Source organism: Pleurodeles waltl, chromosome 10, assembly GCF_031143425.1.
Source record: "Pleurodeles waltl isolate 20211129_DDA chromosome 10, aPleWal1.hap1.20221129, whole genome shotgun sequence".
Classification (NCBI taxonomy): domain Eukaryota; kingdom Metazoa; phylum Chordata; class Amphibia; order Caudata; family Salamandridae; genus Pleurodeles; species Pleurodeles waltl.
Genome location: NC_090449.1, coordinates 810174396 through 810246484, shown reverse-complemented (window position 1 = coordinate 810246484; position 72089 = coordinate 810174396).

The following is a 72089-nucleotide window of genomic DNA, read 5'->3' as shown; positions in this document are numbered from 1 at the left end:
CTTCTGGTGCATGGATTTCACTCTTGTCAGTTGGATCTGTGCTGCCAAGAGGAGAGACAGGTTCAAGGCAGATTGTTGATAAGTCTCAGCTTTTGAAACTTATTACTGTTGTTGGAGTCATCACTACAATTTGGCAATGAAGAGCCAGCACACAGCCTGACTTGTTGCATTAGAATTCACCCGTGTGCAATGGTAGTGGAAGGCACCGCTTCTACAGAGTGGTGAAGAGCTGTCTTCAATTCCTGGTACCATATGGCCTATGGTTGACTTGCATGTAGGACCGGGAATTTGTCTATTTTTAAACATTCAGTCCTGCAATAGCTAAAGTTGTCAGCGAACGACTGTTTCAACCAGTAAGTGCAAGCCAGTGACAGTGTGTTATTTGCTCAGTGTCCATGAGCCAGGGAGCCTCTGCACATCATCGCCAGGAGTGGATCCCGCCTACTCTTCAGCTGATTTATTGACCCGCAGCACATGTACTTTCCCCTGCCGACAGAGCAGCCACATAGGTGCATGACTGGTAAAGAGTTTCCTTTAACCGTGTCTTTCTTTTGGAGCACTGCTGTAGGAGCAAATTGTTGTTTTGGATGCTGCTTTTTCAGTTTTTTTCCCAATTAAACATGGAATACACACATGAACTGTGACTTACCAGCTTTCTCTTCTCTTTAGTCTAAGCCTGAAAGACTGTTTTGGGGGTGGAGCGGTGTACAGGAAGTCAAAATCTCAGCATGTGATTGGCTGTTGATCTACTATTAGAGGAAAGATGTTACTATATCTGGTTCGCATTTCTTCAGCTCTTACAAATTGGTTCCAATTCCATAATATTATCTATATTGCTTTTATCTGATCGAGGCCCACCTCCAATTCTATGGGAGGATTTCATAGGCACTTTTGAAAATTAATAGCAATGGATGGTCAAAACTTTAGAGCTGAAAGGAAAAAAGCATTACTGTTGAGTGTTTTGGGGAAGGAAGGTCAGCTTATCTTCAAATTTTTTCCTGTGGTGCTTGATGTAGAGAATAATTCTACACAGGATGCTTGCAAAGAAGCAAAATTACACCTAAAATGTAGATTAGCGAAAGATACAAACATCATTACGAGGATATATAAATTCTAAACACCCCCCCAATGATCGGCATAATCCATTGACAACTTCATCTAGAGATTGAGAGAGTTATCTATGAAGTGGCAGTTTTGGCAGATGACTGACAAACTAATAAGAGGTCAATTAATAGAGCAATGTATTAGTAGAAAATTAAGGGAAAGGTATAGAAAGCGAAAAACCCATCTTTAAAGGATGCAATACAAATTGGCAAAGTTGAGAAGAATCAGGGTATTGTATGCATGAGATGAGCTAGAAGGAAATAGCAGAGAGAGGCGCTGGTGTGCCTGCCAGTCACAAACACGGAGAGCAGGAAAATGTGGGAGTTTTAATTCACTATAAAGTTCAGAGAAATTTGAAAAAGTAGTGTGCAAAAACCTTTTGAAATTAGTTTTTTTTAGGTTTGAAAGTAATTCCCAATTAGCGAACTTCAAATTATGTTTTGCTACCAACAAAGATTGTTTGACATGTGAACATAGAGGGCACTGTGCATGGATGTGCTAAAGTAATATCAAATCCAGAGTAGCAGTGACAGATATAGTTGAGTTCTCTCAAAATAATTGTGGGGATCACATTTTGATTGTGGAGCATGACCGGAATTCTCAACCAGTAGCTAAGTTTTCAAGTCATGGGAAAAGAGGTGGAACTAATGGTAGATTCTGGGTCCATGTTTATCATCATTGCAAAAAAAAATATTTTGGGAGCTATAGGACCTAATTATGACCCTGGCAGTCACCAGACCTCCAGGGTCACGGTCGCGGTCGGACCATGACATTGTGACAGTGGCAAAAGTGCCATGGTTGGACTGCTGATACAGCCAGGTTGCCGCCAGGTGAGAGCCTGGCAGTCTCGGGTGTTGTAATTCACCAGGGCCACGGTGCTTGCAACGCAGCCCTGGGGATTATGAGTCCTCCTTACTTCAGCCTTTGCATGGCAGTAGCCCTGCCATGAAAAGGCTGGTGGAAATGGGGTGCCGGGGGCCATATGGGGGCGCCTGCATTGCCCATGTACTTGGCATAGGCAGTGCAGGGGCCCCCATGGACAGCCTCGTCACACTTTCCACTGCCTGAATTATGGGCAGTGGAAAGCACTACAGGTACTGCTCCACCCGCCGTACCGCCACATTGGAGTCAATTCAATTTTAAGGTCCTGTTCACCACAGGGGCGGCTGGCAGAAACTATATTTTCCGCCTGCCAGCCCTGTGGTGAACTCCTTATAGGGCCGACGTTGTTCAGGCTGCACATGGCAGTATGAGTTTAAATGGTGTCCTCTGCTGCCTGCCAAACTCTTAACGTGGTCCATAGACTGAGATTGTTCTTACCTCCAAGGACATCCATCCCATGGCAGGTCATGGTGAAACTATTGATATTCTGGGATAATTTTTGGCTCCCATAAAATTTGAGTCAAGAGAGATTCTAGGAAAAATGCAGGAGGCTGAGGATGGTCAACCAATTTTTGGGTGGGTTCAAGGATATGACCTGCATATAGTCATAAATCCCAGGCCACCTAACCAGGTTATGATGGTGGGGTAAGTTGGCATTGACAGTATTTTGGAGGAAGCCATAGATGTACTTATGGATGAATTGGGTCAATGGAAGGAGCATGTGCATGAGATAGCACTTAAGAAATCAGCCATACCAGCCAAATATAAAGTTAGGCGAGTGAAGTTTGTTATAAGTAGGGAAGTGAGGAAATTGCTTGATGAAATGCTTTGTGAGGGAAATATTGAGCCGATGGAAGCCACGAGTTGTGTGTCACCTGTGGTGATCACTGAGAAGGCTAATGGCCGTCTGCGTTTTTGCGTGGGTCTGAGAAGCAGGACCCATGAAATCATAATTGACAGCTTCCCTTTACCTAATATAAATGAAATGATTTTGTCTTGAATGGAACAAAATCTTTCTCTAAACTAGACCTCAAGAAAGTGCATCATCAAAGTCGTCTTCATGAGAATTCTAAAAATCTAACTGCATTCATAACACCAGGATGGACTGTTCAATTCATTAGAATGCAGTTTTGTCTTTCCTCAGCCGCCAGTTTTTTTCAGTGGATGATGTCAAAGGTGTTCTGTGGAGTGAAGAACATCATCTATTTCCAAAATTGTATTCTGGTATTTGGGAAGACTGAGCAAGAACACAATTGTGTTCTTGAGCAAACTTTGAGGAGATTATCTGAAGAAGGTCCCACAATAAGTCAGAACAAGTGGAAATTCCTTGTACAGGAAATAGAATATTTGGGGCACACTATGGCTAGTGAAGGTGCCCAGATGAAAGATGATCTTCTCAAAGACATAAGAATAGCTCTCACTCCTCGAGACAAAGATCAATTGTGTTTATTTATGGGTCACATGGAGTATTATTCAAAACTTGTTGACAAATTTGCTGAGAAGATTGAACGATTGTGAGGATTATTGAGGAAAGGTTGTGCTTTTGAATGGGGCATAGAGCAGCAGAGTACTTTTGAGTGCATCAAACAATAAATTTGTGTGGCTGTTATACTTGTGAGTTTTGACACCTCATTTAAAACAAACAATTCTAATTGCGGATGCTAGTGCCTCTGGCATTGGTGTCATTTTATTCCAAGTACATACTGGAGCAGAAAAGACTGTGGCCTTTGCCTCCCATTCCTTGACGGAAATGGAACAAAATTACTCTGTGATTGAGCAGGAAGCATTAGCGGCTGCCTGGATTGTTGAATATTTTCATACTTATGTGTGGGGTTTGATGTTCATTCTCCATACTGACCACAAACCTTTAGTAAAGGTTTTGATACTTGAAGGGGCAGGAAAAGGTTCTTCAGACTAGCAAGATTGGGAGCAAGGTGGCAAGAATACCTTTGCAGAATAGAATACATTCCAGGATGGAAGAATACTCGAACGGATTGCTTGTTGCATCTTCCATTAGATTGGGAAGATCTAGATAAGTAGGCAGGAGTGGCAAAAGAACAGGAAGGAGATATAGCTAGGTTAGCAGATATTGAACAGGACAGCAGAGGAGTATTTACCATGGAGGAGTGGGAGAGATGGAGGTTGAAGAAGTCTTGAATAAGTGAAGGAAGGGATTGTATGGGGTGGTAGAAGGGAAAGTACTATATTTCTTGTGTTAGGTCTTATGTCAACATTTTAGATGAATTGTCCTTAATGGGCACACAAGATAGAGATGAGAATAGACAACATTGTGCCCCGTTAGGATTGAAGAAACGGATAATGAAATTACCTCATGAAAGGCATATTGGGTAAACTATACCTTTACAAAAGGCTATGAGAACATAATTGGTGGCCTGGAATGGATGAGAAATTGACAAGCTGGGTTGTTAGCTACCAAGACTCTCAGGAGAGTGAGAAAAAGCTTAAGACTGGTGTACAGAAAGAAGACGGTCATACTGAAAATCCGTAAAAACTGTGGTGTAATGTTTGCATGGAGTTTATAGGTCTAGTGCAAGCTCTGAAAATTGATTTCAGGTATGCTCTGGTGATGATGGGCGTATATTCTAAGTAGCTTGTAGTCAAATTTATGGAAGAAGTGACAAGAAGAATACCATCTTGATTTTAGACAGAATGTTTGGAGAAGAGGGATTTCCCAGAGTCCTCATTACTGTTAATGGCACACAACTTCTGTCATTTGAGATTAAAATATTTTTTGGAAAAATGTGGTGTCAAATACAGAAACACAGCTTTATACAACCCACAAGGCAATGGCCTTGCAGAGAGGGCTTACCAGTTGGTGAAGGGTAGCATCTTGATAGGTCTACAAAGAGGGAAGGAATGTTCAGAGAATGATTGAGGATATGGTGTGGGCTTATTGGTCTGCAGAGAATGGCGCTACTAAAATGTCTCCCTTTGAATGCGTGAGAGTAATTCATCCGGGAATTAAGGGCCTCAGTATGACTTTGGCGGTTGGACTGCCAGACCGCCATGTTGGCAGTCCTGTAAAGACTGCCCTATTATGAGTTATACAGGCAGCACCGCCGACCACCAAGCAAAAATGGCAGACCACCATTGGCATGGCAGCCTGGAAATAGGTGGTTAATCTCCGGTGCCCAAGCTTGCAAAGTGCCCTTATCCTATCACACCTCTTGGATTCTGCAATACCACTCCTATAGCGTGGAACCTTAATTTGAGTCACAGGTCCTATGTTGTGCGTTGAAAGGCGATGCAAGGTGATAATTTCCACTACCGTTCATGATGGTTTGAATGTGCTCCTGAATTCTTTTTTTAATGGCCTTATTGCGCTCCCTTTATAGATCTGATGGCCTATACATACAAAATAATAGATCTTAAACTTAGAGCTACAATTGATAAAGGAATTGATAGTGTATTTAATCACAATATTGTACTGAAAGCATTTAAATTTGTCCATCTCATATGGTCACATATTACATTGCCCGCAAATGAAAAAAAACAAAGGTTGTGGCCTGAGCCATCCAGCGGTGATCTATGTTTTTTCCTTGGACAAAGGAAATTGCATAATGTCTTACCCTAACCTTACATGATGCAAGGTTTGGTAGAGACAAAGTCTTTCAAAGATGTGTCTAGATTTAAGACATGCCAGTGTCGGTAGAGAATTTTATAAAATACATGGCTTAAGCTGTGGTAGGGTATAATGAGTGGCAACCTAGGAGACCCCTCTAGTGGTTTGGGTTTATTCCTATGAGTGAGTGAGTAATTTTACTGTGCAAATAATAAAACCCAATATAATTAAAACAAAAAAAGAGAAACAGTCAATAATAAATTTACAATCCAATGTTAAATTCATACTAAAAACACTCCATAAATTAAATGCACATACCATAATAAAAAACGTTCCTGCATGATAATACAAAACCATCAATAGGAATAAAAATAAGGCTGGACCACCATAGCCCAGGACCCCACATGATACATGATAAACAGAGGAGCTCACAGTACTCAAGCCTTTAAGTGCTTTAGTACGTTGAATGATCATTAAGTTAGATACCAGGAAGGGTCGGAGCCCTTGGTGCGAAGTTGAAGCTTAACAACCTAGCAAATTACTACAAACCAATGAAGCAGGAGCGGGAGAAAATGCCAATCATAGTTATCTACTGCTAGGCTGCCCCTAGAAGTTGGTTTGGACAATTTTAATAAATGTAGTCAATAACACATTCAGAATTAAATTTGCAGGATCCTGGGACTTAATAATGGCCTATCGACAGGAGCCAAGCCCCAGTTCATTCCATTTACTCCGAAGCAGAAATCTACATTCCTTAAGTAGAGATGGACACAAACAGATCACATGTTCAGTTGTTTCATCCGCATTACCCCAACCCCTGCACAGCACACCCTCTCCAAGAGTTAACCGCCATAAGGGTAGATGTTTCGAGAAACCCCAATTGCCAATTCTTAAGGCCATAAAGGCCTCTTTCAAACAAAACCTGTAGGAGCAGGAGAAATAGATGGAGCGCCTGGCTTAAAGGAATTAATTACAGACCAGGCATGCTTGCGTTTAGCAAGGAGGGAGCGATCTGAATGGCAAGAGTGTAACTGTATGAGCTTTTTAACACCTAGTCTAAACAAGGAATAAGAGGGATTGCTTACCCAAGGGTCATCGGCTTCCAGTCGCCATTTACATTCAACCAAAAAATGGAAGTGAGATCCCTTCGTTTTTGATGTACTGATTTCTTGCCACAGAACCGCCTCCAAGCTACCTTCCTTGGCCCAACACAGCTTATGACAAAGCTTCAGGAAAGCGCCGGCAGCAACTGCCAGCTGATTCGGAAGCCCAAATTTCAACCTTACCTTGGCGAGTGAAGCGAGATGCGGTACATGGAAGACTTTCTTATAAATCTTATTAACCAGTCTATTTAGTGAGCAGGAGCCTTTGCCCAACACAAATTCCTGACCAATGGACAAAGAGGGGATAATCTTTGCTCTCATAACTTCCATTAGGGGAAGAAGGGTCGGCCCCTTTCAAACTTTGAATAATTTAGAAAAGGCCACCTGCAATGCCACAGCTTTAAGTTCAATCTCCTTCTTATGCTTGACAAAGCTGCCCCTAGAGTCGCAGTGCACCCCTAAATGTTTGTAAGACTGGTCTAAAATGAGTTTACTACTCTTGTAATGCCAACAGGGTCCCAAATGCTTACATTTTCAGCAATTTGACTTCTAATTGATTCGCAGGAGTATAAGATGCAAGTTGGTTAAGCAGTCATTGAAGGCCAAGCTTAGTATAACTGAACAATGCAAGATCATCAGCGTGAAGCAAGTGGCTAATCCTAAAACCACCAATCTTAGGGGGATGAGAGTTAACAGCATCAAGGGACGATGACAAATCTGCAATAAACAGATTGAAAAGTAGGGGCGCAAGCATGCAACCCTTTTTCGCACCATGACTAGAGAATTCTTTTTTGGAAAGAAAGCACCCATCAACCAATTTAATATGGACCCAAGTATCTGGATGTAGTTCCATAAAGGCACCCAGGAGAACTGAAGGAGTACCCTAGTTTTGTAGTTTGCCCTACATGGCACTCCTATGGATCCAGTCAACTGTAGCCCTGAAGTCAACAAAACAGCAGTGCAGCGTAAAGCCTGATAGAATCGCCCTATCTACCAAAATAGAAAGGGCTAATAAATTCGTCGATGTGCCGGAAGCAGCGAAGAACCATGTTTGAACAATGGGGATTAGTCCCTTCGATTCAACCCAGGCATGAACACTGGCATAAATCTTGGCCTCATTGTCAAGCAGGGCTATCATCCTAAAATTGACAGGGTCTGAACTTGAACCACCTTTATATAGCGGGTGAAGAATGGCACCACACCAGGACTCAGGGATTCTTGAAATCAGAAGGCAGTACTCAAACAGATGGGCAAGATGAACTGCCCAAAAAGAAGAATCCTGTTTGAACAACGTCTGTGGAAGGCCATTGGGAACTGCGGCTCCATCTAATTAATTAATACACTCAGAATCAGGGCTCTTCCTAATTGCCCTTGCTAATCTGTTATATGCTTTCTTTAAACTCCTAGTTTCCCTAGAGATAGCAAAGGGCCTGAAAGAGGTGCAATTACGCACAGGTTGATGAAACCTTGCCCATAGGAAGCAAGAAAATGTATCCCATAACTTAATTGGGGACATACAACCAGATCCCTTGGAGTCAAAGAAAGTAACACATTAAACCAATACTCTGCCACTAATAGAAGAATTCCATTTAATACGCTTTAGTGACTTGAAGCAGATGCAGCCACCCACAACCCGCATAACATCATGCAAATGAAAATTAGATTTTATGGTTACAATTTGGCAACGGTGATCACTCTCACTCTGGGAGGAAATCAAAAACTTTTCAATAAGGGGAGACAGTTCAATGTTGCAAATAAGTACAATCCAAGCAGGAGTGAGATCGTCCATCTGATATTATCCAGCATGAGGGGCATCATCGTGTAAACGGCCATTCTGAACTTTAAAGCCCATGCTGTTTAGATGCATTACTACGTACCCTCCCAGCGGACAATGCAGGCAACCCTGGGGCCTGAGTTGTTCAGGAACTAACTGGTAATTACAAAGATCAGGACCTTCTGCAGTGTCCTGAAACAAGTTTGTAATAAAGTCACCGGTTATAAATTGGTCAGCACATGGATATTCCCCAGCAAGATCGCCCTGAATCTGCATCAGTCGAGATAGCTTTCCCTTTTTTTCTTTGTTCCAGGAGCAATGTAAACATTAATTACTATGAGAATTTGCTGTGAGCTCTAGTTCCTAATCGCAATCCCATGAATCCAATTGTCATCCCAAGCCAATGGCACAATGCACCCTTTTAATTTAACAATTACATAAGTGGCCAATCCTCCCTTAGTGCGGCCATTCTTACTGTTTCTATGAGCGGGTTTCCATATTTCTAAACACCCTGGCAGCGGGCAACTGATCTCAGCCCCGGTTTCCTGAAGAGTGGTTACATCATAACTGTTTAAAAAAGATATTAAATTGGCCGAGTCAGACTTATGCACAACCCCATTAATATTCCACAAATATAGGGATCAACATCCAAACGTTGGCACTGATCCTCCTACCCGTGGGGTAAATTGGGGGCGCCCATGCAAAAGAGCAGAGGGCAACCCATCCCAATTGGTTACCCCTTGAGAGCTGGGACCTGTGCTGATGGTGCCATTGATGTTAGAGCTGTTCCCCAGAGCACTTTTCAGAGTTGAAAAAAGCTTCTGTGCTATGGGAGCCATTAAACTTTGGGATTCAGATAGCAGCACGGAATAGCCCGACTCCTTATAAGGAGTAATTATAATGCCCCAAGAGTGGAACATGTCTTTCTTGACAAGAATGGACTGAGCTATTGAGGCGGAGAATAATGAAACCAGGGGTCTGCCTCTTGAGTCAAGAAATTCAATAAAGGCAATATCCATAGAATCAATATTATTTAGTCCCAAGATGGCCTTGAAAAGTCGCAAGATGTTCCCCCTGCTAAAAATATTGTGAGGGCCCCTTGAACGATATTCTGGTATAAACACAAGTTTATTGGTTGTACACTCCAATGAGGCCATTGAGAGGCACAAAACATACCTGGGCTGAACTGTTCCACCACGCTGAACAGGCCCAAAGCGACCCCCAGGTCAGGGGGCCAGGGTATTAATAAAAGAAATTTGGTGACTTGATGTCAGGATTAAAGACTGACCACCATTACTGTCAGGAGGCAACTTATGAGAAATAGAGGGACCGGAGCCCAAAACCTCACCATCAATATTTCCATGGGCCGCTTTGGGGTTCAACAGTGTAACTGCAGTATGGACGGGCACTCTAATCCCCGGCGTAAGACAGTTGGATCAGACACATTGCCTATCTTGCCTTTGTCAGCAGGAATCGAAGGGTCCTTGGGGGGAAATTCAGTGTCCTGCAGAATAGTACTGGCCAAAGGGCCATGCACATGCTCACTAAGTTGGAAAGAACTGTCTGGTGTGGTCATCAGAGGGTTAGTCAGCGAAGTCGTATTGGGGACCTCCTGCAACTGCAGCAGCTGCTGTGCCTCACGGTTGTGGTGTAATGCAAGAATAATGTGAGAGAACAGGCTCCGTAAGATTGATTCTAGGCAAAAGGGAGTTCTTGTGAACACAGTTGGTGAAATTTCATGCTCCGAGACTCCAGTGACAACTGGCCAAGGGGGGAGGTTGGTGATTGTTACACTCTTTGCAGGAAAAAAATAATCGTCCAATGTTTTTAATTTAGTTGGTTTCCAGGCCGAATCAGAATGGGACCTTAGATTTGGCAGTGGCACCGGAGGTGCAGAAGCCACAGATAGCCTCTTAATTTCGGAAAGAACCGAACATAAAAAGGTAGGTAAGGATGATAAACTTTCAATAATTGGGGAGCAGCAGCACATTGCTTGAACACAATTGGAGCTTGTTTGGGCTCTAGTAATTAGCTGGTTTAAATGTTCTATTTTGTGGTCAATCCCATCTACATAAGTGGCCAATGTATTCAACAGATCAACGTAAATGTCCAGCTTATTAGAGTTCAAAGCCAGCACAGTGGATTGAAGGGTTTGCAAAAGCTGTGGCAAGCAGTCACTTACAGCGGTCTTGGAGATAAGCACAGAATTGGGTTCCCTTTCGGCGCCACCCGTAATTTCAGATTGGAGGCAGGAAAGATCAAGAAGCGATTGATCATTGAGCTCGTCCTTATTAAACTCAATTTGAGAGCTGGAGTCACCAGCCCCACTGGAGGACCTTGTAGGTAGCATCAGATGAATGCTGCCAGTTGGACTATGGGTCCATTGTGCTGTCAGGGGAGTGCTTAAGGGGCCGACACTGCAGTCCTGTAGGTGATCTTGACAGTTGACAACCTGCCCATTCTGCCAATAAGAAACGACTGGAGCGGCAGCTAAAGAAGACACCCACTCTCTAACATCAACGGAATGGTCGCTTGAGATAACGATTGGGGAGAGCTCATGCTTCGACAGTCACAGTCGGCTAGCCCTCCTGTAACGGTGAATGGCTCACTTCATCATGAGATGCTGACTGTGAAAAGGCAAAGACCCCAGCCTCAGGGGAGATTGATGAACACCTAGATTTCACAAAGATGCCTGGTGAAGCAGGATGATGAATTAGTTCCACTGTTGTCAAAGATCCAAATGCTGATGATAAAGCATCTGAAACTACAGACTCTGAAGCTTTACCCTGACCTGATGCTGGCTTGATATCCCCACCATTCGCCTTAGATCACAGCTTAGGTTGAGTCTTAAAGTAGGCCAAAAGAAAGGACTCACAGGGTTTCAAAGAGCATACGTGTGACTAATTAACAGCAGGGAGGTGAGAGTTCAAAACTGCCAAATTGAATGGATCAGCAACCAATGAAGAAGAAGTAGCTGTGATTGAATCAGAGGAGAGAGGACAAGTCCACTTTTCTGAAACCGGTGAGAAGTGCAAAGTGACACTTCACAGGTCATCACCACAGTGGTATTCCTTACGTTTTTGAGGATTAAGATGCTCATTTCTTATTTTCCCTGAGATCATAGCATAACAAATTCCCAAGCTCTTTCCTTCAAATATAAAGAGATTTAGGCCAGAAAGTAATATAAATCAACGTGGGTAAATTCCTAAGATGACGCTTTGCAGCTCTTGTAATGGAGTGACTGAACGCCGCTTGAAAACTTAAAAGAAAGAAGAGAACAATAGAGGCCAAGTTTGAGTTTGAGGGAGGGGGCAGGACGATGCTTGGCAGCACAGCCCTGACAAGCTGTACTAGCCTAAAGCCAGCTGCCTCCGCCAGAGACTGGTTACCTGCAGCCTAAGCTTCCATCTGTCGGTTCACACCGCCCTCACTTGGCCCTACTTGCAATGCTGCTGTTCACTTGCCTTAGGCCCACAGTAGGGCTTCCGCTCATCCTGCTAATCCGGTCCTGAGAGGATAATCTAGCGCCAAGTGAGAGTGCTCAGTGTCAGTAATCTGTAATCCAGGGTACATATCCTAGCGCTCGACTGTGCCAAACACGGGACCAGCCAGGAGCAATGCTCACACAGCCCCTCCAGGGGCCCTGCGTTGCTAGGATGGCCAGAACCACCAGAGGCTGCCAAGGACCACCCAGAACCAGGACCAAACAGCGAGCACAAACGGTCCAAACAGTACAAAGCCTTTCCAGGGGGCCAGAGGGCCAAGGGGCCGGAGGGCCGGGGGCAGACAGGAGGACCAGATTCAGCCCCCCAACCTTGCCTCAACACCGCGGCTTATAGCAGCTCAACCGCACAGCCGCTGCAATCTGTGTATTTGCCCTACGTCCACTCATATCCAGGGCCTGGGGGCCAGAGGCCAGGGGGCCAAAGGCCGGGTGGTGCCCCCAAAGTAGCCCCAATGTTCCTTGCTTAAGCACGGCGACCGCTATCCGCAGCCCGCAGCAGCCGCTGTGCTCCGGTGAACTTCATGACTCCGCCCCACAGCGTACTGGTGTCCTGTGTCTTGTGTCCTAGTGGTTTGTTCACTGCACCAGGCCGTCTTGACTCAAGGCCCCTGTTTAGGATTGTTTTTTATTCCTATGTAAAGGCTGGCATTTCACATTCATAATCCTATGTTTGGCTTTCACAACTACCGTGACCAGGTAGCGTCTGGATAGGAATCTACTTTTCAAATGATCAATTGTAACTCTAAGTTTGTGATCTATTGTATTGTATGTGTATGAAATCAGATTTACATAGGAGCACAATGAGACAATTAAAAGAAAGAATTCAGGAGCACATTCATGCCATCAGGAACAGTAATGGAAAGTATCCCCTTGCATCACTTTTCAACTCACAACATAAGACCTGCAAATTGCTCAAATTGAGGTTGCACTTCGTAAGAGTGCACCGAAGAAACCACAAGGGGGCGATAGGATACAGGCACGTCGCAAGTTGGAAACAAACTGGATAACTAAGTTGAGAGGTATAGACCTAGGACTCAATGTAGATTGCAAACTGCATGTGTTTCTGGACAGTCCATAAATTTAATGTTCTTGTCTCAAAATGGTCTTCTCATTCCCTCTATATATGTACTAATATTTATGACATGGTTGTATGTTTTTATACCTGATTCTGTTTCGAAAATTGATTTCATGCCTACATTTATGGTTTATTATGTCTATTGTACACGACGGACATTGGACTCATGCCTCCTGCCCCTTTTCCTGTGGATTTATATAGGAACACTTACCATGTATCCTTATTGCGTTAACTATTTGCATTGGGTTACTGTAGGATCAGGCCTCATAGTGAGGGAATGTTGAGAGGGTGGAATCTTAGGATCCTGGGATTCCAGAAGTGGTGAGGGGAGAAGGAGTAAGGAGCTGAACAGAGATGGAGGCTTGATACGTTGCTGGGGGTTATGTATGCTGTTGTACCATCAACATTGAAATAAAGATGAAGAAAACAAACCTGGATTACCGCGTGATTCCTACATAATTTGGCGACGAGGATTGTTCTGCGCAGGGGGCAGAAATTACTTATAACCCCCAACCCCTGGATATCTTCATTCTCTGTCAAGACTTCAAGACTTTAATTATTGACTGTAAACAAGTATCTGCTTCCTAAGTAAGTTCTTCTTCTCATTTTTATGCAGCACAATAATCCAAAGGAAAGACTTTCTAAGGGTGTTAATGTTATTTGTAGGGACTTATATGTTTAAAACGAACTTTAATCTGAAGTAAGAACATTGGAGTTAAATACGATTAGTATAATTATATCAAATCGATCGTTGATTTCGTGCGCGTGATTTTCCTAAACCAAAATCGTCTTCCAGTTGAGAAGCAGCGCGTGTGTATAAACGCACGCGTAAAACGGATCAATTCAAACATAAACAGTGCGCGTGTTGAGCACACGCGCACTGCACCGAGCACAACGCTTGAGTGCGTGTAGCGCGCGTGCTACACGAACATACATCTTGACTAACGTGTATTATTTGAAAAAAAAGAAAAGACTTACCTTATTATTTTCGAAGTACGGTTATACCAGCCAGCTTCCTCTTTTGTGGAGTTCATCTTAACTGTGGGAGTCGTGCCTACACCAATTGGATGAAATAGAATAGTGAACACTGTGAAAGGACTATTGGACAGAAGAAACAAGAGTGGAAACAAAAAGAGGACTATTATTTGCACACAGTGCTGGAGAAGGAATATATTATGAACCAATATGAACATTTGAACTAAAGTGTTGTTATGTTAAATTATTATTTTAGATTATTATTTTAACTTATTACTTTAATTTATTATTTTAGCATATTATTGTAGTTTATTGTTTTTTCTCCTTCAGGATGGCAGAACAAAATATGTCTTCACCACCATGTTTTCTACCTGTACCTGGTGAACCTTCAATTTCGTGGAAACGATGGCGAAATATGTTTTCCACCTATTTGTTGGCTATTGCAGGGGATAGATATACCCCTGTTAGGAAACAAGCAATACTGCTTCACCATCTTGGAGCGGAGGGGAGAAGAATTTATGATGACCTGCCTGAAATACCTTTGGGCACTGGAGATGGTCATCCTACTATGAAATGTCTTTGTTGATGTTAGAGAAACATTTTACTCCCAAATTGAGCACAGTGTTTGAGCGTCATAAATTCTTCTCCCGTGTTCAAGGCCAGGATGAAGACATTATGGGGGTCATTCTGACCCTGGCGGTAAAATCCGCCAGGGCCAACGACCGCCGGAGCACCGCCAACAGGCTGGTGGTGCTCCCTTGGGCATTCTGACCGCGGCGGTACAGCCGCGGTCAGAAACGGAAAACCGGCGGTGTACCGACGGTTTTCCGCTGCCCTGGGGAATCCTCCATGGCGGCGCAGATTCCGACCCCCATACCGCCATCCTGTTCCTGGCGGTTTTGGCCAATGGCATGGGCACTGCAGGGGCCCCCGTAACAGGGCCCCACCAAGATTTTCAGTATCTGCCATGCAGACACTGAAAATCGCGACGGGTGCAACTGCACCCGTCGCACCCCTTCCACTCCGCCGGCTCCATTCGGAGCCGGCATCCTCATGGAAGGGTGTCTCCCGCTGGGCTGGCGGGCGGCCTTCTGGCGGTCGCCCGCCAGCCCAGCGGGAAACCCAGAATACCCGCCGGCCGGGGTCAGAATGACCCCCTATGTCATTTGTGGCAACTCTTAGAGGGTTGGCAGTCACGTGTGACTTTCATGATTTATCTGACTCCTTGATTCGGGACCAAATAGTGCGTTGCACAAATAATAAGAAGGTAAAGTTATTATCAATGGACCCTACATTGGAGGAAAGTATTCAAGTAACCAGAAGTATGGAACACACGGCTACTTGGATTAAGGAAATAGAAAAGTCCAGCACCCAGTTGAGGGATATTGATGATAAATCAACAATAGAAGTGAAGGAAGTAAAATTGAAAAAACAGGGATTTTCGGTTGACAATACAGAAAGAAAAATGGGTGAAAGGAAGACTTTTAACATAATATGTTTTAGATGTGGGTGTTCAGGTCACATTGCATCTAGTTCTAAGTGTACTGCGCGCAACTTAGTATGTAGGTCCTGTGGGAGGAAGGGACACTTGGCTAAGGTTTGCAGATCCAAAGGGAAGGCGATGAATAGTGTGAAATCTATTGACAATTTAGATGAGAATCACCAAGAAATCATATTACTCATCCATGAAATTGGTGAAACAAAGCAATCTCTAGCAGAACCTAAAGGTGTGGGAAGGTGGAAGAGTGAAAGTTCCTACAAATTAGAAAAACCACATTGCCATGTGCTTATGGATTCTGTATTAGTGAAAGTATTAGTGGATTCGGGTAGTCTATTCACATTGATTTCTAGGGAGACTTTTGAAGGCACATTAAAAAAAAGGGTTGATGATTTGTTTAAAACTGATGTGAAGGCGGTTGGCTATTGGAGGCAGGAGAATAGAAATCATAGGAATGGAATGGATGGATATTGTGTTTGAAGGGAATGGAGTTTATGGTAAAGTTTATGTCACGAACGAAGGATCAGATCTTCTGGGATGGAGACATCAAAAAGATTTGAATATAGTGCTCGACCCGAATGCTCCAAATCCAGTTATGATTATGGAGCAAGCGGCCAATGTGGATGATTTGGTTCCCAATGAACAATGGTCTGAACATTTAATGTCTAAGTTTTCGAAAGTTTTCACTGACAAACTTGGAAAATTGAAGGGATTTACACATCGTATAATTTTGAAAAGCCATGCGATCCCCATAGTGCACAAAGTAAGACCAGTCCCCTTTTTGATGAGAGAACCATTACAACATGAATTAGATAAACTTCTTCAACAAAAAATAATAGAGCCAATTGAGTCGTCCGAGTGGTTGGCACCAATAGTTTTGGCACCCAAGGACGGGAACAAGGTGCGGTTGTGCATCGATTTGAGGGACCTCAACAAGAATATATGGGTAGATAGACAGCCCCTTCCGAATATTAACGAGATGTTGAGCATAATGAGTAGTGGAAGGGTATTTAGTGTATTAGACATGTCGGCTGCATATCACCAGGTCAACTTACATCCAGAATCTAGACCTCTGACTTCTTTTGTAACCCCTCTTGGAGCATATAGGTATTGTAGGATGCCTTTCGGTTTGGCATCAGCTTCTGCTGTCTTCCAACGGATAATGCAGAATATTTTTAAAAACCTCGATAATGTCTTATGTTTCCAAGATGATGTAATTGTGATAGGAAAGTCACTGGAGCATCATGATGAGTTACCGTTGGTAGTTTTGAAGAGGATTGAAGATTATGGTTTGGCGGTAAAAAAGGAGAAATGCCAACTAAGGAAAAGTAGTGTGAATTACTTGGGACATGAGATTTCAGCTGATGGCATTAAACCAAAGAAAAGCATAGTGGAGGCAATTAAAAATGCCCCATGTCCTACCAGTAAAGACCAGTTGAAGTCATTTTTAGGGCTTGCAGAATATTGCTCAAAATTTGTATACAATTTTGCGGAACGTGTAGAACCCATGAGGATCTTACTGAAAAAAGGAGCAGTGTTTGAGTGGAATGAAAATTGTGCAAAGGCATTTGAACAGATTAAGGTGTCCATCGCGGGATCTCCAACTTTAGATAATTCTAATGTGATGAGGAAGACAATTATATTTACCGATGCCAGTAATGTGGGATTGGGGGCAGTTTTAATTTAGATTGAAGGTAATGATGAAAAAATCATTGGCTTCGCCTCACGGAGATTGCAAGGGGCAGAACGGACATATTCTGCCATAGAAAAAGAAACTTTGGCTTGTTGTTGGGGAATTAACCATTTTAATTATTATTTATGGGGGCTACCCTTCACTTTAAGGACTGATCACAAACCCTTATTGCAAATTTTCAAGTGTGGGTGAGGATTAGAAGGTAGTTTAACTCCAAGGATTTCTAGATGGTTATTGTCTGTCATGGAGTTCAATTTTAAGGTAGAATATGTGAAGGGAAAGAAGAATGTGGTTGCAGATTGCCTGTCTAGACTACCTATTGAGGGGTGTGGAAATGGAAGTGATGAAATGTGCAGTGTGCAATTGGAGGCCTTCTTGATTGATGGAGGATTGGTTTTAAGTAAGGAGGAATGGGATGAAGCTGTGAAAGACGACTCAGAATATAATAAGTTAAAAGAGCTTGTGATGGATCAAAACTTTCGGGTGGAGGAAGATTTGAAGAATTTTTTAGCGGTAAAGGATGAATTAAGTCTACAAGGAGAAAAGATTTTGAGAAGGAATAGAATAGTACCACCGTTGAAATTGAGGAAGAGATTGGTAACAATTGTGCATGAGGGACATTTGGGTAAGAGTGCAACTAAAAGAAGGTTGCGGCAATTCTACTGGTGGCATGGGATGGACAGGGATGTAGAGAAGGTGGTTGAAGAGTGCCAGGAATGTAGGAATAGTGACAAGTCGAAGATTGTGAGGGAACCTCCTTTAGGTGAATTGCAATTTCCCAAGGCGCCATGGGAGAAGCTAGCTTTGGATTTAGTGGGGCCAATTGAAAGATTAGGAAAAAATCATCGCTTCCTCATGGTCCTTGTGGATTATTACAGTAAATGGTTCCATATTAAGTGCACTGAGCAAAATACTACAGATAAAGTAATTGAGTTTCTTAGAGATTCATTTTTAGAGGAAGGGGTTCCGAAAATGTTGGTAACGGACAACGGTGTACAATTGGCTTCTGTTGCCATGACCACGTTTCTAGATGGGTTGAGGATAAAACATGAGAAAGTTGCGTTGGGTCGGCCCCAGGCTAATGGTCTAGTAGAAAGGGTGAACAGAATCATAATGGGGAATATTCAATTGTCCTTAGCTAATGGATTGAACTGGAGACATGAGTTGAACAATATGTTATGGGCGCACAGGATTACACCTCATTCAGTGACAGATGTAGGAAGTTGGCTCTGTATGCACTATTTCAAAGTAAGGAATAGTATGCACAGAGTCCAAGGGTTCCCCTTAGAGGTAAGATAGTGGCAAAAAGAGATAATACTAATGCTCTATTTTGTGGTAGTGTGGTCGAGCAGTAGGCTTATCAAAGGAGTAGTGTTAAGCAATTGTTGTACATACACACAGGCAATAAATGAGGAACACACACTCAGAGACAAATCCAGTCAATAGGTTTTGTTATAGAAAAATATATTTTCTTAGTTTATTTTAAGAACCACAGGTTCAAATTCTACATGTAATATCTCATTTGAAAGGTATTGCAGGTAAGTACTTTAGGAACTTTGAATCATTACATTAGCATGTATACTTTTTACATAAAACACAATAAGCTGTTTTAAAAGTGGACACTGCAATTTTCACAGTTCCTGGGGGAGGTAAAGTAATGTTAGTTTTAACAGGTAAGTAAGTCACTTACAGGTTTCAGTTTTGGGTCCAAGGTAGCCCACCGTTGGGGGTTCAGAGCAACCCCAAAGTTATCACACCAGCAGCTCAGGGCCGGTCAGGTGCAAAGGTCAAAGAGGTGCCCAAACCACATAGGCTATAATGGAGAGAAGGGGGTGACCCGGTTCCAGTCTGCTAGCAGGTAAGTACCCGCGTCTTCGGAGGGCAGACCAGGGGGGTTTTGTAGGGCACCGGGGGGGACACAAGTCAGCACAAAAAGTGCACCCTCAGCAGCGCGGGGGCGGCCGGGTGCAGTGTGCAAACACGCGTCGCGTTTCCAATGGTTTTCAATAAGAGATCTAGGGATCTCTTCAGCGTTGCAGGCAGGCAAGGGGGGGGCTCCTCGGGGTAGCCACCACCTGGGCAAGGGAGAGGGCCTCCTGGGGGTCACTCCTGCACAGGAGTTCCGTTCCTTTAGGTGCTGGGGGCTGCGGGTGCAGAATCTTTTCCAGCCGTCGGGAAATGGAGTTCAGGCAGTCGCGGTCAGGGGGAGCCTCGGGATTCCCTCTGCAGGCGTCGCTGTGGGGGCTCAGGGGGGACAACTTTGGTTACTCACAGTCTTGGAGTCGCCGGAGGGTCCTCCCTGAGGTGTTGGTTCTCCACCAGTCGAGTCGGGGTCGCCGGGTGCAGTGTTGCAAGTCTCACGCTTCTTGCGGGGAGTTGCAGGGGTCTTTAAATCTGCTACTTGAAACAAAGTTGCAGTTCTTTTGGAGCAGGGCCGCTGTCCTCGGGAGTTTCTTGTCTTTCTCGAAGTTGGGCAGTCCACAGAGGATTCAGAGGTCGCTGGTCCCTTGGAAAGCGTCGCTGGAGCAGGTTTCTTTGGAAGGCAGGAGACAGGCCGGTGAGTCTGGGGCCAAAGCAGTTGGTGTCTTCTGTTCTTCCTCTGCAGGGGTTTTTCAGCTCAGCAGTCCTCTTCTTCTTGTAGTTTCAGGAATCTAAATTCTTAGGTTCAGGGAAGCCCTTAAATACTAAATTTAAGGGCGTGTTTAGGTCTGGGGGGTTAGTAGCCAATGGCTACTAGCCCTGAGGGTGAGTACAGCCTCTTTGTGCCTCCTCCCAAGGGGAGGGGGTCACATCCCTAATCCTATTGGGGGAATCCTCCATCTGCAAGATGGAGGATTTCTAAAAGTTAGAGTCACTTCAGCTCAGGACACCTTAGGGGCTGTCCTGACTGGCCAGTGACTCCTCCTTGTTATTCTCATTATTTTCTCCGGCCTTGCCGCCAAAAGTGGGGGCCGTGGCCGGAGGGGGCGGGCAACTCCACTAGCTGGAGTGTCCTGCTGTGCTGGCACAAAGGGGTGAGCCTTTGAGGCTCACCGCCAGGTGTGACAGCTCCTGCCTGGGGGAGGTGTTAGCATCTCCACCCAGTGCAGGCTTTGTTACTGGCCTCAGAGTGACAAAGGCACTCTCCCCATGGGGCCAGCAACATGTCTCGGTTGTGGCAGGCTGCTGGAACCAGTCAGCCTACACAGATAGTCGGTTAAGGTTTCAGGGGGCACCTCTAAGGTGCCCTCTGGGGTGTATTTTACAATAAAATGTACACTGGCATCAGTGTGCATTTACTGTGCTGAGAAGTTTGATACCAAACTTCCCAGTTTTCAGTGTAGCCATTATGGTGCTGTGGAGTTTGTGTAAAACAGACTCCCAGACCATATACTTTTATGGCTACCCTGCACTTACAATGTCTAAGGTATTGCTTAGACATTGTAGGGGCACAGTGCTCATGCACTGGTGCCCTCACCTATAGTATAGTGCACCCTGCCTTAGGGCTGTAAGGCCTGCTAGAGGGGTGACTTATCTATACCTGCATAGGCAGTGAGAGGCTGGCATGGCACCCTGAGGGGAGTGCCATGTCGACTTACTCGTTTTGTTCTCAGCAGCACACACAAGCTGGCAAGCAGTGTGTCTGTGCTGAGTGAGGGGTCTCCAGGGTGGCATAAGACATGCTGCAGCCCTTAGAGTCCTTCCTTGGCATCAGGGCCCTTGGTACCAGGGGTACCATTTACAAGGGACTTATCTGGATGCCAGGGTGTGCCAATTGTGGATACAAAAGTACAGGTTAGGGAAAGAACACTGGTGCTGGGGCCTGGTTAGCAGGCCTCAGCACACTTTCAATTCAAAACATAGCATCAGCAAAGGCAAAAAGTCAGGGGGTAACCATGCCAAGGAGGCATTTCCTTACACAACCCCCCCCAAACGAAAGAGGATGAGACTAACCTTTCCTAAGAGAGTCTTCATTTTCTAAGTGGAAGAACCTGGAAAGGCCATCTGCATTGGCATGGGCAGTCCCAGGTCTGTGTTCCACTATAAAGTCCATTCCCTGTAGGGAGATGGACCACCTCAACAGTTTTGGATTTTCACCTTTCATTTGCATCAGCCATCTGAGAGGTCTGTGGTCAGTTTGAACTAGGAAGTGAGTACCAAAGAGGTATGGTCTCAACTTCTTCAGGGACCAAACCACAGCAAAGGCCTCCCTCTCAATGGCACTCCAACGCTGCTCCCTGGGGAGTAACCTCCTGATAATGAAAGCAACAGGCTGGTCAAGGCCATCATCATTTGTTTGGGACAAAACTGCCCCTATCCCATGTTCAGAGGCATCTGTTTGCACAATGAATTGCTTGGAGTAATCTGGAGCTTTTAGAACTGGTGCTGTGCACATAGCTTGCTTCAGGGTGTCAAAGGCCTGTTGGCATTCTACAGTCCAGTTTACCTTCTTGGGCATTTTCTTGGAGGTGAGTTCTGTGAGGGCTGTCACAATGGATCCATATCCCTTCACAAACCTCCTATAGTACCCAGTCAAGCCAAGGAATGCCCTGACTTGAGTCTGGGTTTTTGGAGCTACCCAGTCCAGAATAGTCTGGATCTTGGGTTGGAGTGGCTGAACTTGGCCTCCACCTACAAGGTGTCCCAAGTAAACCACAGTTCCCTGCCCTATCTGGCATTTGGATGCCTTGATAGAGAGGCCTGCAGATTGCAGAGCCTTCAAAACCTTTTTCAGGTGGACCAGGTGATCCTGCCAGGTGGAGCTGAAGACAGCAATATCATCAAGATAAGCTGCACTAAAGGATTCCAACCCAGCAAGGACTTGATTCACCAACCTTTGGAAGGTGGCAGGGGCATTCTTTAAACCAAAGGGCATAACAGTGAACTGATAATGCCCATCAGGTGTGGAGAATGCTGTATTTTCTTTTGCTCCAGAGGCCATTTTGATTTGCCAGTACCCTGCTGTTAAGTCAAAGGTACTTAAGAATTTGGCAGCCCCTAATTTGTCTATCAGCTCATCAGCTCTAGGAATGGGATGGGCATCTGTCTTGGTGACAGAATTAAGACCTCTGTATTCCACACAAAACCTCATCTCTCTCTTTCCTTCTTTGGTGTGAGGTTTGGGGACTAAGACCACTGGGCTAGCCCAGGGGCTGTCAGAGTACTCAATTACTCCCAATTCCAGCATCTTGTGGACTTCCACCTTGATGCTTTCCTTAACTTGGTCAGACTGTCTGAATATTTTGTTTTTCACAGGCATGCTGTCTCCTGTGTCCACATCATGGGTACACAGGTGTGTCTGACCAGGGGTTAGGGAAAAGAGTTCAGCAAACTGCTGCAGGACCTTCCTACAGTCAGACTGCTGTTGGCTAGAGAGGGTGTCTGAGTAGATCACTCCATCCACTGAGCCATCTTTAGGGTCTGATGAGAGGAGATCCGGGAGAGGTTCACTCTCAGCTTCCTGGTCCTCATCTGTTACCATCAACAGATTTACCTCAGCCCTGTCATGGAAGAGCTTAAGGCGGTTCACATGGATCACCCTCTTGGGGCTCCTGCTTGTGCCCAGGTCCACCAGGTAGGTGACCTGACTCTTCCTCTCTAGTACTGGGTAAGGGCCACTCCATTTGTCCTGAAGTGCCCTGGGAGCCACAGGCTCCAGAACCCAGACTTTCTGCCCTGGTTGAAATTCAACCAGTGCAGCCTTTTGGTCATACCACAACTTATGGAGTTGTTGGCTGGCCTCAAGGTTTTTACTTGCCTTTTCCATGTACTCTGCCATCCTTGAGCGAAGGCCAAGTACATAGTCCACTATGTCTTGTTTAGGCTCATGAAGAGGTCTCTCCCAGCCTTCTTTAACAAGAGCAAGTGGTCCCCTTACAGGGTGGCCAAACAGAAGTTCAAAGGGTGAGAACCCTACTCCCTTCTGAGGCACCTCTCTGTAAGCGAAAAGCAGACATGGCAGGAGGACGTCCCATCTCCTTTTGAGTTTCTCTGGGAGCCCCATGATCATGCCCTTTAATGTCTTGTTGAATCTCTCAACAAGGCCATTAGTTTGTGGATGATATGGTGTAGTGAACTTATAAGTCACTCCACTCTCATTCCACATGTGTTTTAGGTATGCTGACATGAAGTTGGTACCTCTGTCAGACACCACCTCCTTAGGGAAGCCCACTCTGGTAAAGATACCAATGAGGGCCTTGGCTACTGCAGGGGCAGTAGTCGACCTAAGGGGAATAGCTTCAGGATACCTAGTAGCATGATCCACTACTACTAGGATGTACATATTTCCTGAGGCTGTGGGAGGTTCTAGTGGACCAACTATGTCCACACCCACTCTTTCAAAGGGGACCCCCACCACTGGAAGTGGAATGAGGGGGGCCTTTGGATGCCCACCTGTCTTACCACTGGCTTGACAGGTGGGGCAGGAGAGGCAAAACTCCTTAACCTTTTGGGACATATTGGGCCAGTAGAAGTGGTTGACTAACCTCTCCCACGTCTTGGTTTGTCCCAAATGCCCAGCAAGGGGAATATTATGGGCTAAGGTCAGAATAAACTCTCTGAAACTCTGAGGCACTACCACTCTCCTAGTGGCACCAGGTTTGGGATCTCTTGCCTCAGTGTACAGGAGTCCATCTTCCCAATAGACCCTATGTGTTCCATTTTTCTTGCCTTTGGACTCTTCAGCAGCTTGCTGCCTAAGGCCTTCAAGAGAGGGACAGGTTTCTTGTCCCTTACACAACTCCTCCCTTGAGGGTCCCCCTGGGCCTAAGAGCTCAACCTGATAAGGTTCCAGCTCCATAGGCTCAGTTCCCTCAGAGGGCAGAACTTCTTCCTGAGAAGGGAGGTTCTCTTTTTCTTGTTGTGTTGCAGCTGGTTTCCCAGCTGACTTTCCTTTTCTCTTGGTAGGCTGGGCCTTTCTTCCAGACTCCAGCTCTACTTTTTCACCCTGTGCCTTGCACTGTGCCCTAGTCTTGACACGCACCAGTTCAGAGATACCCAGCATGGCTGCATGGGTTTTCAGTTCTACCTCAGCCCATGCTGAGGACTCCAGGTCATTTCCAAGCAAACAGTCTACTGGGATATTTGAGGAGACCACCACCTGTTTCAGGCCATTGACCCCTCCCCACTCTAAAGTTACCATAGCCATGAGATGTACTTTAGTCTGATTGTCAGCGTTGGTGACTGGATAAGTTTGTCCAGCCAGGTATTGTCCAGGGGAAACCAGTTTCTCTGTCATCATAGTGACACTGGCACCTGTATCCCTCAGGCCCTCTACACTTGTCCCATTAATTAAGAGCTGCTGCCTGTATTTTTGCATGTTAGGGGGCCAGGCAGCCAGTGTGGCTAAATCCACCCCACCCTCAGAGACTAATGTAGCTTCAGTGTGACACCTGATTTGCTCTGGGCACACTGTTGATCCCACTTGGAGACTGGCCATTCCAGTTTTCGCTGGATTGGAGTTAGAAGTGGTATCTTTCTTGGGACAGGCCTTGTCTCCAGTTTGGTGTCCAGACTTACTACAGCTACAACACCAGGCCTTTTTGGGATCAAAGTTTTTACCCTTGTACCCAGAATTATTTTGTGAAGAGGCTCTGGGCCCACCCTCCTGTGCAGGTTTTTGGGGGCCTGTAGAAGACTCTTTACTATTTTTGTTTTTGGCTGTCTCACCACCCTTCCCCTGGGGAGGTTTTGTGACCCCTTTCTTTTGGTCACCCCCTGTGGAAGTTTTGGACACCCTAGTCTTGACCCAATGGTCCGCCTTCTTTCCCAATTCTTGGGGAGAAATTGGTCTTAGGTCTACCAGATGCTGATGCAGTTTATCATTGAAACAATTACTTAATAGGTGTTCTTTCACAAATAAATTGTACAGCCCATCATAATTACTTACACCACTGCCTTGAATCCAACCATCTAGTGTTTTTACTGAGTAGTCTACAAAGTCAACCCAGGTCTGGCTCGAGGATTTTTGAGCCCCCCTGAATCTAATCCTATACTCCTCAGTGGAGAATCCAAAGCCCTCAATCAGGGTACCCTTCATGAGGTCATAAGATTCTGCATCTTTTCCAGAGAGTGTGAGGAGTCTATCCCTACACTTTCCTGTGAACATTTCCCAAAGGAGAGCACCCCAGTGAGATTTGTTCACTTTTCTGGTTACACAAGCCCTCTCAAAAGCTGTGAACCATTTGGTGATGTCATCACCATCTTCATATTTAGTTACAATCCCTTTAGGGATTTTCAACATGTCAGGAGAATCTCTGACCCTATTTATGTTGCTGCCACCATTGATGGGTCCTAGGCCCATCTCTTGTCTTTCCCTTTCTATGGCTAGGATCTGTCTTTCCAAAGCCAATCTTTTGGCCATCCTGGCTAGCTGGATGTCCTCTTCACTGGAGTTATCCTCAGTGATTTCAGAGAGGTTGGTCCCTCCTGTGAGGGAACCAGCATCTCTGACTATTATGTTTGGAGACAAGGCTTGAGAGGCCCTGTCTTCCCTAGATAGGACTGGTAGGGGGGAATCACCCTCCAAGTCACTATCATCATCCTCTGAGTTGCCATCCTCAGAGGGGTTGGCTCTTTCAAACTCTGCCAACAGCTCCTGGAGCTGTAGTTTGGAAGGTCTGGAGCCCATTGCTATTTTCTTTAGTTTACAGAGTGACCTTAGCTCTCTCATCTGTAGATGGAGGTAAGGTGTGGTGTCGAGTTCCACCACATTCACATCTGTATTAGACATTATGCTTCTAAAAGTTGGAATACTTTTTAAGAAACTAAAACTAGTTCTAGGATCTAATTCAAACTTTTACCAAACTTTTAAACTCTAAAAGGAAGTGCTAACAGGGACTAACACAAGGCCCTAGCAGGACTTTTAAGAATTTAGAAAAATTTCAAATTGCAAAAAATCAAGTTCTAATGACAATTTTTGGAATTTGTCGTGTGATCAGGTATTGGCTGAGTAGTCCAGCAAATGCAAAGTCTTGTACCCCACCGCTGATCCACCAATGTAGGAAGTTGGCTCTGTATGCACTATTTCAAAGTAAGCAATAGTATGCACAGAGTCCAAGGGTTCCCCTTAGAGGTAAGATAGTGGCAAAAAGAGATAATACTAATGCTCTATTTTGTGGCAGTGTGGTCGAGCAGTAGGCTTATCAAAGGAGTAGTGTTAAGCATTTGTTGTACATACACACAGGCAATAAATGAGGAACACACACTCAGAGACAAATCCAGTCAATAGGTTTTGTTATAGAAAAATATATTTTCTTAGTTTATTTTAAGAACCACAGGTTCAAATTCTACATGTAATATCTCATTTGAAAGGTATTGCAGGTAAGTACTTTAGGAACTTTGAATCATTACATTAGCATGTATACTTTTTACATAAAACACAATAAGCTGTTTTAAAAGTAGACACAGTGCAATTTTCACAGTTCCTGGGGGAGGTAAAGTAATGTTAGTTTTAACAGGTAAGTAAGTCACTTACAGGTTTCAGTTTTGGGTCCAAGGTAGCCCACCATTGGGGGTTCAGAGCAACCCCAAAGTTATCACACCAGCAGCTCAGGGCCGGTCAGGTGCAAAGGTCAAAGAGGTGCCCAAACCACATAGGCTATAATGGAGAGAAGGGGGTGCCCCGGTTCCAGTCTGCCAGCAGGTAAGTACCCGCGTCTTCGGAGGGCAGACCAGGGGGGTTTTGTAGGGCACTGGGGGGGACACAAGTCAGCACAAAAAGTGCACCCTCAGCAGCACGGGAGCGGCCGGGTGCAGTGTGCAAACACGCGTCGCGTTTCCAATGGTTTTCAATGAGAGATCTAGGGATCTCTTCAGCGTTGCAGGCAGGCAAGGGGGGGGCTCCTCGGGGTAGCCACCACCTGGGCAAGGGAGAGGGCCTCCTGGGGGTCACTCCTGCACAGGAGTTCCGTTCCTTTAGGTGCTGGGGGCTGCGGTGCAGAGTCTTTTCCAGCCGTCGGGAAATGGAGTTCAGGCAGTCGCGGTCAGGGGGAGCCTCGGGATTCCCTCTGCAGGCGTCGCTGTGGGGGCTCAGGGGGGACAACTTTGGTTACTCACAGTCTTGGAGTCGCCGGAGGGTCCTCCCTGAGGTGTTGGTTCTCCACCAGTCGAGTCGGGGTCGCCGGTGCAGTGTTGCAAGTCTCACGCTTCTTGCGGGGAGTTGCAGGGGTCTTTAAATCTGCTACTTGAAACAAAGTTGCAGTTCTTTTGGAGCAGAGCCGCTGTCCTCGGGAGTTTCTTGTCTTTCTCGAAGTTGGGCAGTCCTCAGAGGATTCAGAGGTCGCTGGTCCCTTGGAAAGCGTCGTTGGAGCAGGTTTCTTTGGAAGGCAGGAAACAGGCCGGTGAGTCTGGGGCCAAAGCAGTTGGTGTCTTCTGTTCTTCCTCTGCAGGGGTTTTTCAGCTCAGCAGTCCTCTTCTTCTTGTAGTTTCAGGAATCAAAATTCTTAGGTTCAGGGAAGCCCTTAAATACTAAATTTAAGGGCGTGTTTAGGTCTGGGGGGTTAGTAGCCAATGGCTACTAGCCCTGAGGGTGAGTACACCCTCTTTGTGCCTCCTCCCAAGGGGAGGGGGTCACATCCCTAATCCTATTGGGGGAATCCTCCATCTGCAAGATGGAGGATTTCTAAAAGTTAGAGTCACTTCAGCTCAGGACACCTTAGGGGCTGTCCTGACTGGCCAGTGACTCCTCCTTGTTATTCTCATTATTTTCTCCGGCCTTGCCGCCAAAAGTGGGGGCCGTGGCCGGAGGGGGCGGGCAACTCCACTAGCTGGAGAGTCCTGCTGTGCTGGCACAAAGGGGTGAGCCTTTGAGGCTCATCGCCAGGTGTGACAGCTCCTGCCTGGGGGAGGTGTTAGCATCTCCACCCAGTGCAGGCTTTGTTACTGGCCTCAGAGTGACAAAGGCACTCTCCCCATGGGGCCAGCAACATGTCTCGGTTGTGGCAGGCTGCTGGAACCAGTCAGCCTACACAGATAGTCGGTTAAGGTTTCAGGGGGCACCTCTAAGGTGCCCTCTGGGGTGTATTTTACAATAAAATGTACACTGGCATCAGTGTGCATTTATTGTGCTGAGAAGTTTGATACCAAACTTCCCAGTTTTCAGTGTAGCCATTATGATGCTGTGGAGTTCGTGTAAAACAGACTCCCAGACCATATACTTTTATGGCTACCCTGCACTTACAATGTCTAAGGTATTGCTTAGACATTGTAGGGGCACAGTGCTCATGCACTGGTGCCCTCACCTATGGTATAGTGCACCCTGCCTTAGGGCTGTAAGGCCTGCTAGAGGGGTGACTTATCTATACCTGCATAGGCAGTGAGAGGCTGGCATGGCACCCTGAGGGGAGTGCCATGTCGACTTACTCGTTTTGTTTGGCAAGCAGTGTGTCTGTGCTGAGTGAGGGGTCTCCAGGGTGGCATAAGACATGCTGCAGCCCTTAGAGACCTTCCTTGGCATCAGGGCCCTTGGTACCAGGGGTACCATTTACAAGGGACTTATCTGGATGCCAGGGTGTGCCAATTGTGGATACAAAAGTACAGGTTAGGGAAAGAACACTGGTGCTGGGGCCTGGTTAGCAGGCCTCAGCACACTTTCAATTCAAAACATAGCATCAGCAAAGGCAAAAAGTCAGGGGGTAACCATGCCAAGGATGCATTTCCTTACAACAGGTGTGTCACCTTTCATTGCTCTTAAAGTGAGAGAGCCGGGTACTAAGGAATCTCTTGGTGGATCAGTGAGAAACGGCAAGTGTGTGTTGATCAGGAGAAATTGCAGACAAGAGTCATGTGTTCTCAGAAAAGGAATAAAATGAGTTACGACAGAAGAAAAGGTGTTAAATTTACTGAGGTGAAGTGTGGGGATCTCGTAGCGGTTAAGAAGGTAGGAAAGGTAAGAAAGGGTGACAGCAAATTTCACATGCCACAAAAAGTTATTTCTGTAAAGAATTCTGTAGTCAAGTTGGAAGATGGAAGAGAATGGAGTACGGGGAATCTGTGCATAGTCAAAGAGAAGTGATGGTTATACGCTCTATTCCATCCAATTTGCACTGACTATAATGATGTCATCTTGCGATGTGCCAGTAGTGGAAATTATATGTAATGGAAATTATACACTGTTGCATGTTTAAAAAAATGTATTGCTTAGGAGAATACTATATGTTTATTCTTGTCTGCATTTCTTTCCATTTTAATTCATCTTATTTTTTTTTCCTTTTCCAATTATTGTAATATTTAATTGTGGTTATAATTATTGTAATTCATAAGGGGGAAGATGTGGAGGATCATGCCTCATAGTGAGGGAATGTTGAGAGGGTGGAATCTTAGGATCCTGGGATTCCATAAGTGGTGAGGGGAGAAGGAGTAAGGAGCTGAGCAGAGATGGAGGCTTGATACGTTGCTGGGGGTTATGTATGCTGTTGTACCTTCAACATTGAAATAAAGACGAAGAAAACGAACCTGGATTACCGCGTGATTCCTACAGTTACCCATCTCTGGACAGGGCTTTTATTAAATATTATGTACGTCTGTGACACCAGCTAATCCATTGGTATGCTTTATTCCTCCAATATTTCTTTGGCCTTGTGTCTCCTCTCCCACCCCCACTGGATTACCTTTTGTCTGTTAGGTATACCATGACGGACACTACTAGGGTGAATGAAATATATTTGGGGATCAATACGTTCATTTGTCTCACTGGTTCAGCTTTTACATTCACAGTGGTGTTTTTTCACCTTACTAATCAATTGCAGTCTGCCCCTGCTTTGACATGTTCCATTGGAGAATCATGTAATCCTTTTGCTATATTTTTTTATTATTGGTGCCGTCTCCATTTCTGTACCATAATTTGTGTCATGCTATATGTACTCTGCTTTATTACACTGCCCTCCATTTTTGTTCTTTTCACTGACCTAGTATTAACTTATACCATGCAAGGGACTTTTGGCATTTGTGAAGCTCAATTGGAATTTTCTAGTACACACTTTGTTGATGGATCAACACTTCACTGGCTTTGCTAGAACCCTGACTCTGTGACACTTGATTGTAATTGATGACTAGTCTAAGATAGCACTTGCCTTTCTTGGTCTCTCTGGGTACCTTTTCCAGTTTGTCGAGTCCGATTTTGTTTTCTCATACACTGGTGCCTAAGCAGGTCTATTCGGTGTGGTTGGTGATGTCTTACTGACTGTTTTCCACCTCATGCATCAGCAGGTAAGATATTCTATACGGCCCTATACGGTTGTTCATTTGCTTTTTGTTTTATGAGGCAATACCGACATTCTTATTCATATTTACACTATTTTTTAACCTAAGGAGGGAGACTTCTCTTGGATTCTCCTCAAACTGCTTTACCGTGACCTAATTTTTAGAACTCAACTCAAGTCAGTAAGGTACGCCACATGATACTCTCTTACTGGACTTTGTCCAGTTCAACAAATAGCTTTGAATTTAACTTACAAGTGGTTTATGCTGTTACCTTTCCCTCTTCCTGTCCCTGACCATTCCATTTAAGAATTAATATGTTTGTGGGAGTCTTCTCCTTGGCTTTGCTTTCTTTGTGGACTTTCCTGCCAATACTGCTTTTTTCTATACAGTTAATACTGTGGTTACGCTTGGTGTTTACTGGCATTTTGCATATAATGAATTACAAATGTGGAACCTTTTTGATTTGTTTAACTCTTTTATCATGATGGATGCCTGGTTGGTGAATGCTCCTGTCTGACATATATTTTTTCTATTTGTTTATTGTTACCATACTCTTTTCCACAACTTTCTCAGCATTGGCATTTGCTGGTTTTCACACACCAATGGTACGTTTTTGGTGTGAGATTCGGATATCCCTAGGAAAATTTTCTTATTATGTTGTATTCATATATGTTGTACAATGTTGTGTTTTTGTAGCCTTGAAAAAGCCGTCAAGATGAAACTCGTGTTGGCTGCCTGTTCTCAATGGAAGAAACATCATAATTTTACTACTGAATATGCCTCTGAACTGGACTTACTGGATGGTTGTCCAATAATTTATGGAACTATTGATCTACTCTGGGTGTTTCTTTGTTGATGTTTATGCAGGATTACCTCTCACTATCTGTGGCACTAGTTTGGTAGCATAGTGCCTTCACCCGTGAGCAATCTGCTATAATTACTTAGGAATTACTGTGCTACTCAAGGGGAGTGCGACATTCAGGAAAACCACTGCTACCATCTCTCACATCCCCAAATACTCCTGTTTGTTAACTCTCAAATTAAGTATACTCACCTGGGAGGATACCATTTGTCAAGTGTTGGGAAGTAGAGGGGGTGACATGACAGCAAAACCCAATAGGCTATGTTTCTCAAACTTCAAACACCTGCCCTCTGGTCACTTGTCCATATAGCCCTGTTTGTTAACTCACAAATTAAGTATACTCACCTGGGGGGAAACATTTGGTAGGGTGTAGAATAAAGAGGGTGACCTAAGTGCAACTCATAGCAGACCTCGTGTCTGTAACTCTTTTCACCAGTACAGTGGTCACTTGTCCAAAGACCTTTATGTGTCAACTCCCAAATGAAGTTTACTCACCTGGGAGAATACCATTTGTCAAATGTTGGGAAGTAGAGGGAATGACATGTCTACAAAGCCCAATAGGCCCTGTTTCTCGAACTCCAATCACCAACCGAGTGGTCACTTGTCCATATACCCCTGTTTGTTAACTCTCAAATGAAGTGTACTCCCCTGCAGGGATAACATTTGTATAGTGTGTGTAGTAGAGATAGTGACCTGACTACAACACCAAGCAGGCCTTGTGCCTGTAACTCTAAACATCAGCACAGTTGTCACTTGTCTAAAGACCCCTGTTTGTCAACTCCCAAATGAAGTATACTCACCACGGAGTGATCAAACACAGATCATGCACAAATCAGAGATGTGTCTGCTGACAAAGCTCCATCTAGACTTGCTAACCCAACATGAAATTATTGAGGACAGGAATGACACCTTACCCAGTGTGTACAATAAGTAGTCATAAGACCTCAAAATGCATGACCAGATTGGTAGCAGCAGCAGACACATTGACACAGCACTGTGCACATGACGACTCCAGATACATGTACAACAAAGTCCTGGGTCTGCCTGCTTCACAACCAATTAGGCATCCAAATGGTCAAAGACATATTTTGCATAGCCACTGTTTTGCCTGCCCTGGTGAAAAGTTGTCATTTTCAGGCCATCCTCCCAAGTGCAACTGATCTGCACATCTTAGGAGCTGCTTGAGTCAAATCGGGCTTGCATGATTCACACATGTCATGTCAATACACACAATAGCATGTTTATTTGCACAACTGGGTTAACTACAATTCAACTTTGTACATGGCCTCTTCTTACTGTAAGTCTAAACTGTTGGAAGTAGATGTCACAATACAACTAGTAACATTGTACGTTTTACATCAACAGATTGAACTGCTGTTGGCACACAGAGGCCACAGAACAGACTGCCACTACCCCTTTGATGAAGTCCTCAGTGAATATGACCCTCCTGGACTTGTGGATGTGGAGGACAGTTTTGGCCCATCTGAGCAACCTGGTGAGGCTGCAACAGTGAGCCTCACAGTGCCCACAATGTCACATCCCAGCACTTGTTGTATCAACTTCACAGTCAACCATTTGCCCTCTACCTCTGTCCCTAGCAAGGTGTCTACCCTCCCCTGCCCCTCAGTCCTAGATCCTGAGGTGCAGTGCAACACTTCAGACAATGAAGAAAGGGCATCCTGTGGCAAGGGCACAAGCATGTGGGGGTAGGGTGCATGGGAGGGATGTAGTTGGCCAGCGGGGTGAGGCCACTGGGGCCGCTCTTGGGCAGGACACTATTAGACACATCCTGGGGTCTATCAGGAGTTCCAAGGTGTGATGGGCCAGGTGTTGACCCATCTCCAGTAAATCAAGCAGCAACAGAGGGACATGCATAGGGACATGCAGGAACAGATGGAGGCCCACAACAACAACATGGCCTCCCTAACAGGGGTGCTGAGGGATATACACACCACCCTGAACAGGGCTTTTCAACAACAGTCTACTCCTTCCTTTGGCTCATCAACAGCAGTCCCATCAACATCGGTGCCAGCATTGGAAGGGTAGCCCTGCCGGAGCAACAGCAAGCCCCAGGCACCCCTGCCTCTGTAGCAGCAGATTCCAGTCCCACGCAAGTAGGGTCATCCAGGAGGTGTGGATGGCAAGGGACCCACCACTGCCAGTAATAACCCTCTTCCTTAAGGACCTCCTTTGTGTGTCACACACTTACTCTGGACTGAAACTGGGCCACCTACCATTTCCAATGGAAGGAGCACTCTTGACTTTGGACTCCTAATGATGTGGCATCTACACCAATGATTTCATTCACCATGACTGACCCCTTCACACTTGAATTTTTGTTGAGACATGCCACATATATTTTATGTCATAGCTGCACATTAAAATCACCCTTCACTGACTCTATGTCTGCTAATTTTGATTTCATATTTAGCCATGTAGAAGACCATGTGAACCATACAATGATGATCCAAGGTACTTGTTCAAGGTGGAATATGTTGCATATATATATAGTTTCCAGCTCAGAATTACAACCCTTCCACACAAACACATACACACAAGTGTCTGGTCAAACCAACATTTTTATTACAGTGTTGAGCACACAGGCTGTCAATATGTTTGAACTATTGGAAATCAAGAATGACTGACTCATACTTAGAAAGTGAACAGATTGACATGGACAGACCCCCAGATCATGGAAGGAAGGGATTTGTCAGACATTGTCCTGCAGAATAGGCAAACAATAATATGGTTGATGTCAGCAGCTTGAGCCTTTTCACATTCCACACCAAAGTAATTATCATCACATAATCCAAGATGAGGACAGCTGGCAGTACAACCGTTCCTGATCACAGGGCCATCATAATCCAATGCTCATGCATCTGGTGATATGACCCAAACATATGTCAGTGTTGTGGCACAGGCACTGTGGCCTACAATACTGAAATATATCTACAGTTACATACAGGTCATACAAAAAGTGTTTAGCCGATGTGAAGGAACAATGACTTGGTCATAAGCCTCGACTACATATGTGATGACCACATGAAGACATGCATAATGCATCATACCCACCACAGGACACAAAACAAGTACAATGGGCACTTCTGAACCTCCATCAAAACACTGTACAAACTGTCTTGGTACCGATCTCATACAGCCAAATTCTGTGACTTACATTACCTGGAACAATTCATGTCCACTTTGTATGTCAGAACAGCATTACATACCTGCCAATGTCACAACTCTGAAATGCCCACATGAACATGAAATGGTGAAGGTACCTGTACAAAGAACAAAACAATGAGTATAGGCTTGAAACCATGGATATGACACAAGTCACATAGCAAGCATCTGGAAAACAAGTTACATTGCAAGGAGGCTGATGCAAACAAAGCAACATCATCAAGGTGGGGATGTGTAAAAAACTATTTTATCACGCAACCTTTGGCTGAATATTGCAAAGTATAAGCTCCCTACGTGTTTCCAAAACATTTAACTCTACACATTCTCACAACTGCCGTTCATTGTACAGTCACAGTCATGAAATCACATGACATAGTTACACTCATGAGAAATAGCTGTGGATAAGATCTTTTCACAAGTCAGCTCCTTCCTCTTCACCACTGTCGTTCTCAGTTGGCATTTCAGGATTCTCATCCGGTGGCTCTGCATGCTCTTCCTTCTCTGGAATGTACTGGATATTCCTAGGCAAGGTGATGTTGTGAAGCATGCAGCATGCCACAGTGATCTGACACACTTTGGATTCCTCTATCACACAAGAACTAAAGGAGTGCATATTTTCTGTGTTGCTATAAGCATCTCCGAGTGTATGTACTTCCATTGCTTAAATGTCATTTGAACTAACTATGTTAACGTATGCCAAAGCTAATACAGTGTGTATGTTTCTTTCCTTTAGTTGACTCTCCTGCACACCCTGAAAGAATAAGAAACTTGGGCCATTCCCAAGCTGGATAACGAGCGGGACACCACTCAGAGGGCGCAAGTCTTTGTTTCTTTTCTCTAGACCCTCTTCCCTCCTAGGATAGCACCTTTGACCTGACAGTGGGAGAGTCACTGTGGTTATGCAACTGTGGCAGTGTGCCCACTCCCTGTACACCAGTAGATCCTGTTGTGTGGCCATTATGATGCTCTGGTGGCAAAACCTGCCCTGAATGCCTCAGTCCATTGCATAGATTAGGAATGGGCACAGAGGTACATCCCTGAACTAGTCCATATGTGCATGTTGCATATTTGTCAATGTGTGTCTTTGACTCATGAAGTCCCTTACTCCCAGAGCTCTCTTGTTACATCCAAAAGTCAAAATTGTCCTGTACAGCCTTATTGCAGAAATTACAGAACTATAGTACAGACTGTGTGTAGATTAATGGGAGGCCATGAAATGTGACTCAATAGCTTGATCAAATAGCAGAAATTGTACAATGCATACCTTTGTATGTTGGATGCTATTGAAGTATTTTGGACACATATGTCCAAAGGAGTGTCCTGTGTTACAAGTACATAACAAGACCCCCCCCCCGAAGTGGAATGACTCTGCATTTGATAGATCACATGTTCACACATGCAAGGGAAGACACTCTCTGTACCCACTATGCCAGCCCCTTCAATGTCACTCATTTGTAAGGGTGAGGTCTGTACCATGGAAGTTACCTGTAGGGTCTGTATGCAGTGATTCAGTCTTGCAGATTGTGTTTGTCCAGTCAGTCCTAAGGAGTTTACCCTTCAAAAGCCACATGTGTGTGGTGTTTCATTGTGGCTCACATCTCAGTCCATGTTGCTGGAGTCTGTGCTACCTGATGTGAGTAGGCTTGCTTAGTCATTGTAGGCCATGAGCAGGGTAGAGTGTTAGTCTGCAGATGGATACAAAAGTGTGTAGTCATGTCCCTGTACTTATTGGCTTGTGTGCTTTATACTTGTGATGTGTTGACAAATTTACATTTTTTTGCTTGGTGTGGTGGTTCTGACTTGTGTGACACAACCATTTGGGCAAAAACATGTGGTTGTAATCACTTGATTTGTTGCTTGAAGGAGATATGGAGAGCCATCACCCGGAAGGTGCGGATCCTGAGGGTCCACAGCTGGCGGAGCTCCCACTGTCGCAAGAGGTGCGAGGACCTGAGGCGATGGGCCCATAAGATCACAGAGGTCCAGCTGGGGCTGTCCTCCCAACATGAGCAGGGCACACGTCGGAGCATGACCCCACCAATTGCCTGCATTCTGGCAGTGATGTACCTGGAACTTGATGGGCGATTGACGGAATATCGCAGCCCCAAGGGGTTGAGCACAGGGCATATTCCTGCCTGTCACATAGCCAAGTTATTGTGTTAGGGTCTGACATCTCTCCCTGACAAATAAGAGTGAGCCATGTATGACACAGTAGATGAGTAACTGATTGTGTAAGCACGTGATGTGGTGCATACTGATGTGCCTTGCCTTTTTGCCATGGTACCTTGGACCAAACTGTGTGCACTACTCAAATAATTTGCTCTCCAGAGACAATACATGATTGTGTACATTGATCGATCAAGTAATGTTTGTTGTTGTTATGGTGTAAATTCTATGCTACAGACCACTACTCAACAGTGTTAAGGGTAAAAAAAAAAAGAAGTGATGGATCACTGTCGTCAGCCAAGAGTCTGGTCAAGTGAGTAAATTGGCACCTGCCCCCGCAGAGGCCACTTGTCTTCAGTGTGTGACGAGTGCGGGTCCCTCACTACTATCTGTCATGTGAAGTTGGCCATCATACATGTGACAGGGCGTACATTGTTCTTTGGGTCAGCTACAGATCAGAACTTTCCCTTGGTTAGTGGGGAATGTTCATTGACATGATTTATGTGCCATCACTGTTGCGAACATTCCTTGTGCCTACATGTTAACATGTGTCTCTCACTTTTTTGACAAAATGTGTGCACTGCTGTTTCATGCATGGTGTCAGGAATAAGGCCAGGCGCGGTTCAGGTCTCGCCCAAAATTCTGCTGCGCAACTCTGCAGCGCTTTATGTGCACCATTGGTCATCCCCGCTTGTTCCAAGAATGGCCCTCAGCGTCGTCTGCCCTGTGGTAAAGCTCACGTATCTGCAGGTTCACGGCATTGGTGGTCAAGATGCACTTATCAGTGTTATCCTATGAAAGGACTACATTTCCCATGTTTTAGAGGCAGTGGCCATCTTGGGGTGTGGCAGGCCTATAAAGCCCAGCCACACCCAAACACGTTGCTCACTATTTGGAAGACTTCGATGCAGCCAGACCTTGTGGCAGTTTCTCTGGAAAAGTCCAGAGTTTCTGAATGGCAGAGTATTGTATAACCAGAGTCCATGGTGCATCCAAAAACGAGTAGGTCATACTCGTAGTGGTAAGGCTTTGCTGAATCCAAGTTTGGAGGAACTTAATACTTACAAGAGGTAACGCGTTTTGTGCTCATGTGATTCATGGTTTTCCGTTCATAGATGTAAAGCGCTCTTTTGGCTCAGTGAATTCAAGGCGTTTCAGTTCACGGAGATAACACACTTACTGCACATGTAATTCCTGGTGTTTCCGTTCACAGATGTAAAGCGCTTTTTTGGCTCAGTGAATTCAAAGCGTTTCAGTTCACAGAGATAATGCGCTTACTGCACATGTAATTCATGGTGTTTCCGTTCACAGATGTAAAGCGCTTTTTTGGCTCAGTGAATTCAAAGCGTTTCAGTTCACAGAGATAACGCGCTTACTGCACATGTAATTCATGGTGTTTCCGTTCACAGATGTAAAGCGCTTTTTTGGCTCTGTGATTCAAAGCGTTTCAGTTCACAGAGATAACGCGCATAGTGCACAAGTAATTCATGGTGTTTCCGTTCACACATGTAAAGCGCTTTTTTGGCTCAGTGAATTCAAAGCGTTTCAGTTCACAGATAGAACACGCTTACTGCACATGTAATTCATGGTGTTTCCGTTCACAGATGTAAAGCGCTTTTTTGGCTCAGTGAATTCAAAGCGTTTCAGTTCACAGATAGAACACGCTTACTGCACATGTAATTCATGGTGTTTCCGTTCACAGATGTAAAGTGCTTTTTGGGGTCAGTTATTTAAAGCGCTTCAGTTCACAGAGATAACACGCATAGTGCACAAGTAATTCATGGTGTTTACGTTCACAGATGTAAAGTGCTGTTTTGGCTTAGTAATTCAAAGCGTTTCAGTTCATAAAGAAAACGCATTATGTGTACAAGTAATTCAAGATGTTTCAGTTCCCAGATAAAAAGTGCTTCCTGGTGTTATTAAGTAAGGCACTTTAGGTTTTGATTAGTAAAACCATTTTGTCAGTTATTCTCATGAATGTGAAAGTATTTTTGAGATAAAACTAATCAACGTTTTCATTGATCTTTTAATAACTTAAGATATGAAAAAACATTTAAGTCTTTGAGATTTTCTAAGTCATGATCAAAGGTTTATGATGTGAATACATAAATGTTACAGGATTGATATTCAGTGTAAAATCATAGTTCAGTGTTCTTGCCATCTCTTGAATCTGAGATCGTGTTTTCACAAGGGGCTTCACCCCCATGTTAGAAGAGGTCTCCACCTGATATCTCGGAGACACATTTAGTCAAGAGTCTATAAACGATTTATGTTTTTCTATGATCTATGTTCTAACCTTTTCCTTTTCAGATCCCTCTCCCTGCTGTTCCCTTTCCTAAATTGCCTTCCCCGACTGGCTTCACCATAACTCTGTGCTATAATAGCTTTCTGAGTTTGTGACCCCAGGAGGTGGACCTTTTGTTCAGCAACACGCAGATCCCGAGGAAAGGACCCCGTGACACATGGTCTACCTGTGTTCACAGGATCATTTCTCTATTCCCTCACATATATGTGCGTGCCAACCTGTGCTTGGAGTAGGACATTTGCGCTGGGGCAACATTTCATGTGATGCCACAGACAGGAGTGTTTCATAATGATTGTTGGCTTACACATACCCTCACCCATAATAACATGTAATGAGGCATGTACAACTGCAGTAGCAATGAGGGACATAAAAGGTAGGATTAGAGTTTGTACCCACAATTTGCTTTTCCATCCCATTGATGTAGGCTCATGTGGAAAAGTGCACTACACATATGTAATGGGAAAGGTTTGTCACCTCAATGTTGGCATGCATCATGGAGTGACTTGCAGTTATGATGCAATCATCTGTGGATGGGTATAACCATTCATCCACAGACATCTGGGTTTGCAGGGCCAAAATGGAGACAGTAATGTAGCTTCCCATTAGCAAAACATGTTTAGGGCCTTCAACAAGTACTTGCAAATCTCTGGGCCTCTCCAACATACAAAGGACACATGGTGTCTACTGATGCAATCATAGTATGTCATTGTAAGGTCTGCTAGACATCAGTCGTGATTTCCCTGGGGATTGCTGATTTATTGTGTTGTGGATTTTAGATACATATCGTCCTGACATTTTGCACATTTTGCCTCCACTGTACATTTCCATGCCAAATGTGTGGCACATCTGAGCAACATTCGTACTACCTTGATGACTCCATTAAGACAAATTTGACATGGTGAAGTATGCTTTGTTGATATGTTTCCAATGTGACATAAGTATTTACATGTCAACTTCTCCAGGCTACTGTACTATTGACATGCAAGAGGCACTTTGAGGTATTTTGTTGCTGGGGCCTGCTTGACATGATGATGTTTGCTAATCACAGCTGTTGTTCATGTATGATGAGGAACATGTGGTGACCTTTGTTCTCTTTGTATTTGCAGCATCAGCCCAGGCAAGCAAAGGATACAGGGCACAACCAAGTGGGAAAGCATCTGGCCATGGTACCTCCAGTCAGGAGACCACAGACATGGAGGGACCCAGTGGCCCGAAGGGTGAGGAGAGTGCCATAGAAGAGACTGGATCTACATCTTCATCATTGGATTCTACCTCCAGTGGCCACTCCCTAGTGTTGGCAGACCCATCAGGACCTACTATGTACCATCTTTGTCCACCACTCCCAGTTCTATCGCCATCCTCCCTGTTGCTCCTCACCCAGTTGGCTGTGCCTACTCACCCAAGAGGGTGGGGCATCTCCTTTGCCACAGGCACCTATGTCCCAGGCCCTGTTACCCCTGCTACCCTGAGTGAGGAGGCCATGGATCGTCTGAGGAGCATATCTGTTGATCAGACAGCCATTATGAATGCCATCCAGAGGTTGGCCTCCCAACTTCAGCAGACTAGTGCTTTCCTGGAAGGCATTCATAGTGCCATGTCTGGCCTACAGAGATCTTTTCACACTCTGGCCTCCTAACTGACTGCAGCCAGTCACCCCCTACAATCCTCCCCCTCCACCTCCCTTTTCCCAGTCCAAATTCCCCCCTACCTATCCCAAGCACACAGACACATCTGCACGCACCACCTTAACACACACAAGCAGCACACATCAACACAAACACCACAAGACACATCGGCATGCAGGCACTCAACATATACTCACAAACATGACATCAGCCACCATTTCACCAGAAACACCCATCACCCTCACTAACCCACACACCACATCCAGCATACCCACAGACAACACCACAACAGCCAGTGACACATCCACCACATCCAGAATACGCGCAGACACCAGTCCAACAGACACACAAACATCTACTACATCCAGCATAGCTGCAGACACCACCCCGACAGACACACAACATCTACAACATTTAGCATACCCATAGACACCACCCCAACAGACACATACACATACACATCTCCATAACCCAGCACCTCCATCTCCCAGCCCCCAACACATGCAAATGCGCACACTCACACATGCAACACACGCCAGCCAAACAGAAGCACACTTCTCACATACACACACAGCCACTCCCTCAACCTTCAAATTCCCAACTTCTTCTGATGACCATCCCTGTTTTCAAAAGGAGTGTTTCCTTTTCAACCTTGCCCTTTCCCCTGCTACTTCCAAATCCCCTCCCAAACTCAAGAGGCCCCAACACACATCCTAACACATCCCTTCCACATCCATGTCATTCTATTTCACACTTGCCCCCCCTCCAAGCACCCATACCCTTCCACCCAAGAAGGAGCCAACCCCTCCAAAGAAACAGCCCACCCCTCCAAAACCCACCCATCCCAAATCTGACTACACCCAAGGATGATCCCTAAGGTGCCTGCCTGCCCACTTGATTCCCCTTCCTGTGGAGATTCCCTGGCAGTGATTGGAGTCAAGTGTGGGCACAACCATGTGCATGGACATTAATTGGACTGTCCAAATGTCCTTTGTTCTGAAGATTTTCAAGTTAATAAACCCAAGTACCTGTATTTTTGGCTACACATTTGTCCTGCAATTTCTTTTCTACCTTTATGTTGCTCCTAAGTAACTTGTGTTGTATGCCTACAGTTGTGTGTGTTTCACCCTAATTACTGATCCATTTGCTGTTGTTTGCAAAATCTGACTTTGTTGGCAATACTGGTGTCACCCTGGACAAGGGCAGATTTTGACTGTATGGATATGTGTTTGTTAATGCAATGGTTTTGCCATTGCATTGTGTTCTGTTTGGTATTGTAAGTATTCATCTTGTGTTGTCTAATGTCGATATATAATGTTAGGCTTGTCCCCCTGATATCGAATGTCCATTCATATCATGCGTGAAAGTTAGAGACATGAAGGGTGTTCAAAAGTGCTCACTTCCTTTGCATTTTACTGCGCATGCGTCCAATTTGCTGTGTGTACCTTGCAGCTACTTCATTTAGATGTATGGCCCATGCTGCTGCAGTGGTATGTGCTTTTTTGGGTTGCATTTCCACATTCTTGCAGATAGGCATGTCACTTGGCTCTACTATTTTTTGTCCCACAGATACCTGAAGGGCTAGGCTTTGCATATTTGTCTCTCAAACTATTGTGTATTCCATTGTCCTTCCACTGTGTTGCAATGTGGGTGATGTGTGGGTCAATTGCAGGGCTGTTTAATGGGAGGGGTGTTTGTGTTCTATGACACATCCATACATATATGTGTTCAGTCTGATGACAGTCCATTGCATGTGTGCAATGTGAGGGTGTCAGCTGTATTGGTAGATGTGATGTTGCTGTGTTGTTGCAGTTGTGTAACACAATGTTGTGTACACTTTGCTGTCCCTGTGTTTGAGATAAGCAGACGTGTTTTTGTGTAGTGTTGCAGTGCAGTGTCAGCAACCTGCCCAAAGGGGGTGTTTAATGGCTGTGAATGTGTTATTCATTGTGAATGACTCTGACTCTAACTGTGTACACAACAACATGTTTACTTGGTGCCCATGGTGTGAGCCCCATATCATGTGGATGACTGCATGATGATATGTTGTAGCGCGTAATAACACAGGTAGGTGTGTGTACATCCATGGTGGTATGGATTTTGTGCACCTTCAATGAGCAGCAGCAGCGACAGGAAGTGTGTGATGGACTCCATGCCAGCAAAAGACATGTGATGCTGCCTGCAGGTGAGTTTCTCCCTTTATACTCTCCGGTGACGCCTGCTGGGAGGTCAAACTGTGGCTGCCACCTTGACAGTGCACTGACTGCCAAAATTGTAGTTAGGCCCCAAGTGGTTTCCAGCATGGCTATTGCTGCATGGGGTATGGACAAGATTGAGACATTATTGTGTGTAGTGAAAAGGACAAGGTAGAAGCTGGAGATTGGGTCAAGGTCAAGAAGGGACATGTGGAATTGGATTTGTCTAAATTTGTCTAAATCCTTTTATGGTTAGGTCGGTTCATGATTGGCATGTTGTGCTTGATAATGGGGATAATGGAACAAGAGAAGAGCTGCAGTATACCAGAAGGAGGGTGAGTGCATTCCATCCACATACCATGATAATACTGATATAAGTGGTTTTATGTTGATGGAGGATGGTTACATGGTCGGAAGTAAAAATGCAGAAAGAAGGGGTGGTTTTGGTGGAGATGGTGAAAGGGGAGAGGTGAGGGGAACAGGGGGTCAAAGAAATCGTAGACCACCTGTGTATTTAAGTGATTATGTAATATAATGCTTCATACTTTTCAAATCAATTTCATTATTGTAAAATTGTTTATGTAGAACTTTAGTTTTTTTCGTTTCATGTGTTCTTTATTTTGTGCTTTTTCTTTTTCCAGTGATGCTTTGTGTTTTGCCATCCTGTATTTCCTATTATTGTAAAGGAGGGAGCTGTATTATGCATTTAAGGACTCCTTTGTGTATGTTCCGATGTTGCTGTCATCTTGGAGCCTTCTAGTGTGTGGGTTCCACTCTTGTCAGTTGGATCTGTGCTGGCAAGAGTCGAGGCATGTCCAATGCATTTGAATAAAACTCAGTCTTTGGCACTTATGGATGTTATTGGAGTCGTACAGTGAGCCAACTGCTGAGGTATAAATGATATCCTTAGTCTTTCTCTTCTCTCATATTCAAGAGTAAGAGAAGTCTGGCATCTATAACACACAGAATAATGGGACATACAGTTGTTCTGAATTGCAAAGCTTTTTTGCATTTATGCAATTTTCCAAAAGGAATTTGCACATGTACAAATATGTGATTCATGTGTCCAAATTAAACTTTTAACCTTAACCCCTGTGCACAATTTAGGTCTGGTCACAGGCCAAAAATCTGTGACCATCCAACATGAACTCTTATCATAGCGTAGACCAGACATCTGGAAAATTGGTACGCCGCTTCGTAAACAGAATCATTTCAACACTGAAACAGATTCTTTAATGATCTCTACTCAGGCTTGAGACCTGGTTGCATCACAGAGACCGCTATACTATAAATACCTGAGATATGCTGCGAATCCAAAACTATAGCAAATGATGTGTACTCATCACTTTCAATCTGTTAACAATGTTGGACAGGATGACATATACCATACATCTGAAGAACATGGAAAAATAGATTGAAAACAGTCCTGTGGTGGGTTGAGTGATATCAAATGAATATAGTTAGCAAACTACGTTTGTAGTCCTACCCCTCTTCTGCAAAGAGTTCTAAAAGGACTGATACATTCTCTGACACTCTTTAATCTCTTTATGAAGCCCTTCAGTTCCTGCTTAAGACTTTCAAGCTTTTCTTTTCATCTCTACTGTGATGACACTCAGATCTAGCTGAACAATTCTTCACCTGATGGCATTTCTAATCTTTCCAGTTCTCTATAAATCCTACAACTGTAACTGCCTCTTCACGACTTTAAACTAACCCCTCTGAGATGAAATTCCACCTTATTGTGCCTCCAAGCTGTTCGATTCTGGGCTAGATGCCACAAAACTACTAGAATTCAAACCCTTTTATATTGAATGTGCATTACCTCTAGGTTTCTTCCTTTATCAAAACCTAACACTGCAAGCCCTTTTTAATGCTGCAGGAAAGGGATTGAACTTCTATGTGGACTAAAACACCACATCCCAAAAGGTGACTTCAAATTAGTAGTGCAAGCTTTAGACCTCTTAGGGCTTGACTGTAGAAATGTCCTTCTATCTGAAATGCGCCTCAATCCTTTAAAAGCAATACTTACTGCCACTGTTCCTCCAATCTCTGGTGTTCCCAGATCTGACAATATACCACCAATCCTGATCTCCCTGGTTTTCCAATGAAGCAAGAAGTTCATTCAATCTGGCATACATAGTAGACACAAATGTTCATGGTAGCTATCTAAACTAACTAGCCAGCAAAATAATAATCTCTGATTGCTCAATCACTGAAGCCCTGACTCTTTCCTCCAGGAAAAATCAGCACTAATATTCATAGAGTCCGAAAAATGGTTTTTCAGGTATTTTCCCTGCGTGTGGAGCTCCATCCCTACCTCAAAAAGGACACTTTCTCCTTATAGTAAGGTCAAGAGGTAATTCAGACAACTCAAATTCGATAATCACTTGCAATTATACATTTTCTCTTGAGGACTAGTGCAGCACTTCAGTATTGGGCATTTGGTGGAAATTATCATAAAGAAAGATAGGACCAGCGCCAAGCTGTTTCTTGAGGTGGTAAGAACTCCGATTTGCCACTTGAATGCAAAGCAATCTCTTCTCTCTACACTCACATTAAACTGACATATCAATAATAGAATGTAAATATAATATGTATCTTCACATTTCTCTTATGGAAACCCTGGCCTGTTGAATGACTCCTACAGGTGAAACTGCAATGCCGTTATGGAACATACATGTCCTTTCTATACGTTTCATAGCCTGTACACCAACTCTCATGGAAGCCTTTAATTTACTTACTTAGCAAACTTTATAAATACCCCTGTGCCTACTTTTGGTTACTTTACCGCGCTTGAAGAGTTGTGGAGAAATGTACCTACTTTATTTACTTTGTAGCCCTAATTTAGACACGGGAATGTAATGCTATACATCTCCCTACACTGGCAATGCAAAGCTCACTCAGTGAAATGTGCTCATGACCTACATGCTGCCAGGGACATGAGGACTTTTGGTGTCAACATGCTTCCGTGAATTTGCCTATGTTGCTTGTGAGGGACCAAAAAATAGCAAGGCACCGAGTGACCAGGAACACTGCTTTACTAGTCAACAATGGACAGGCATAAAAAGAAAATACTGTTTCTGCACACCGGTCCTGTTGTGAATAGTTATCATTTTTAATCATTACAGATTGTTGCAATCAAAGGAGACAAAATGAAGACCTAAAACATCCAGGCAACCCCATGGCTGATGGCTATGTCTGACGGGTAAGTAGTCCGTGCTTGAAGTTACAGGCACCTTTACTTAGGAGGAGTGAACAAATTAACTCACTTTCTCTACTGTTTGATGACAGCAGGTACAGCTTCTAACATATTTCCACAGCCACTGCACATCATATGTGACTGAGAACCTTTCCATCAACTGTGGCCTCACATTCAATTATGTTAATAACTACTGTCCCACTACCCTTTTTGACCAAATTCATACTCCATCAGTTAGTACCTCAGTGTTTGTGTCCTATGCACTGCACTTTATGAATAGAATATAAACATAGAGGAGAACAATATTGTGCAGTTTCTAAAATGGAAAGGGTTGTAATAAGATATTCAGTTGATGAGCCAATAGAAAATGATTCAGAAGAGGAAAGTAACTCAAATTCACACGTCCTTGAAAAGTTGGAAAATGTTTTTTTCAATTGCAGTGGTTAGAGAAAATTGGTTTACTGGGATAGCAGAACAGCAAAGGAAATATGTTGTATAATACAAAGCTAGACCTATGCTTTTATAATTGCACATAGCCTAAAGGTAAATCCTACTATATCGATCAACTATAAGCTTTATCAGCTATCAAACATCTTCATTTGAATTTATGGCAATATAAATTGCAAACCCACAATTAGTTGTACAAAATATTAACCAAATGATTATTTTAAGATTGAAACAGTGGTTACTGATAGTACTCTAAACTATTTGTATGATCCTAATTCAGCAACTACAAGTACATATTACAATCTAGAGGATGAGCTATTATATTGGGTTGGTCTGTTTCTGTTGTCTGACAACTTTGATTTACTATTGAATGTTAAGCATGATTAGAAAACTCTATGACAATTCCACAAACAATGAATGAATTACAATTCTGCAATGCATTACATAAAAGCAATCTGGCCATATGTGCAAACTCTTTTATTCACATCAATATCTGAACTATTTGAGAATCAATATCCTCAACTATATTAAAATCCTAGAGTCATCCACTTAATGTTTCTATATATATATTTATATATATATATATATTTATTTTACTGGGTGTCACGAGTAGGTACTGAGGGCCATATTTATACTTTTGACGCAAAACTGCGCTAACGCAGTTTTGCGTCAAAAAAATTAGTGCCGGCTAACGCCATTCTGAAGCGCCATGCGGGCGCCGTATTTAATCAATGACGTTAGCCGGCGTTAGCCGCCGGCGCTGCCTGGTGTGCGTGGAAAAAAACGACGTACACCAGGCAGCGCTGGCGTAGGGGGATATGGAGCTTGGGCGTCAAAAAATGGGGCAAGTCAGGCTGAGGCAAATTTTTCGCCTCAACCCGATTTGCGCCATTTCTTTCGACTCCCAACCCCCATAGAAATGACTCCTGTCTTAGCAAAGACAGGAGTCATGCCCCCTTGCCCAATGGCCATGCCCAGGGGACTTATGTCCCCTGGACATGGTCATTGGGCATAGTGGCATGTAGGGGGGCACAAATCAGGCCCCCCTATGCCACAAAAAAAAAAAAATAATAATACTTACCGGAACTTACCTTAATGTCCCTGGGATGGGTCCCTCCGGCCTTGGGTGTCCTCCTGGGGTGGGCAAGGGTGACAGGGGGTGTCCCTGGGGGCATGGGAGGGCACCTCTGGGCTCCTTCAGAGCCCACAGGTCCCTTAACGCCTGCCTTTTCCAGGCGCTAAAAAACGTTGCAAAAGCGGCCGTACGTCATTTTCTTTGACCCGCCCACTCCCGGGCGTGAATTACGGCGCACATGCCTCGGAGTCAATTTTTTAGACGGGAACGCCTACCTTGCATATCATTAACGCAAAGTAGGTGTCCACGCTAAAAAATTACGCAAACTCCATGGACTTTGGCGCTAGACGCGTCTAACGCTAAAGTATAAATATAGAGTTAGTTTTGCGTCGGAATTGCGTAAAAAAAAACGACGCAATTCCGGCGCAAACGGAGTATAAATATGCCCCTTAATGTTAGAATGTAGTTTCTATAGAAACAAATGTTTTTTCTTGCCTCTATCTTTGGTGCCACTTGACGAATCAAGTGAGCTGTTGTCTGGAAAGTTTCAGGGTGATCCGTCAAGCGGGAGCTCGAGATAAAGGGGGGCGGGGTGAAATTTTGACGTTTTCACTGATAATTCTGATGAGAAAAATTGAACAGCGATAGCGCAAAAACACTGGATGGAATTACACTTAATTTGGCAAAAAGGTAGCTCTTGGTCCAGAAAGAGACCTTTTTGTTATTTAGTGTAAATCTGTTCAGTAGTTTTGAGACATGTAAGAAAATCCATATTCATAGGAACACAAAGGATTTGTGGCCCCTCCTGATCTCGTGCTGAAATCTGATTGGCTGATAACATTTCAACAACAGAAATGTTGTCAGCCATCTTGGGACTCAGCTGAGTCCCAGAAAAAAATTATTTAAAAAACTAAAGGGGCCAGGGTACGAACACTCTGACCCCATAGCTCTGGTGGTGGGACCCACACAGGGCTAAAAATCATTTGTTTTTTTTTATGGATGGATCTGCAGTGGATCCACCATAAAAATAAAAAAAATAAAAAAAAGAAGCACAGTCTCCCATGGTTCATTATCATAAAGCCCCCGGGTGGGCCACGTCCTGGGGCATTTATTTAGAATTGTGTGGGGCCTCCTGGTCCCCTCCCACTTCCCCAGGGACCTCCTCCTCCGCGGGGCTTTTATTGTATATGCAGTGGGTGGCCCCCGCTGCCCTGAGGACCGCCACCTCCCCAGGTCTGTGTTATAAGACCAGTCCCCTCCCGTTGCCTTTTGGACCACCACCTCCCTGGGGCATTTAAGAAATAATATGGAGGAGGCCTGTGGCCCCCTTCTGCCCCGGGGTCCACCACCTCCTGTGGCAGATATTTAAAAAAAGAAAAGGCGGTCTCTTTGGGACCGCTGCGCTCTGGGGGCCTCCACCCCCAAAGGCACATCCTTAATAATGTAAAGGGGATCAGTTTCGGTCCCTCATTAGCCCCGTGGACCACCACCTCCCTGTGGCTATTCTAACATTGGAGGGAGGCCGTGTGGCCCCCCTCATGGAGTTACAGGTGGCCCTGGGGACAGCTACCCCCAGGGCTGGTTCCTGCCATCTCCTGGAGTGCCCACCCCTGGGACATAGCTGTTTGTTGGGGCTTGGCTGCAGCTCTACAGTTGCAGCCAAGCCATAGCAAACACTTTGGGGTTTGACAGCAGGAGTTCTAAAGCAGGTCCCCCTGTCAAAATCCAAAGCTTACATCTCTGTCATCTGCATGCATGCAGGGGACAGAGATGCAATGCTTTAGCAACCACAAAGCTGCTGCTTAAAGCAGCTCCATGGTTTCTGATGACATGGGAACACAGGGGATGCTATGAGGCTTCCCCTGGGGTCCCAGATAGCCCATTAAGGGTTTATTTTGAAATACATTTTTTTAAAATAGAAATACAAATAGGGACCATGGAGGAGCCTTTGAGGGCTCTCACATGGTCCCAGATAGCCCTTAAAGGGCAAAAAAAGAGGGTTTATAAAAAAGAAATTACTTCAGCGTTAAGGTCAAGGACTTTCACACTGAGCACTGAGGGTTCAAGTCCAGCTTGACTTATTTCCCTCTTTTTTTTAAATTACAAATGTTTAAATACAAAATAAAAGGTGATTTAATTTTTTTCAGTAAAAAATACTTAACATTTTTAAATTAAGCATAAATATGTCAATCTAAGTATATCATAAATCAAAGCCTAAAAAAGTCAGTCTCTCTCCCTTTCGCTCTCTTTCTCTCTCTCTCTCTCTCTCTCTTTCTCTATCTTCTACTCATACACCCACTGAGACACTTACGTTCCCACTCACAAACCTACTCAGACACTCACACCCCCACTCACAGACCCACTGAGACCCTCTTGCAGCCACTCACAGCCCCAGTCAGGCACTCACAGACCAACTCAGATAGTTATGCACCCACTCGCAGACTCACTCAGACTCTCACACACCCACTCATAGACCCATTGACAGCATCATGCACTCACACATAAGCCCGCACACACACTGATGCACCCACTAAAACACTGATGTGCACACTCTCACACCCAGACAGATACTCTCACAGCTACTGTCAATTCCAGATAACCCTCTCACACCTATTCTCAGACCCAGAGAGGCTGTGGCCAACTCCCGCCACGCATAGCCAAAGGGCTGTGCACAGCATGGGGTTGGGTGCTTAGGAGGGTTGGCCGCAGGGCCTGGCTGCAGACCAGGTCTTGTGGACGCCCTCTGCTGTGCACAGGTGAAGGTCGTACACAGTGCAAGGTTGGGTGCTTATATAGGGATGGCACTGGTTAGATTAACGTACAGTAATGAAAATCACTATACCTTAAAAAAACACAGAAATTCACTGAAAAAAACAAAGGTTACAGGGATGTTATAGTTAGAAATAGAATTTTTAAAATACAGAGACATTCACTTAAAAAAACAAAGTTTAGAGGGAGGTTATAGTTAGGCTCACATTTTAAATGCATGAAACCATAGAAATTCACCAGTTATACTTAGAGTTATAGTTAGAGTTACCGCAAGTAACTATAACTTGTGCCCTAAGGTAACTATGACTCGTGCCCTGCACAGTTTTTTCATCAAAAATTTTGTTGCAAATATTAAATTTATATTATCAATGATGTTATCAAAGATGTAATGAGTGCAGTAATTTGTGGGTTAATTAGCAGTGCATGGTGGGGCATGAGTTACACTTACCTTAGGGCATGAATTATAGTCGCTTGAGGTAACTCTTACTACAACTGGTGAATTTCTATGGATTTCTACGTTCAAAATGTGTGCCTAACTATAACTTCCCTGTAACCTTTGGTTTTTTAAGTGAAATATATATATATTTATATATATATATATATATACATATAGATAGATAGATAGATAGATAGATAGATAGATAGATAGATAGATAGATAGATAGATAGATAGATGCCAACAAATATATCGGTATGAGGGCACTATGGGGGTCATTCCAACCTCGGCGGTAAAAGGCGCTTACCGCCGTTCAGAAGACTGCCATAATACCGCGGCGGCCACGGTAAACCGCCACGGTCATACTGACCCACAACAGGCAAACCGCCAAAATACAGACATCCACAAAAGTCCGCCACACCAAAGGGCAGCGGGAAACTGGCGATGACCAAACCTCCACCGTCACGCCAACAGAAATACGCCCACACTATCACGACACACGAATCTACGTGGCGGTCTTTCAACTGCGGTATTCCATTGGCGGTACACACCGCCGCGCTCAAAATACACACACACTTACAAAACACAACCACATTGGACAATTCAAAATACACACACCTGAGACACATACACACACCACTCCCACACACCCAATTAAATATAAAACACACACCCACATCACCCACAAACCTCCACTCCTAGAGATTCGTGAACACACACCGAAAAAAGACATCCGAGCACCCAGACGCCCAATTCACTGTCACCCAGCAATATTTGCACGCACTTCACAAAACACAACAATACACATCACAACACTTAGCACCACACAATCCACCCCACAAATCACCCACACCACCCCATGGCACCGCAAAGACACCCCAGGTTCTCTGATGATGAACTCAGGGTCATGGTGGAGGAAATTGTACGAGTAGAGCCACAGCTGTTCGGGGCACAGGTGCAGCACACCACCATTGCCAGGAAGATGGAGCTATGGAGCAGAATAGTCGACAGGTTCAACACTGTGGGACAGCACCCAAGAAATCGGGACGACATCAGGAAGAGGTGGAACGACCTACGGGGGAAGGTGCGTTCCATGGCATCCAGGCACAACATCGCGGTGCAGAAGACTGGCGGCAGACCCCCACCTCCTCCCCCAGAATTTACAACATGGAGGAGCAAGTCTTGAACATCCTGCATCCTGAGGGCCTCGCAGGAGTAGGTGGAGGAATGGACTCTGGTAAGGCAAATCTTAACTACTTCTCCCCCCACCCCACCTGCATGCCAACTCATACCCCCACCCTCACCCTCACCGCCATCACATCCTACTCCTTGCAACTGTCTCACCATCACAACCCACACATCCCAACACCTAGCCCTACATGCGTCCACAAAGCATGGACACCCATCACCTAAGCATGCCCACTGCACATACACATACAAACCCCCCCCCAACCACCGTCACAACAGCCACCACAAAGGAATGCCAGCACTGGGGTACACGGGCACCCACCCATTGCACGCTATGACACACACAGAAGCAATAACCATGCTTTTATACCCCTGCAGGACCCGAACGCCACGTCACCACGCAGGAGGGTCCACAAATGTCCCCTCCACCCCCAGAAGAGGCCCACAGTGAGGACAGCAGCTCTGTCTCCCTGGATCTAGATGACCAGCCCAGTCCATCGGGGACCTCGGGACAGTCGGTTCCCCTCACACAGCCACAGGCCACAGTAGACCTTCCCCCCTCTGGGAACACCAGCACAGCATCCACCCAGCGGGCCCATACCTCTGTCCCCAGGACACGTCAATCAGCGGTGTGTCCACCACTACAGGGAACCCAGGCTAACCCACCACCCCAACAACAACAGGGACCTGGGGGCAGTGGTAGTGGGCACACGGTCCAGGGGACAGAGGCCCAGGGAAACAGGGGAACTGGGAGGGCTGCTGTGCGACAGGGGGGGGACAGGCCCAGGGAACCCACTCTCCACGAGGCCCTCTCCTCCATCATGAGAGCATACCACCGCTCCCAGGAGATGATGGCGACGGTCCTGGCTAGGTTTCAGGAGATCCAGCTTCTGCAGGAGGAACAGTATATGGGGTTCAGGGAGGAACTAAGAAACATCAGTTCCGCCATGGGTACCATAGTAGTGGCCCTGAATGAGGTAGTCACGACATTGCGGAACACTGTGGCACCTCAAAGGGCCCCTGACACTAGCATGCACCAAGAACTGCCTACCACCTCCGCCGGCGCTAGTGGACAGGAGGCCCCGACACAAGACCAACAGGCCACCAGAACCCCACCCCCTGCAGAAGGAGAACCACCCCGCAAGCGGGCCCTGAGATCCAGGAAGAAGACAGAGTAAGATGTCAAGACCCCCGCCAGCAAAGGATACCGCCCTGGTTGTCAACCCACTGTCCCACATTGTCACCCAGTCCAACCTTAAACTCCCCTTCTCCACTTCCCACAGGCATTTGGACAATGCACCTGTGAAACTGATAGTCTGGACTCTGCCATGGACAATCCTTCACCATCACCCCTCACCGATTTGCAACCACCCATCCAATTTAGAGCACTTGAATAAAAACACTTACTGCACAAAACAATCTGGAGTCTGGCTGTGATTTAGAACAAATGTATTAGAAATGACTGTGCCAAAATGTTCATTCACATTGTGATGGTAACAAACCGCTGTCACACAGCTGTAGTCCATGGGGAAACAAAGCAGATGTCACGCAGTGGGGCCCACAGCTCTGAAAACGAAAGGGAAAGTCACAACACAGTTACCATACACTGGGGAAAAAGTCAGACAGTAGAGAGGTAGGAGTCATTAAGTAAATGTAATATGCCGGTGTCTACTCTTACCTGTGTGTCACTGAAAATACTGCTGTATTACTGTGTTCCTGTTCTCTATGTCGTCCTCTTCGGCTTCCTCCTCTTCACTCTCTACAGGCTCCACAGCTGCTACGACACCACCATCTGGACCATCCTCCTGCAGAAAAGGCATCTGGCGGCGCAAAGCCAGGTTGTGAAGCATACAGCAGGCCACGATGATCTGGCACACCTTCTTTGGTGAGTACATTAGGGATCCACCTGTCATATGGAGGCACCTGAACCTGGCCTTCAGGAGGCCAAAGGTTTGCTCGATCACCCTCCTAGTCCGCCCATGGGCCTCATTGTACCGTTCCTCTGCCCTTGTCCTGGGATTCCTCACTGGGGTCAGTAGCCAGGATAGGTTGGGGTAACCAGAGTCCCCTAATAGCCACACCCGGTGCCTCTGGAGTTGACCCATCACATACGGGATGCTGCTATTCCACAGGATGTAGGCGTCATGCATTGACCCAGGGAACTTGGCATTAACATGGGAGATGTACTGGTCAGCCAAACACACCATCTGTACATTCATGGAATGATAACTCTTCCGGTTCCTGTACACCTGTTCACTCCTGCTGGGGGGGGGGCAAAGCAACATGTGTCCCATCAATGGCACCTATGATGTTGGGGATATGTCCAAGGGCATAGAAATCACCCTTCACTGTAGGCAAATCCCCCACCTCAGGGAAAACGATGTAGCTCCGCATGTGTTTCAGCAGGGCAGACAACACTCTGGACAACACCTTGGAAAACATAGGCTGGGACATCCCTGATGATATGGCCACTGTTGTTTGAAATGACCCACTTGCTAAGAAATGGAGTACTGACAGCACCTGCACTAGAGGGGGGATCCCTGTGGGTTGGTGGATGGGTGACATCAGGTCTGGCTCCAGCTGGGCCCACAGTTCCTGTATAGTGGCTCGGTCAAGCCTGTATGTCAGTATGACATGTCGTTCCTCCATTGTCGACAGGTCCACCAGCGGTCTGTACATGGGAAGATTCCTCCATCTCCTCGCATGTCCCAGCGGACGGTGCCTATGAAGGACAACAGCGAGCACAGAGTCAAGCAACCCACAGGTACGTCACCACAGCTTGCACATAGCACGATTCCCAATGCATTGAATGGCTTGTATGAGTGTTGGTGCATGGCCTAGGTATGTGTGACGCAGTTGGTAATTAGGCCATGTGGGCCCTTGAAATGGCAGCTGCCTGACCTGTGAAGTGCGACAGTGGGATGTGAGGTTAATGCGCTGGCGTGGCACACTGCGGCGGTAGGCGGTTGAAGACCGCGGCGCTAAGCAGCATTGGTTAACATAGAACCCTATGGGTTTCAGGAGCCAATGACGATGTGCGCCGCGCTCGCGCTACGCACCGCCGCGGTACGCAACGCCACGGTACGCACCGCTGCGGTACGCACCGCCGCGGGCGTGACCGCCATTTTCTATCTGCTTAATCACTCCTTACCTGATCTTCGACAGGAGAGGACCTACACTGCAAGTGCTGCTGTGACCTCGGTCTGGAAGAGACAATGGCTCATGTGACTGGGGAAAAGGCCCCTGCCTTCACTGCGGAGGAGTTGGAGAAACTTGTGGATGGGGTCCTCCCCCAGTATGCGCTACTCTACGGTCCTCCAGACCAACAGGTAAGTACACTGGGACCATGCTTAGTGGGCAATGCCTGGGTTGAGTCGGGTGGATGAAAGATGGTGGGGAGGGGAGCGATTGAGGCATGCATCAAACGACAGATGAGAGCATGTGCCACATGGCAAGGGTGGGGATGGGGGGGCCACTCACATCGAGCATGCAGAAGGTGATGACAATTTTTCTCTCCCTGTACATGTCACATAGGTCAGCGCCCACCAGAAAGTCGCGATTTGGCGTGCCATCGCCAAGGACGTCCGGACCCTGGGGGTCCACAACAGATGGGGCACCCACTGCCGGAAGAGGTGGGAGGACATCCGACGCGGGAGCAGGAAGACGGCGGAGACTCTGCTGGGGATGGCCTCCCAACGTAGGAGGGGTGCCAGTCGTCAATTGACCCCCCTGATGTCCCGGATCCTGGCGGTGGCCTACCCCGATTTGGATGGGCACGTGAGGACACAAGGGGGTGAGTACAAATACATTCTGCTGACTTTGCGCGCAGTGGAGGTGTCTGGGTGGGGGAGGAGGGTTGTGGGTATCCCTAGGCCAGGGCGATTTCTGTAGGCTAGGCCCCTCCGTAAGGCATGACCCTGTGCCCCCGCCCCCCACCTCTGTAGGGTGCCAAGTACAGGTATCCATGGCCCTCTGTCATCTATGTGTGCAGTTGTCGTCCATAGGCTTGTAGGCCATGTCCCACGGATTGTGTAGTGGACCCCAAGTGCGCGGCGTAGTGCAGGGGGCTTCTGTGTCTTTCTTGTCCGCCAACGGTAGCGGTAATCCATGCACTCAACATGTCTTTATTTCTCCTCCCCCCTTTTTTTGTGGTCTTCCTGTTCATGTGTGCATTAGCATCATCAGGCGGAGGAGAAGTGGCATCAGAGCACGAGGGAGCTGCATCTCACATGGTCATGGCGGGCCATGCAACTGACTCGGATTTCACCAGTGAGACGGAGGGCGAGGGGAGCTCCACAGCGGGGACTCGTGCTGATGTCAGTGACAGCGACTTGTCCTCTGAAGGGAGCTCCCTTGTGGTGGCAGCAACATCCGTGCCCCCCGCAACAACAGGTACAGCCGCCACCCAGCGCACCAGCACCGCCCTCCCAGCAGCCCCTCAGCGTTTGCCCCGTGCCCGCTCACCCAGGAATGTGGGCATCTCCTTCGCCCCAGGCACCTCAGGCCCTGCCCCTGTCACCCCTGCTGCCCTCAGTGAGGAGGTCATTGACCTCCTGAGGACCATCATTGTTGGGCAGTCTACCCTTTTGAATGCCATCCAGGGTGTACAAAGAGAGGTGCACCAGAGTAATGCATACCTGGAGGGCATTCATTCGGGTCAGGCTGCCCATCAGCGATCGTTCAACGCTCTGGCCTCAGCACTGACGGCAGCAATTGTCCCTGTCTCTAGCCTCCCCCTCCAACTTCCTCCACCCAGACCCAATCCCCTGTACCTCTGCCTATCCCAGACACACCTACAGACCAGCCTGCACACACCTCAACACCCAAGGGAAGCTCATCCAGACATAAGCACCACACATCACACAAGCATTCACACAAGCAACATGCACATGCAGACATACCAACAGCCACTGCCTCCACTGTGTCCCCCTCCTCCTCGTCTCCCTCCTCCCTCCCTGTGACGTCTCCTCTCACACTTGCATGCACAACATCTTCAGCCACTACGTCCATCACCAGCACACCCACCAGAACACTCCGCACACGTGCAGTCACCACCCCCACTACCATTTACACGTCCCCTGTGTCCTCTCCAAGTGTGTCTGTCACCCCCTCCTCCAAACTACACAAACGCAGGCAGCCACCCACCCAACAGCCATCCACCTCACGACAGCCTCCAGCCCAAGCACCTGCACCCAAAGACACCAGACTTCACACTCCTACAACCACATCCTCTTCCTCCACTCCCATACCCACTACACCTACCCGTCCCTCTCTTTCCAAATTGCTTTTCCTTTCCAAACGTGACCTCTTTCCTACAACTCCCCCACCCTGTCCATCTCATAAGACTCCAATCAGCACCTCAGCCACCACAAAGCCGAGACCAGTGAAGTCTGTTGTCCATGGACTGTGGAGTCCCCCACCCTCAAGGGCATCCAGTTCAGCTAGGAGCCAAGGCACGGCCAGCCCACCACCGGAAAAGCATCCTAAGATTGCCAGTGCCCGGCGCGAGCGACCAAAGGCCCCAGGGACCAAAATCCCTACATTGGCTCCGTCAGGAAGTGAGGTGCCACCTGGCACACCGCCAAAGGTGGGAAAGGGCCACAAGCGTGCAGGGAAGGGTGGGAAGGGCAGCACGCCCGACAAGTCCGGCAGCAGGCCAGCTGGCCAGGAGGGCCCCACCAGCCCCATCCCAAGTGTGCAGGAGGACACACACAGGCCCGGTACTGCAGCCCAGGAGGGCCCCGCCAGCCACAGCCCAGGAGGGCCCTGCCAGCCACAGCCCAGCTGCCCAGGAGGGCCCCGCCAGCCACAGCCCAGCTGCCCAGGAGGGCCCCGCCAGCCACAGCCCAGCTGGGCAATGAAGGACCGTCAGCCACAGCCCAGCTGGGCAATGAAGGACCGCCAACTCAAGCACCGCTGAACATGGCAAGGACTGCCAAGGCAAGGACCGATGAACAGGGCAAGGACCGCCAAGGCAAGCACCGCTGAATAGGGCAAGGACCGCCAAGGCAAGCACGGCTGAACAGGACAAGCACCGCTGAACTGGGCCCTTCATCTCAAGCACCGCTCCGCTGGGCACTGCCGTCTCAAGCACCGCTGAACTGGGCCCTTCATCTCAAGCACCGCTCCGCTGGGCACCACCGTCTCAAGCACCGCTGAACTGGGCCCTTCATCTCAAGCACCGCTCCGCTGGGCACCGCCGTCTCAAACACCGCTGAACTGGGCCCTTCATCTCAAGCACCGCTGAACTGGGCCCTTCATCTCAAGCACCGCTGAACTGGGCCCTTCATCTCAAGCACCGCTGAACTGGGCCCTTCATCTCTAGAACCGCTGCACTGGGCCCTTCATCTCAAGCACCGCTCCGCTGGCAACGCCGTCTCAAGCACCGCTGAACTGGGCCCTTCATCTCAAGCACCGCTCCGCTGGGCACCACCGTCTCAAGCACCGCTGAACTGGGCCCTTCATCTCAAGCACTGCTGAACTGGGCCCTTCATCTCAAGCACCGCTCCGCTGGGCACCGCAGTCTCAAGAACCGTTGAACTGGGCCCTTCATCTCAAGCACCGCTGCGCTGGGCACCGCCGTCTCAAGCACCGCTGAACTGGGCACCGCCGTCTCAAGCACCGCTGAACTGGGCCCTTCATCTCAAGCACCGCTCCGCTGGGCACCGCCGTCTCAAGCACCGCTGAACTGGGCCCTTCATCTCAAGCACCGCTGAACTGGGCCCTTCATCTCAAGCACCGCTCCGCTGGGCCCTTCATCTCAAGCACCGCTCCGCTGGGCACTGCCGTCCCAAGCACCACTGAACTAGGCCCTTCATCTCAAACACCGCTGAATTGGGCCCTTCATCTTAAGCACCGCTGAAATGGGCCCTTCATCTCAAGCACCGCTGAACTGGGCCCTTCATCTCTAGAACCGCTGCACTGGGCCCTTCATCTCAAGCACCGCTCCGCTGGGCATAGCCGTCTCAAGCACCGCTGAACTGGGCCCTTCATCTCAAGCACCGCTGAACTGGGCACTTCATCTCAAGCACCGCTCCGCTGGGCCCTTCATCTCAAGCACCGCTCCGCTGGGCACCGCCGTCTCAAGCACCACTGAACTAGGCCCTTCATCTCAAACACCGCTGAATTGGGCCCTTCATCTTAAGCACCGCTGAAATGGGCCCTTCATCTCAAGCACCGCTGAACTGGGCCCTTCATCTCTAGAACCGCTGCACTGGGCCCTTCATCTCAAGCACCGCTCCGCTGGGCATAGCCGTCTCAAGCACCGCTGAACTGGGCCCTTCATCTCAAGCACCGCTGAACTGGGCCCTTCATCTCAAGCACCGCTCCGCTGGGCCCTTCATCTCAAGCACCGCTCCGCTGGGCACCGCCGTCTCAAGAACCACTGATCTGGGCCCTTCATCTCAAGCACCGCTCCGCTGGGTACCGCCGTCTCAAGCACTGCTGAACTGGGCCCTTCATCTCAACCACCGCTGAACTGGGCCCTTCATCTCAAGCACCGCTCCGCTGGGCCCTTCATCTCAAGCACTGCTCCGCTGGGCACCGCCGTCTCAAGAACCGCTGCACTGGGCCCTTCATCTCAAGCACCGCTCCGCTGGGCACCGCCGTCTCAAGCACCGCTGAACTGGGCCCTTCATCTCAAGCACCGCTGAACTGGGCCCTTCATCTCAAGCACCGCTCCGCTGGGCACCGCCGTCTCAAGCACCACTGAACTAGGCCCTTCATCTCAAACACCGCTGAATTGGGCCCTTCATCTTAAGCACCGCTGAAATGGGCCCTTCATCTCAAGCACCGCTGAACTGGGCCCTTCATCTCTAGAACCGCTGCACTGGGCCCTTCATCTCAAGCACCGCTCCGCTGGGCATAGCCGTCTCAAGCACCGCTGAACTGGGCCCTTCATCTCAAGCACCGCTGAACTGGGCCCTTCATCTCAAGCACCGCTCCGCTGGGCCCTTCATCTCAAGCACCGCTCCGCTGGGCACCGCCGTCTCAAGAACCACTGAACTGGGCCCTTCATCTCAAGCACCGCTCCGCTGGGTACCGCCGTCTCAAGCACTGCTGAACTGGGCCCTTCATCTCAACCACCGCTGAACTGGGCCCTTCATCTCAAGCACCGCTCCGCTGGGCCCTTCATCTCAAGCACTGCTCCGCTGGGCACCGCCGTCTCAAGAACCGCTGCACTGGGCCCTTCATCTCAAGCACTGCTCCTCTGGGCACCGCCATCTCAAGCACCGCTGAACTGGGCCCTTCATCTCATGCACCGCTGAACTGGGCCCTTCATCTCAAGCACCGCTAAACTGGGCCCTTCATCTCAAGCACCGCTGGTCCATTGGCGGAAGGGGCAGGCCCGCATCTGTGTCGGGCAGGGCTGCACGAAGCACTCTGGGCACTAGTCCCCCTCCAGTACCAGTGGAGACTGTTATCCACTTGTGGCTTTGCACTCCCCAGGATTGAACAGTGGGCAAACCACCCACTGTAGAGACTTGAGAGACTGTGGCTTTGCACTCCCCAGGATATGGCAGTGGGCAAGCCACCCACTGTAGAGACTTGAGAGACTGTGGCTTTGCACTCCCCAGGATTGAACAGTGGGCAAACCACCCACTGTAGAGACTTGAGAGACTGTGGCTTTGCTCTCCCCAGGATATGGCAGTGGACAAGCCACCCACTGTAGAGACTTGAGAGACTGTGGCTTTGCACTCCCCAGGATGGCACAGTGGGCAACCCACCCCTGTAGAGACTTGTGAGACTGTGGCTTTGCACTCCCCAGGATGGCATAGTGGCCATAGAGGCCCCTCGTGGATCTGGTGTACCCCCCTTCCCTTCCCCGTGAGGTGCCTGTAGTTTTCCTATCTGATGCCCCTGCAGTGTTCTCTCCGTTGGAGGCAGGTATCCTGTGTGGGCTTTGCCCATGTGTTTTGGCCCAGTGGCCCACGAACAATGGCTGATGGACATATCGGACTGGACAATTTATGTATATAAAGTTATAGATGTGTGATATGTTTTATACTCAGTCTTACAATATAATTCTATATTTATAATCATTTCCTTTTGCCTTTGCATTCTTCCGGGGGGTTTGGGGGTGTAACTGTGATGTGTTGCTATGCATTGATGTGTGTGTTGTAGTGGTTGAGGGTGAGGGTGGGTGTGTCGCATATGTGTGTCCCCGTAATTTTTTGCCTCCCCCTCCCCTGTGTCGTAGGTGCAGTACTCACCGTTGTCTTCTGCGCCGGCGTTCGTGCTCCTGGTAGAGGAGCAGGAAGACAATGGCTGGTAGGATGTGTAGTTCGGGTTCCATGCTCTCCAGATTCCTCGTGGGGTGTATGGAGGTTAGCGTTTTCCGTTTTAAATGTCTGTTTCTGCCGTGTTTTTATCGGCGGGGCTACCGCCCCGGAAAAGGTGGCGGATTGGTGGGTTGCGATAGGGTGGGCGGTACATTGTCTACCGCCTGTCTGTTGGCGGTGACCGCCGCGCTGTTTGTTTGTCCCGCCGTGGCGGGCGGTGTGTTAAAGTGGCGGTCTCTGTTGGCGGTTTCCGCCAGGGTCGGAATTGCATTTTTTTTACCGCCAGCCTGTTGGCGGTTTGACCGCCGCTTTAACACCGACCGCCAGGGTTGGAATGACCCCCTATGTGTTCTATCATGGTAGATACAAGAACATAATAGAGAAGGTGAGTATTTTTGAAAAAAGATGGAAAAGTTTAAAACATGCATGAAACTCAACCAAGCAATAAAGTACCAAAGGGCATAGATATCCTCACAGGTGGACTGTTGCAGATCAAAACCTTCTGACAATATAAATTATATTTCCAGCAATTGGTATGCAATGCCACCTTTACAGATGAAGCAGTCATAACCGCATTATACCAGGGCTTAAAAGAAGATCTTTTAAAGAAAAAGTGTCTTTGGGGTAATTTGTCCTATGACCTCCATGGAGCTGACTGATCAAACTCTATAAATTAATGTACAGTTAAAGAGTCACTGTGGAGAAAGAATAGGATTTGTGAAAAGATCCTGGGAAACACCTGTAATTGAGACAGCCAAAAACCAGATTTAAAAACGGATGCAAGTAAGCATATTTAAGAAATCCTTTGCTGTGGATAAGAAGGAAAGGAGATTTAAAGCGGGAGTATGTCTGCATTGTGTCCAGAAAGGGTACGTTGTAGGAGATTACCCTCAAATGTTGGGAAGCAACCTGACTCATTTCTAAAGAATGTATGAGGAATGGACCAAGTCATTATTGAACTGTTCTTTTCTCATAAAGCTCCATTTCCGTTCAGAAAGCCTGATTCAAGGAACCCAGTTGATTCTTTCATTAGTGGCTTCAGGTGGTCTGTGGTACTTTTCGTATTATGATTTACAGAAAAGAATTGTATGTCACAAACATTGTCCTGAACCGATTATGGGAATTAATGGGACAATGTTATTATAATGTCACAAAAATTCTCCTCCTCCTGGTGGCTCCTGCGGGACATATGGAACAGATCAATTTTCATTGAATCAATTCCACTTCATTCCGCATTGTAGTAGGGACATTTTGGCCGAGAATACATAATCCACAAATCAGTTGGCAACTACACCCATTTACTTTTGTTTCCCCATATTGCCAATAACATGGTTTGGTTGTCTCTGCAGCTACGAAGAGTCAGCTTGAAGTTGTTTCACATTACACCCACCTTTAAAATTATGCAATAGAAATGATGAGAATACAGTAGTGGAAGACTATCCAGAATTCCCGGATGTCTTCAGTAAAAAGGGGGCTAATACCTTACTACCGTACAGGGATTTTGAGTGTGTTATTGAATTATTTTCAGTTAAGCAAATACCTCATGAGAGTATTTATCTTCTTACAGTAAAATAAGATGAGGTATTAAGTCAATATAGAAAAACCTGGAAAACAATTTAATGACATTTTACATCACCAGCATGAGTATGGACACTTCAAGGTCTGGTAATGCCCTTTAGTTTATCTAATATCCTGTTACGTTTCAGCATTTGGTGCCATCTTCAAGACTTGCTAGATATTTTTATGGTTGTCTACTGTGATGACATTCTGATATATTCATAATCACACAAGGGGAGGGAGGGAGAAGACCATTGGGGTAAATCCACTCACCTTCCCAGAATATATGACCCTTGATTAGTGTTTTTTCTGGTTTCTATTTAGGCTTTGTCATGTTTTCCAGGTAAGGCTTATTGTACCTTTGAAGATTTGAGAAAGGCCATTGCATTCTCCGAGATAAGTAAGTGATCACTTAAATCACTGTGGTTTTGATAATAGTATACTCTCCAGATATCCATATTGGGGATATCTATACTGTTTCATATAGGTTCTGACAAAAGTCACACGGCCCTTGTGGGTGCACTTGGCTTAAACATGTAGACTATTAACCTTGATGGATGTAAGGAATCATTAATCATTCTTATGTATAGATCTGTGTCTGTGTTTAATCATATCTCAACTCCAGTGAATAATAAAGTTAACTAAGAGTTGGAGTTCATTTTAAGTTATTTTTTTACCTCATACCCCCCTCTAAGTCAAGAATAGCAAGGAACGCTCTATCCTCATGAAGGTTGAGCCCATTCTGGAACATTAGATTCCTTGATTGATGACCCAACAATGTAGCATACCACTAGTGAACACTGGTGTTGTCACTAGCGGATAACAGTGGATGAGGGTCTCTTGATAAAATCCTTCTGAGACTGTGAGACTGTGAGTAGAGATGTTTTTTCGGGTTCCACTATTGCTTTGATTAGTGACATTCTGATTGATTCAGACATCAACAAGTGTGACAAATATGGAAGCATGTGCTGTGTGCTAAGGTTGGAAAGTGTCTACTCAAAAGTGCCCATGGTCTTCTTTTTTGGTTTAAAAATGTCTGCAGAAGGAATCAGTATTGGTGTATCCAAAGCCAGAGCAACCTTGGAATGGCCATCCCCAAAGTCAGCGAAAGAGATGCAGAGATTTGTGGGATTAACCAATTTGTATGTGCAATTCATTCAAAGTTTCTCAGCCATTACACAACCCACAGCCTCAGCCTGAATGTACAACCAAGTACTACAGGCTGATTGAAGCAAATTTTCCATTTAATGGCTCTGATGTCCCACAGATGATTAACTTGCCTCTCACTAGTGGATTTGTTCTCAATAAGCGATTATAACATTGTGCTAAAAAAAACCACAGTAAATCCAGAAAGCTGAGGAAAATATAAGAGAAAAATGTTCTTAACCAGCTACAAGAAAACATTTAGTTTATATTCTTCATGACCTACAGCCTGGTTTCAGACCTTTGTGGGGAACAGAAAGCAACAATGCTACTATTAGGGAACACCTCCTTTCCTGTTAAAGTGAAACAAGCAACTCTAGTTCTCGTTGACTTCTTTGAGCTGTAACACACTCTGGTGTCAAAATGTATTTTTACAGTTGATTTCTTCCCACTTACCCCCATTTTCAACATCTACCTGCTTCCAAATGCGCACAGGTTAGATCATCATCAGAGACCCATCAAAATGTAATATACAAAAATGATATCTAAATTCACTTCCAACTGGAAATATGTCAGAAAGTTAAACATGACAGTATAAGTAGACAATTGTTAAATGAAAATATCCCTTGTCTGAAAGGATTAAAACAAAACTGCTGGTACTAGGTGATCCTGACAATCTCAAGCTTAATTTTTGGAAGTTGTAAGAGCCTTGGATCCCCATCGTCCACATCTCAGAAAGCTAACTTTGTGAATAATCCTTACTGCAGATGTTTCATTGAATGCCAACATTAGTGGTGTAATTCTACAACTTTCTGTGCTCCAGCGACTTAGAACAACAAATGCCAGATAGACCTCAAATGACCGTGTAGTAATGTATCAACTGGATCACTGTGGGCTTCATTACAAGTTTGGCGGTACCCAGAACGCCATGTTAGTGGTGGCGTTGTACCACCGACAGCCCGGCGGTGAAGACAGACAAATTATGACCATGGTGGTCTTGTCAACAGTTTACAGCCAATACACCGCTAGTACCGCCAGTGCGGTCAGGCCGTCACGGATGGCAGCAGGAACCTTCTGACCGGTGGGTACCATGTTATGAGGCTGTACACCTCCAAGCTTTCTGAGGCTGCACACCTCCAAGCTTTCCGCCAAGGTCGCACCGCCACAAAAACCCAAGCTGAAACTAACTCTATAAAAGGAGATACTCACCTTCAGGAACACAGACTCGTTCGGAGCTGCCATGGAACCAGAACTTGAAGTCCTCCAACTGCTCCTGCTCTCACTATGACTACGGAACCAGCACCAGCAACAATGAAGACAACAAAAGGAAACCCACCTAGCACACTGGAGGGAAAGCCATTAGAACACGTACACAAAACACACACAGCTGGGATGACCAGCGACAGCCACACACACGCAACCACACACCCAGACCAACACACACACACAGCTACATACACACACACACATAAATCACACACATCAAAAATACACACACCATGACAAACATACACGTGCCAACCACACATCACCCCGCACACACATCACTGCCACTGGCTAACACACACAGACGCAAAAACACTGAGTCACACAAAGTCACACAACAGCATCACAACCGTAACTACACAAATGCTTTGGCAAGCCAATGCATTGCACACCTACACATGACAACACATACTGACAACACAGAACGACAACTTACAACCAATGAACACCACCACACACCCATACAACACACCATATGTCACACCACACCCACAGAACACACAATGCATATGACATAGCCACACAACAACCACACAATTGGACACAACACCACCACAACACATCACACCACGAACAATACACAATAGCTACACACATGCATGAAACTACACAATCATATCCCACACACGACATACCCATCACAGCGGGACTGTGAGGGGAGGTCTCTTTTTGCATGGTTAGCCCCCCACTTTTTGCCTGATGTTACTGTGTCCTAGAAGGTGTAGTGCCCAGGGCTCCTGCTAGCCGGGTTCCCTGGGCTAGAGCTCTTTCCCTAAATCTGTTGTGATGCTTGGCATTATTGGATACACTCTTAAATATCACTAAATGTCCCTAATAAATGGGTATCCCAGTACCCAGGCCATGAGAAATTAAGAGTAGGTCCCTGAGGGCAGCAGCACTAATTGTGCCACTCTGTAGGGCTCTGCACCCAAATGCCCCCAGCACTATCATTGCAGATTGAGTGTACTGGGGCAAACCTAAAAAGACAAACTCGACATGGCACACTCCCTGTGTGCCCTGTCCACCCTACACTGCATATGTATTGGATAAGTCACCCCTCTAGCTGGCCTTCCAGCCCTAAGGCAGGGTGCATAAAACTACATGTGAGGGCATAATTGCATGAGCAATATGCCCCCACTGTGTCTTTGCCAAACCTGGGACATAGTGAGTGAACAGAGCAGCCATTTTAAGTACATGTACTGGACACTGGTCAAACATGGGTTCCCCTGCTACATGATGGCCACTCTGCACCCTGGGTTGTTTTATATCAAACAACTCAGAATGTTAAATCCAAACTGGTACCAGTATTTGATTTAACCCTACAATGTATCCAGGGGTCACCTTTGAGGTGCCCCCTGCAAAATCTAACCTAACTGGCATAGTTGCTGACTGGTTCCATCCAGCACGCCACTTCCAGACGGCCAATATACAAACCTCAGGGAAAGCCCTGGCTCTCTGGTTTGTAAAACAATGCCCTTCCTGGGTGAAGGAGCTAACACCCCTCCCTTAGGAATGTGCACTCTCCTGGTGGTGAACTTCAAATGGCTACTGCCCTTGAAACTAGAGTCCCCAGGCCTGCTGAGAGCAGCAGATGGCTTCCCCCTTTGTCCACACCCACTTCTGGCAGGAGCAAAGGTGGAAAACCACACCAACGGTAGGAGGAGGGGTCCCACTGACCATTCACCACCCCTAGGGGCTTACAGGCGAAGTGGACCCTCCATTTCATTTTCCTCCATGTTGGATGGCAGAAAAAGAGGTTTAGGGAAGTAATCCTTCCCAAAGGAAGTGGTCACTGTAGTGGGTGTAGCCACCCAAGGGTAAGTGTCCCATTGGACACTGCCATGTTCTCCCTAAAACACCCACTAAATTCAGTATTTAGTGGGCTCCTCTAGACCAAGAAATTAGATTCATCAGGAAGAAAAGAAAATAGCACCAAAGACCCCGACAGGATGAGAACAGAGGACCTGCTGCACCAGAAGAGGCTCAAAGACCCCTGCTTGCTATACCAGAATCCCAACAATCACCACTGCGGAGGAGCTGACCACTGGACCGACCTCAAAAGACCCAAAGGACCTCCAGGCTTTGTAAATTGCTCACTCCTGAGTGGAGACGCCACTCAAGAAACCAAAGAAATCTTCAAGGAACCAGCAAACTGGTGAGGGTCACTTTACTGACTGGATGATATCTCCGCAATCGGAAGTCACAGTCAGACTCAATGACACACCAACAACAGCCAGGAAAAGACCTGCAAGTGTTCCAACTTAGGTGGCACAGCACAAGTTGTGTTAATACCCCAGGCACTGGTCAGTGCGCATCGGACACCACCAAAAACAGGTCACCCAGAGCTGCAACTGGACCAGGAGGAAGCCCCAGTTGAGGGACTTTATTTAGTGACACCCTGGACCTCCCACCAGAGCACCCTCTTCATCCTGCAAGACCCCTGGAAGAAGACTTACCTCCAGCTCCAAAGGGTTCCATTGCATACAGCATTCAAGACCTCCTACTCACCCTTTATCTGTCCGCCCTGAGCCCTGCATTGTGGAATATGCTATGTGCCCTGGTTCCCTAACACCTAGCGACCTTGTATGCCCAAGGGGACCTCAAAGCGCCATCTTAAATCTGCAAACCAGCTCCTTTTCCAGGTGGACCCTTCAGGTGGCCTTGAGCCTGTGCCAAGAGACTTTCCAGCTCTTCTCCTGCCGAAACCTTTTTAATGCATTTTTAAAAGTGACTGCCTATTGATTCCTATCGTGCATAATTACGCACAGAAAGACTAACTATACTAAAACTTTAAAAAGTCCTATCTCAAAAAGTACTTAATGGATCTTGGTCTTAAAATTTATATAAAAGTCTGAAGTATTTTTATAAATCCTGTTCTCGAGTTATTCATTGAATGTGTGTGGTGCATGATTGGATTTGTGAGTACAGCAAATGCTTAGCACATCTCCTAGATTAGCCTGACTGCTCGACCAGCTACCTTAAAAATTGGAGCATTAGGTGGTCTAATTTTACCTCTGGAAACCAACGTGTGCACAGTGTGCCTAGTGTTGTGCACCACATAGAGGGCCAGCCTGCTCCTACAGGGACTGATGGCAGGGCCTCACACACAGATGTAGGCAATGCACAACAGCATGTACAAACAACACACAATCTCAAACACACACAAATTAAGGACCACAAACACAAATCCGTCATAGAAAAAGAAGGGTAGGACAAGTAGTGAACAATGGATGCCAACATCTTGTAGCCCCAGATGTATTAAATCGTGAAATTCAATAAAAAATATAACTATGCACAAGGCACGGCCATAAGCCAGTCCAATGTAAGAGGTGCCAAAGGGACATTTGGCACCTCACTGTGCCCCAGCTTGACTTCTGGCTGCAAATCGACCTCCACAGGATAGTGGCATCAAGGGTGCAGGCAGGCACCTCAGTGGTGAGGGGGGCTGGTAGGGGGGTTTGGGATTTGGACGGGCATCCTTGGGTTTGGGTTTGGGCTTGGGAAAGGGATCCTTGGCCTTGGGAGGGTTGACATTTTGGCAGGGGGAGGGGCATGGGGACTAGCAGGGGTGGCAGGGGAGGACTTGGAGGTGGAAGGGCTGGACATGGGGAAGGCCACAGAATGCTCTGGGGTCTCACGGGATGAGAGAGGGGTAGGGAACAGGGAAAACCCATATAGGAAATGTTTCTTTGGCACACAGGAGCAGCCATGGAAAAAGGGCTTGGGAGTGGAGGGAGAGGTAATTGTGGTAAGAAATGTCTGGGTGCAGGCACACGGACATTTAGGTGTTTTGGGAGGGGGGAGGTGCTCGGAGATGCTGTGCTGGATGGGTGACTATTGGGGTCGTGTCTGCAGGTATGGTGCACGTGCTGCATGTGGGGGTGTCAGTGGTTGTGGTGAGTGTGGATGTGGTGACTGGGGTGGATGTATGAGGGTCTGATATTATGGGGACTTTGGGTTAGATAGGGCTGGTGCCTGGATCTGCAAATGATGATGTGCTGGCTGCAGGAGGATCAGGTGTAGTGTCTGTGAAGGAGGGGTGGTGGGGGAGTCTGTGCAGGTAGTGGATGTTGTTGTGTCTGCAGGTGGGTGTTTTCTGTGTGCATGCTGGTGGTGGGTCTTGTGGTGCTTGTGTTTGTCAGTGGCAAACTGTTAAGGTGGATGCATGCCTGTGCCAATGTGTGCTCTGGATGGGTGTGGGGAGAGAGCTTTGGGATTGGGAAGAGGTAGGTGGAGGGGGAGTGGTAGACAAAGGGACACTGGCTGCTGTCAGTGAGGAGGCCAGAGCCTGAAAGGATTTCTGGAGGCCAGCCATGGCACTGTGAATGCCCTCCAAGAACACATTGCTCTGTTGTACTTGAGCTGCCAGTCTCTGGATGGCATTCACAATGGTTGACTGATCCACAAAGATAGACTTCAGGTGGTCAATAGCTTCCTCAGTGAGGGCAGCAGGGATGACTGGGGCAGGGGCAAAGGTGCCTGATGTGAAGGAGACGCCCACCCTCCTGGATGAGCAGGCATGGGCAACTGGGTGGGGAGCCGCTGGGAAAGTGATACTAGTATGGGGTGGTAGACAAAGATGATGCTGGGGTGGTCCCTTCTGGGTCCGCCACCATGAGGGAGTGTCCACTGCAGGAGAATTCCAAACACGAGGGAGTGTCCACTGCAGAAGAATTCCAAAGAAGAGGTTTTGGATCTGGTCTCCCCGTGGCACTCCCCTCGCCCTCCATCCCACTGGGTCCCTCGATGTTGGTGGTGCCACCTTCCTGGCTCCCATGGGCTGCTGATTCCCCACTCACCTGTGACCCTTCTCCTCTGCCAGATGATGCTGATGCACACCATGGGAGAGAGAGACAGAGAGACAGAGAGAGAGAGAGAGAGAGAGAGAGAGAGAGAGAGAGAGAGGGAGGGAGACAGATATGGGGCAAAATGGTTAACATACACCTCCCATTGACACAGCTACATATGTACATCTGTCACGATACATATCATGGCTAGGTAATCTCATTTACAAGGACACATTACCTATATCATGTCATGACATGTCACTACTACCCACATTTGTCTGCCAACCCTCACACCTACAGCAAAACCTATATTGGGCTGAACTACTAGACTCATCCCCTTGATGCCAACTAATGCCCTCTTAAGCTGCCACAGCATGCCCTGTAGGCACTATCAATCCTATGCCTGAATACATATCTTACCTCTCCATTCACCTATCACTTGTTGGGTGTGCAGCTGACACAACAGAACACTGCAGGCCTCTACAGTGACAACACCTGATTAGTCCATGTCCTCTGGAATATGTCCATGACAGTGAAGACAACTGCACTCACTGAGCACACACCACCTACCTCTCTTAACACATGGCTGGCCACTCAGTATGGTACTACCATTATGGAGGATAACACAGATAATGCCAATGCCAGTCAGACACCCAAGCACTTCACATCAGATGTGTACTATGTGAGTGTGTAGTTTAGTCATGTGAGTAGTCAGACCCCATCACAGAGCCAGAGCTTCTGGCACAAAACACATATATCACCACTCAGCAAACTGCTAAGTGCATCCACAATGGTCCATGTACCACATTTAAAACAAACTATCACATCCACTGAGTGCAGTGTCACAACAGATGTACCTCTGGAACACACACACCACAGCATGGACCACTTCCCATGGCACCACACCTGCAGTTATACCAGTTGGACTATGCACCATGACAACAATTGGCAAACCCTGTCACTGAGGCCAGATGACACACATCTCAGGTGGCAATTATTTTGCATGCATGAGGCACACATGGACAAACACCACTTCGAGTACACCTAAAACACATCCCACTACCACATAAGCAGCCTGAGGGAACTGATTTCAACACTTCAGTCACATCAGCCTGCCATGTGTCATGCAATACCCAAACCACTCCTAATCTGCCACAACCTAATAGCCAAGTCAAGCTGTGAGAGTTATAGGCCATCTGAAGTGCCCCCAACTATCCATGTTGACATGATGTAGGCAATCAGTTAGCAATGCAGCAGAGGACAAGCTAGGGCTTTGCCCTATGTGCCATATGCCCACTATGGTGACACATTAGGGATCTCCCAGGGCACCTACCAACCCATTGCTAGAAAGGCCAATCCCCACAAGTATTGCTCCTAGGAATTCAACATCTGTTTAATCAGACCACATCAAATCTACATGTCTCAGTATTCCAGGTTGCCTACCTATACATGCCCATAGTCAGCAGATCACCTATATATGCCTAGTCAGTTCCTAGGCCAGTGCTCCTGTCCCATGAAGGCCTGTTCTGTGGTGGAACTGTAATGCCACCCCCATAAACTGTCCATTTCACAAATAGTGCATGATTCACATAGTCCTAGTGACAAGAGGACAGTCACACATTCGCTTATACAGGTAGCCTACACAGATGGCAATGGACTGACACCACAGAGCCACTAATGCAGATGGAGGGAGCTGTTCATACACAATGCATGGGTGCTTCTGCCACTCACATCCATTGTATGGGCAGGATGGAGTCACACATGTGCCTATTTCATGTGTGCTTCTCCACATTGCAGTTTTGGAAAGGTATTGAACAGAAAGATGTTAATCCACTGACAGTAAGCACAGGGACACATCTACAAAATATACTCTGCCAGGGTGCCTATTGCCAATTTTCAAATGTTAATGCCCACGTAGAATGAACTACAATGGCACTTTGCCAGTGTTGAGGCACCCAATCCCAATTAAGGCCAGGTGGGTCCCAGGATCCAGTCAGTACTCACCCCCCCCTGTGGCTACTGTGCTGCCCTCAAATGCCCATCCACCTCAAGGTAAGCCACTGCAAAAATTCAGGCCATTAGGGGGGAGGGGGGTGTCAGGGTCCAGCGGGCACTTCTCCCTCATTGGGAAGACATCCCCAGCTGGGCCTCCGCAGTCTTCCGGGCCCTTCATCTAAGGTCCTCCCACCGCTTGTGACAATGGGCGCTCTGCCGGACATGGACTCACAGGGTCC